Source organism: Neopelma chrysocephalum, unplaced genomic scaffold (assembly GCF_003984885.1).
Source record: "Neopelma chrysocephalum unplaced genomic scaffold, ASM398488v2 Primary Assembly neopelma1_73b, whole genome shotgun sequence".
Lineage (NCBI taxonomy): Eukaryota > Metazoa > Chordata > Aves > Passeriformes > Pipridae > Neopelma > Neopelma chrysocephalum.
Window position 1 is genome coordinate 7,862,197 of NW_020897734.1, and position 72,089 is coordinate 7,934,285.

The following is a 72,089-nucleotide window of genomic DNA, read 5'->3' on the forward strand; positions in this document are numbered from 1 at the left end:
GAAAAAAAATGCAGTGGTATATGTAGTGATCACATACATGGATAATACCTGAATACACTGCAGTAACAGTTTGGCACATGGCATAAAACACTGAGCTGTGACTTGAAGAGCTGTGCCTGCTGTAGTTATGCACTGTGTCATGGAGTCTCTTAAACTATTGAATATCTGACTAAACTTGGTCCTTAAAAATAATTTTCTTTGTTCAATATTTGCATTTGATTCAAACAAACCATTCCTTATGATTTAGCCTTTTGCTACTTGTCTAAAGAGCTACCCCTAAGCTGGCATAAAAATCAAGCAGCTCTCTATGCTCCTCTCTGTGGGATCTTGAGACTTGAAGGGGGGAAGGGAAAAGACAATAAAAGGGCAGGTTTCAAAACTCTGTCGTTTCATATAAACCATTGATGTTTTTCAAATGTATCTTATTTTGTTTAAAAATGATACCCTCTAATAATATGTTGATTTAGATTGGATGCCATATCATACATTGTTGAGCACAATTCAGTTCTACTGAAGAAATGTGTTCACCGGTGTTGCAGTAAGAAGGGCTTTATTACAAAAGCCAGTTTTAAATATCTCAGAGGAAAATCTGAGATTTATCATACTCTAATTTTCCTTGAAAGCAGAATTGCTCAGCTGTAAGAACAGGTGTAAGAGACATGAGCACATGCACACGTTCCTTGTTTGTGGTAATTAAAAACCCCAAAATTCTGTTTTCTTAATTTTCCTTTACATAAATTTACAGTCACCTTAGTACATGTAGAAATATATTTAAAAAAACTTAATCTGATTGCTTTGTCTAGGTTAATATGCTGATACAATAGATTGTCTAGGATATGTGTAAAGATTAGATTCTAAAGATCTTTGTTAGATTTTCTAGGACATTTGAAATTTTTTTAAATTTTCAGTGTAACACCATGAGTTGAACTCAGCCCCTTAACTGATAAATAACATTTGAGAGCAAAACGTGCCTTCCAGTTTATTATATTGCTACGAAGTTGGTAAAATCCTGCATGACAGTGGCATAGTAGCAGATATTTTCTCTTGGAAAAAAAGTTACTAAATTATTTTTAATGGGTTTTGCGAGTCTGGAATGACCTCAGAGGCCAATTCAAAAGGCCTCTCCATCACCAAGAGCTTGTTTAAATACACATTTATCTTTTTTGTACAGTGCTGCTGTCATTTACTTCTGCTGGCTCTCAGACTTCCAGTGCTATTTCATATCTCATTGCAGAAATTCTGCTCTCTGTTTCTAACCTCTTTTTATAATGACAAAGCACAGGATGGTTTTGATGAAGATTCCTGTGTAGATTGATTTCAACAGATATCACATTTCTTGTACAAAAGGCAACTTAGAAAAATAAGTCATACAATTCTGCAAGTGTACTTATGTAATTATGGACTATATTGATATTTTTTTCTTCCTTTGGCATTTCTTCAGGTCATTGTCTGAACAGTGAAATTTCTGAAGTAGAATTTACCCTGAAAACAATAACCTGTCAAGAGCTATTCTGTGCACTGTTTTAGCTGTTGCCGGAAAATAGTGTTTTCTGTAGGTGTTTTGGGGAGGAAAAGAATGTGAATTAATTTGGTTCACCAAGACTTAATTTTATCATTTACTGCCTTTTTCAGTGAGTCGTTTGTTGGACAGTTAAAATTACTCTGGTATTTAATGGAATTTAGCACATAGACTGCTTTTGTCCTTGTCATGGCTAAATGAAATTATACTTTCTGCAGTCCAGATTTACTGTTGTTTTTATTAGATATGTGAAATTTGCCAACTGAATTATGAATGGAGTTTTTACAGACTCCTTCTGAGTGTTTAGAAATAACTTCTAAATTTCAAGTAAAACATAATATCTTCATTACTTTTTTCTTTGCAACATTTAATTTGGATATTGCTTTATTTTTTCCCTTGAAGAATAAGGTAAATGAACTCTGCTTTGTCCATTCCTGTTGGCCTAAGGGTTTGTCAAGGCTGCTGATGTTTCACTGTTTAATTCTTGGAGTACAAAGGGTTTGGGACAGGATCTTAAGAGAGACAGAAGTCTCTCACTTTGTCTTCTGTGTGTCTCTGGTTGCCTTGGGAGCATCTTCTTCCTTTTGATGTGGTTTTGTCCTGGAGGGAAACCTTCAGTGTCCCTTGGCCCTGCCAAGATGAGGCTCTGCTGTGAGACACATGGTTTCTTTGTCAATCACAAAGTCACTCACTAAAACCCTTATCTGTGACCAGAATCATCCTCTGCTCCCGAAAATATTTTGGCCTATTTCACTCAGACCCTTTCCCTGTGACATTTTGTCTCAACAGAGAAATATTTCCCTTAAAAGCTTTACCTTGTTGCCAACTCTGTGGTGTAAAAACCAACTGCAACCCTTTCTCATGTGTTAGGAAATGTCTTCAAGTCGACCTCAAATACAGAACAGCCTTTCCCAAGTGTACCCCATCAAGGACCACCTCTTCTTCTTCTTGTCTTCTGCATTTTTGGTCATTTTAATGGCAAAAGCATCATGCAACACTGGTCATCTCTAACTCAAATCCACATACCTTCTTTTGGGAACTGCAAATAATTTTTGTGAAATATTAGTAATAACTCTGTGTGCAAAAATAATTGAATAGAGGCAAAAAGCAACTTCAGTTTTTACAAGATTTTTTAAAAATCATTCTATTGTAACACACTTTTCTTCTCTCTTTTCACTGGTGAAGTCAGAAAAAATCCCAAAACCTTGAGATAATGAAAAGCTGTATAAAAAAATGGCTGAACTGTAATGGAAAAATTCAGTTCTTGAAAGATTTTTATATTGTCAATATTTGCTATTTCTTTCAGGGATTAATATATCTGGTTACTAGGATCTTAGATCTTTATTTTTCTGATGTATGATATTGATTATAACTAAAATTCATTGATTTATAGACTCTGAGTCCCTATGAAGATGTTCTTGTGTTTTGTTCTCTATTTTAAACACATCAGTCATCCTGCTGTGCCACTTAATCCACTCTTAAAGGCTCAAATATTCAAATTACCTTCTAATTTGTAATCATAAAAATCATTTTAGTGTTTCACTTACCTGCCCTGGAAACATTTATCCCAGTATTGGATTATGTGACCTTTAGATTCTATCAGAAATAGTGAGGTGAGTAGTTATTTAATTCAGGCTTTTAGTCCACTCTAGCTCATCAGTCTGTCTGTGTTCTTGAACTCCAGTCTTAATGTCGATTGAACCTGGTGCGGTTACAGATTTAACAATGCAAATGTTCAGAAAGAATCTGCACTTAACTTCATAAATAAAATATTTACAGGAAGATACCACCCAATTTTCTATCCATTTGTCTGGAAATGCCATTGAAGAAAATTATATATTAAATTAGATGCAAAACTAAGGGAACTCTTATAATTCAAATGCTAAATACATTCTGGGAAGCAAGAGTGTGCTTGAAGATAGACATATGTTGAGCTGTAATGTTTTCTATCTTTCCCTTCCTCCTAAATCCCAACAGCCCATTTCCCTTCACACATTTTTAGTGAGACCACAGTTCTATTCATAGTGCAAGTGACCCCTGTGCAAGGAATCACAGAACACACTTATCCATCTAACTCAAGTACATGTTCCTACAAATCCTGCTTCCATCTCGGGACTGACTTTTTCCAGTGCTGAAATTCCTCACTGACCTGATCGTGTGGAGAACTGGCCTTGGAGTTCTTGAGAGTGACATCAGAATATATTGCAAAGCTTTTTCTTTTCTTTCAAGAAAAAACTAATAAAGCCAGAGATTTACCAGTCTTCTCCCTATATGCATGGCTTTAAGGCAGTCATAACAGCACAATGTATTTTAATTAATAAAAGTATACTATTTAATGGGCAAAATGCATTTGAAGTGAATTTGGAAAATCAGTAAATCTTTTTATGTTTACAAAAAAGACAGAAACCAAGCTGTAGTAATTTATATAAACTTCCTTGGTCTCAGCTCAGTGGCACTGCAACACATTTCCATGAAAACTGTAATATCTATGAATGAAATGGGTTGGAAAATTCAAAACCATTTTTATCGTTTTAGCTTTTCTGGTTTTTCTTGTTCATCTTGATCTTTACTGTGGTGCTTGTCATCTCTCCTGTCTATGAAAGATCTCAGCATTACATTGTACCCTGCTTTCTTCATGTATTTTCCAGCAAAAATTCCCTGCTTTAAGAAATCCAGTATGTGACCAAGATAAAATTATAACGTACTTTTACTTTCAAAAATTTGTTGTCCTTTCCCAAACCATGTACCTTATTTCAGCAAAATCTTGTGTTGTCTGCTGTCAGTGACATTTCAGCCACAGCTTTCCTCAGTAAAAGCCACATCCATGAAGTTTTGCACTATTTCAATTCAAATTTCCTATATCCAATTTGATTAATTAATGAATGTCTACATGTAGCAGTGGGGTTGAGCTCAGCTGTGCTGCTTGAAACAGAGTCTGTCCCAAAGTATTAATGTTCTCCATGCAATTTCCCTCACTTTACAAGGGAAACAAAACTGTGCTCTGCATGTAGTGTGGGAAAAGGGCTGTTCCTTGGTGTGGGAATATGCTGTGTAGTTGAGTGACTTCAGTTCATGAACTATGGATGTGGTTGGAGTATTTCTTTCTAAGGGAGCTCATTTTTCTAAATGTTTTCTTGACATTTCTTCTTTCATTCCAAGCTGTGAACTTTTAAAATATAGGTAATATATTGATGATGTGTTGCATATGATTATCTTTTAATGAGAGTAGATATTTTTTCCTTCTCAAAAAAGTCTGTAAATTCAAAAATTGACAATATGTTTGTATATCAAGACATCAGTATCCTCCTTATATTTTTTGTAACTTTTTTAACATTATATGCTTCCTGATAAAGTTTCTAAATTACCTGTAAACATTACTGTATTTCCTTTCTTTCCTTCTCTTCTCCCACCTTCAAATTAGGTAGTAAATTTTTAATTAAACTTGCCTTGACATTTTAAGGACACTGAATATCTTTGTCATTTACACAACAGATAACAAAGTAATCCAATTTTCTGGCCTCCCACAAATTATCCCTTCAAAGAATACAGCTCCTGCTTCCCATGTTTAAAATAAGCATTACCCTTAGCCTGGCAACCACTGTCAATTACTAATCTTTTATTATTGGCTCCAGGGAAGATTAAAGGAAAAGCTGAAACATAGCTGACAGTTTGGTTATCACATCTGGAGTAAATGAAAAGCATGGCCTGAATCCATCAGGGGAGATTAGGAAAATGTGAGAAAATTACTGATGTCCTTTTACACGTGTAAATTCAAACTCATTCAAAAATTGAGGTCTCTAACTTTTGACAGATCTCTGCTATTGCTGGTTGCACTGAGGAGCAGTGCAGGAGATGGCAGAGGTAAAGAGCAAACATGTTCTCAGTGAAACAAATGCAGGAACGTTGCTTTGCTGTCTCAGGAGAGAGGAGAATGTGCCAACAGTGCATAAACCATTCCAGCTCCCAGCCACACTTGACAGCAGGAATGGTTTGAAAGAACACTTGCTCTCTGTCCCGAACAAAACTGACTAATTAAACATTAATAGTTAGCAGTAAGAGGAAAAAATAAACAACTTCCTTATAGAATCTTGTTAAAAGCTACCATCTTTCTACAAAGACCGAATAAAATTGCAAAACTTACTATAAATGGGTAAAATAAAATTATTGTTTCAGAATACGTTGAAGTAAAATTAAATTTCTGTAAATTAAATTGTAATTTTTTTCAGATTATGGCATAAACAGTATCTAATTTTGTGCTTGATGGGACATTACTCCTGACCTGAACTTGGGTGGCACTGCAGCCCTGGAAATAATCCTTTGGGAGGAATTGTTTCTCTGTAGAGTATGTAATATCTACTCGGGTGCAACAGTGGATTAAAACCTAAATGCCTCCTTTTGGACTTCAGATCTTCTGTCTTATCAAATGGATCTTTTTCTCTTTATTGGATTGAACTGTAGGTTTACCTCCTGCAATATAGATCTAAAGCTCCATGGTATGTAATGCTGCTCTTGAATAAGCAAGGTAATACTTTTTTAAAAAAGATGAAAAAAATAATAAAAGAGATTGTAGGAACATTGACATCACTGTGATGGAAATATTTTGAGAAACTGAGACATCAGGCAAACCTTAAAGCTTCAAATGACCCTTTTTGCTCCCAGTTCAGGCAATCCATCACCAGTGAAGGTCCAGGCACTAAACAAACATTAGTGGAGCATTAGATTTATAACACCACGAAAGGATGATGCTGTTTTGGGGTTGTAGTCATTGGTGGCTCTTCATCCTGGAGGTGGAGGTGGCAGAGAGCAGGTCTGAGAGCTCCTGTGGGTGGGGAGCCACGACTGAAGCAGAGTCTTCCCTCTCTCCCAGCCTTCACTGTGCAGCATCAGTGTTTCTGGTGGGTTTTCTCTGTGAATCGAGACCATTCTGGATGAAAGAATTCTTTGGTCTTTTCACTTTGCATGTGTCAGGACTAGTCTGTGGTTTGCAGAGAGGTTTTAACCTCTTGAGTGCCAGGCTGGGCCATTGGAGTGTGTCTGGTGGTTTTTATCAGGGTGGATTATCTGATACCCTTAATTTTCCAGCTTTGTGCAAGCAAGCAGATAACAGAAAGCAGTTCTCTTTCTGTGGCATGTGCATATACAGGGAGATATGCATGATTTACAAAGACCTCGTGCTGCAAGACATTCCTGTAATGTATTCTTGTGATGTGAATATTAGGATGTGGAAAACTAGATATTAAATGATGCAGAAACAAACAGAATGCAACATCATGTGTGTTTAATGATCAAATCTTTACAAAGGTTTTCAAGCACATAGCTTACCCATTCATTCCTATTTTCAGTAAAAACAATGAATGCAATTATTTGTATGAGGAAGATTTTGGGGTTCTTTTCTGTTCCTGGTTGAAGGTTTCTTTTAGTCTCTGTCATATACAAAACCTGTCACTATTCTTAATTTAATTTGACTTTAATAGCCAAAATGACAGTAACCTTTGTTTTGTTAAATCTCTTAATTTGTGGGTTTTTTAAATAGTAGTTCTTTTGGGACTAAGCAAATACCACATTATGCAAAAACGTTGTTATGAATTAAGGTTTTAAGAATGTGAACTCTCTGTTTCTAAAATAAGGTGGATCATTAGTAAAGGTCTGTCTGGTTTTTGAGGTTGGAAAGCACAAGCCTGTTATTCTGACTGTTGAGAAGTTTGCACATCAGCAGGACACTGTATGAATGAATGAATCCTGTGCTTTTGGGTTTTTGGGATCCTGCCCAGGCTGTGCATATTCTAACTGAGATGGGCAGAACCAATACCACCAAAGGAACACAGATAAATTCAGAATGTCGAGTTACAAAGAAGAGAAAATTAGCTCTTTTTGTGGCACGTAGGTTTTACAGGTAGTTGAATAAAATAGTTGATATGTTTTAGGTAATAATTTTAGGTTATCTCCCCATTTAATATACTTTAAAAGTTTAAATGCCATGATTTCTCATGCTTATGAAGGGACACCACTAGTTCAGTGGTGTGCCAGCTTTCCCTCTAAGCATTGGAGCTGCCTGGGAATGAAAACTGGATGGGAGAAACTTTGATCTTTGCAGATTTGGAGTCAAGAAACTCCCCAAATGGATTTAGTCCCTTCATGAAAGCTTTACCTTCCTGACTTTTCTCCAAGAACTTTAAGGAACTCTCACACGATAATAAGATCCAGAGATTACATCTGTCAAAGATAAATGTAGCTCAGAAACCCTGGACAACCTCAGCTCAGAGGTTACTTTAACAGGCTTTAACATCAGAAGTCATTACATTCTAAGCAGTTTCCAAATTCCATGTATTTATTATAAATCAAAGAAAGCTCCAGTGCAGGTGTCAGTGATCCTTAGAGTTTTAGTAAATGCCTATTCTTTGACTGAAAATGTGCTTTCTTAAAAAAAAAAGAATTATTTTATTTACTTTCTATTAAGTCTGTAGCTCATGCTTCTTTATTATTTTAGAAACCTCTTTATCTCACAGGGACATAATAATAAACCCCTAACCCAGCATTCTACTGTTCTTGAAGCTTTCTATTAGAATTGTCTGAATGTCACAGAAAAGTAAAACTGCAAAACTTGCCTTTATTACCTGAAGGTCTCAGGAGGTCCTAAAACAGGAATACTCACTGATGTTCCAGTTTTCTTCATCCTGGCCCTGACATAAAGATGACAGGTACAAGACTTTAAAAGAAGTATACAATGGTGAGCAAAAATAGATTAACTTTGATATTAAGAAGGGACTATTCCTTTAAGGAAACCTGTCAGACAAAAGGATCGAGTAAAAATATTAGGAATGAGACACCCTTTAGTTCTTGCATTTCCAAAACACAATATATGTATCTTTTCAGTCCAGGTTGCTGACAAGGGCTACCAAACTCTCAGAAAACCAGAATTACCCTGCTAATAATCCTGTGCCCCTTTTACTTTGCAAACTTAGTTATGCATAATAACTTTTATATAACTTCCATAGTTCATCTTTTTAAAATCTGAATTTATATTCCCTAAGTTTCAATTTCACTATAGTATCATGACCTATTCTACATTTAGTTATAAAGTTCATATTATTAAAAAGAAAGCATAGTATAATTAGAGGAATAGCTTTCATACTGACAGAAAATCTTGTAAATTTTATGATTCAACAGAAAATCCAATTGAAAATCTTGCAAATATTGTAATTTTATCTTCTGGTTCTCCAAATCTTGTTTGCTGACAAGTCTTGGGGATCTTGTGGAATAAATTCAAATAAGATAAAGATCTGTTTTATTCACTTAATTTTAATATGTCATCTGAAAAGGGATACGCAGATTGATTTGGTTTTCATTTCTAAGGATCGTACTCTTTTCTCACCAAACTTAGGCCTTTCACGTGTCTTTTAGGAAAGTGAACCAATTTTTCACACTTAAATGTGCACATTTGAAGCAGCCTCGCCTCTTCTGTTGAATCTTTAAAACTCCAGTTTCTTTTTAATTCAAATTTTACTACATTTAACTGCATTGATATTAAATTTCAGAAGCCTTCTGGGAAGCCTTCCAAACTCTGCACTGTCTCTCTCTTAGACACGTTGAAGGTCTGCAAGTTGACAGAATAATGGTTTATTCACATCCCAGACTACTGATTCAAGGCAGTTCTTCAAGGGATGCAAACTGATCCCTGGCTGGCTTTTGTTGCAAGTGCACACATATTGAATTGAGTTGGTAATTAGGCCAAGATTTTATTTACCAAATTTAAATAATCACCTACCATTTTTTTCTGTTAAAGAATTCACTGGCATTTTAATTTATTAATTCTTTGCTTTAAAATATTTCTGAATATTTTACAATGTAAGATGATGAATGCAGAAGTCACAATAGCTCTGCATATTTTTTTTCCCCTCTGTCTTCCACTGCTTCTCTTTCTTGCTTCTGTCTCACTAATGGCTTGACTTCTTGTTAGGTTGAGTCTGATGGCTCCATCCTCAGTGTTTCAGAGCCAGACTCCCCTACTCTGTCTGGCTCCCCCCAGTCTTCCCCCACTGGTGCTATTTCATGTTCAACAGTTGGTGTTAAAATGGCTTTTCATGCTCTGTCCCAGTGATGGAATTCTCAGCTGCACAAGTAATTTCAAGTCCGTTATTAGAGGAGGGTCAGGCAAATTCCATGGGATGTGTCACATGGGACAAGTCTGATGAGGAGCAGCTGAGGGAGCTGGGGGGGCTCAGCCTGGAGAAAAGGAGGCTCGGGGGGACCTTCTGGCTCTGCAACTCCCTGACAGGAGGGGGGAGCCGGGGGGGGTCGGGCTCTGCCCCCAGGGAACAAGGGACAGGACAAACCTCCCCTCAGGCTGTGCCAGGGGAGGATCAGGTTGGACACGAGGAGGAATTTCTTCATGGAAAGGGCTGGTAGACGTTGGAAGAGGCTGCCCAGGGGAGTCCCCATCCCTGGAGGTGTCCAAGGAAGGGCAGGACATGGCACTCAGTGCTCTGGGCTGGGGTCAAGGTGGGCATCGGGCACAGGGGGGACTCCTCAATGGTCCTGGAGGTCTTTTCCAACCTTAATGATGCTGTGTATCTAGATAGAAGAATTAGGTCAACATCTAGATCCTTCCTATAGATTCTGGCAGGACTGGCTTCACTTCATGGTTTCCAGTTTTGTTAGGTTTGCCTCCCCCAGGACTGAGTGTAACACTTTGAGTATTTATTAACAGATGCTGTGCTTTGTACTGTTGCCTGGTGGTGAAATGGCTGTGCTGGAAGCTTTGCCCATCTCAGGAAGTTCTCTCTGCTGGGAAGCAGAAGGACTGTTTATGTTGTCCTTCACCCCTCTGCTCAGCAGCATTTTGCCAGAGAGATTCTGGGAATTCTCTTTGAGTCTCTGAGTTGTCCTCCAGGCAGTTTGTCATGAGAAGCTTGTCACCCAAACACGAGCCACTTAGTAACTCTCACTCTTAGTGCCTGTAGTCCCTGCCTGAAAGAGCTTCTTAAATACCCAAATTTCCTTTGGCTTTGCTGAAACGTTATACGACAGCTTTGCAAACAGGCTGCATTGCTTTCATTCTTGTGGAAGGGAAATAAAAGCTTCTGCTAAGAAATATCTATTTAAGTGGCTTTGTCTATGAATAAATGATATTTCTCAAAAAAAAGGAAAAGAAATATTTAATATTCTGCCAGAGGCCATCATGTTTCTGACTCCTACATTGCATATTTCTTCTCTGGGTCTGTGCTTGTGGTTTTAAAGAGATCTCAAGAGCAGTGACATTAAAACAGAGGAGGTAGTGACCGAATTGAGAGATGTTCAGAGAAATAAAAGATAACATATTTCATTACTTTTTCACCTCTGGTTTTGCTTTGCCTTAATTTCACATTTATTAAGGTTTGCATTCTGAAAAATAAGGATTAATAAGTAAAAAATAGTGCATATTCTGAGGAGAGAAAGGCAAGAGCAATTAGAGCAAGGCAGCTGGACAAGGAACCAGAAAATTCGAAAAGGAGAGGCAGGAAAAGGGGCATTAAAATACAGAGATAAATTTGAATACACTGCAGGATCACCATGGCTTGTAATTACTGTCCCAGTGCAGGGACTCTGCTTCCTGTAAGAGTTATTGAAAGGACACTAGATTTTAACTTTGATTTCCCTGCATATGGAGTGATGCCTTTTTCCCAAGCAGGGTATGTTTGCTGTCTGTACAGCCATGTTTGCAGTGTTCCTACACGTATGGAAGTGTAGCTGCACCCTGCACTCAGAGCAGGGATGACAGCACTCAGAGTTGGGATGACAGCTGCTCTGTGATCCGAGGCTCTGGGCTCAACAGCACTTTAATCTGTGAAAAGTGAGGGGAGCTTTCACAATGCACTTCTACTGAGACAAGAACCTGACAGAAAATCTGTTTCAGTCAGTCTTTGATTTCCAAATTATTTCACCCTTGTGTAACATGGCCCTTGCCAAAGTGACCTGTGGAACTGGAGCCTCCCTGACCTAGAGGGTTCCTGTTCCCTTCTGGGATCCAGCTCAACACCCTTCCTAATGCACCTTGTTCTGAAACGGGGGGGAGCTGCTGCCAAAATATTAGAGCTATCAACAGCTTGGTTTCTCTTTGCTCTGTGTAAATCTTCTTTAAAAAGTTTGCAGGACATCAGAAGAGGTTCAATAATTCCACAATAATTCCACTCAAAAGATTTTTTTTTTTCTGGTTGGTTTATTTCTGATACAAATTGGTGCCCAGCACTCACATTCAGAGAATATGGTCAGGTCATCTTTCAGTGCCTTCATTCTGGTTAGCACAGGCCAACAGAGGTGTTTTCTGACATTAATATTAGTTAAGAAGTAATTCCCCAGAGCTTCCACGATGTATATTTTCCTCTGTCTTTTGCACAATAAATTTTGGGTATGTGTCTGAAATGGGGGGCTTGGGGTGGTTTTTTGATGCTTTATTTCACAAAGGCAATTAAAACAATTTCTGTCTTAATGGCCAGGTGAGAAATGGCCTGAGACCAGAAATGCAATTAGCACTTTTTAACTGGGAAGAGACAAAATCAAAACACCTTTTGCTCATCTTTAATAACAAATCAAATTGAACAGGTATCTTGGAAGCAAAAGGATGAATGTCCCATATCTATTACCCTTCTCAGCATGTTTCCTGCTAATTAATTACTGCAACACTCTTGGGAATTCTGGCCATGTAAATAATCCTCAAATAAGCTGATTTAGTTTAGACAAAAAAAGGTTTTCTGGTCATAATTGTTATAATACCTGACAAGGTTTTGAAGACTGACGGTACAGCTGAAAAATTTGGAAGATAAAAGGGCTGTCTCACATTCTATTTAAAGTCATGGATAAAACCAGCATAAAAATAAAATATACAGTAGTTGATGAAATAACTCATGACCTAAAGTAAAGTTTAATAATGAAATTATAGAAATTGAAACTTTCTTCTCCTTTATCTTACTGAGGTATGAATTTATCCATGAATAGGTACAGTAATAATAAATTAAGTGTGGGACATTGAGCCTTTTTTCTGTCACGTGAATGCATAGTGTGGGGCACCAACCGCCGGTTGTGCATATCTTAAATATCAGCTTTCAGCAGCCCCATGTGCTTTGCTGTCATTCTTTAAGTAAATAATATTGATGAGACAGGTATTTAACTTGGATAATTTTTGTGGTTTTATAGTTGTCTTATTCTTTAATAGAATTAATTGAATATATGAGAGGCATTTTTCTATAAAAGATTAATAAAAATTTCACTGGGTAGTGGAATTAATATTTATATCTTGCTCATGTAAATACAAAGGGGTTTATTTATTTATTTATAATTTGAAGATAGGTGTAATAGTGAGCATTATTTAGAGAAAAAAAATCCATTCGTTTGACTACTTACCTTGAAATTTAATGCTGCTTCAGTTATAAAACATTAGCACAAAAAAACCCAAAGCAGACAATATGTGAGTCCTGTGCTTTATGAGAATATTGTAATTGCAAAAGGAATATTATCTATCCGATGCTGAACTGTATCCAGGCCTCCCAGGGTGATGCAGCTGCAGAATTGTTGTTCAGGAGGGATGGAGGAGTTTCAAAATTAACTCCATATCAGAGTTTGGGATCTAATAAAGAGCAGAAGCTCTGATGTATTTTCCAAAGGATCTTTGTTCATCCTTTAACTGGAGCAGGCCCATCCCATGTAAACCTTAGAAACCCTATAATGAGAGGGTTATACAGACAGAGATGAACACTGGTGATGAGACTCTCTCTAGTAATGCTTTTTTTATGGAGAAGGAGACCTGGGAAGCATCAAAGAAGTAGGAAGAACAGTTCTGTGCATGATTTACCTTGATCTTTTAGAAAAAGAAATTGATTTTCATACCTTTTCAAACTACAGTAAGAACTCAAGCTCACAATTTGCTCCTCCCCAGATAATTAGAAATTGAAATTTTATAAGTGGTAAACTAAAAAAAAAGAAACCAAAATCAAAAAATCTTAAAGAAATTTCTAATCCTGATATATCCACATATATTTTTTGGTTGACAGTAGTTTTCCTGGCTTTCTTAAGAGCTAACTCTCAAGATTGTCAGTGTGTTCTGAGATCAAATTTAGACATATTTTATGATATAATTAAGATGCTTTGGTTTTCAGTTCTTGTAAATCATTTTGTGAGCAACAGTGAAAAAAAATTAATATCACAGAATTAAAGTGGCTTAGCAGAATTGTATTTTCAGTGGTTGTCTACCTGTGTGAATTTAACTTTTCTCTTAAACATTTATGCTGGTTTTACTGATATAATAAGCTGAGAGATAATAAACACTGTTTTCAAACAAATTCTGTCCATTGGTGAATAAAAAGAAGGCAAGTAGTTCATGGCTACAACCTGATCATTCTATTACCCATACAGATATAAATCCATTAGAATGGATTGAAGTAAATTGAATTAATTCTTATTTCTTTCAAACTGTGCCACCTGAATATTGAAAAAAATCAGAGTAGTGAATGAAATTTACCTCATAAGAGCTATAATTAAATTAATTATTTGTGTTGATGTTCATTGAGGAAAAGACTGGGAGAGGTGTTTAAGTCCTAATTCAAATGGGACGGAGGCTTGGGTGGAGCAAACATGTAACATCACTTTAGGCAGTGCATGAAAGATGACATCCAATATCCTCCTTGTTCTAAGAATACATTTCTCAAATAATATACATAACAAAGATAAAATAAAAATAAAAACATCTATATATGCTATGTACATGAGCAGTGTTTTACAGACGTTTATTGACTGAACTTTAAAGTGAAATAAATATGCAGGTTTTAGGGGTTTTTGCCACTTAACACTCAAAGGCAGTGGAGAGGAGAATCTCCTTTATGTTGAGGTGCTCAGACACAATGGTACAGTAAGATGTGGGTTTTTGTTTCAGCCTGACAGTCATTTAATTAAAAAGTCTATTTGTTATATCTGTTAGGAAAAGTTGTTCAATACGTGTATTTTTTTGTGTCTAGGTTAAGCTGGTGTTTTCAGTTGCTGCTTAAACTTGATTTTGAAGTTTATCCCTGCTATCTGTCTGTTAGGAATTGTTTTGAGGAGGAAATTCTAAGTGTATGGGAATGGATCTATGAAAAACTTCCTTAAGAGAAGAGGCAACTGTCTAGTCCAGATGAGAAATCCAAATGTGGTAGGGAATCTTAAGGAAACTAAATTCAGTAGGATATGTTATAAACCTATCAGAGAGCTAAATTAAAAAAATAAAATATTGTTGTCACTGCTGTTCCCTGCTTTGCACAGTTTAATGTTGTGGCAACATTGCACAGAAACCTCATCAACATGACTTTGTTTGAATTACACCAGCTGTTTAATTGCCTGTCATAACACAAAACAAGACCTTAGGAACTACAGAACAATACCTCATCTACCAAACTGTATTAAATATTGCTGTTTGTGTAAATATTATCATATGTTTTTAGAGACATGTGCCTTAAGGAGTCAGTGCACTTCTATTTTTTCTATATGTATGGCCACTGCAGTATAATAGGTGTAGCCAAAGAAAAGTTGTGCTGGTGGATTTATCTCCTGTTTGCAGTTTGCATTGCTGGTTGCAGCAGCAGACCAAAGATAGAGCTCTCAGAGCATCTTGGTATTCAGAGCTTTCATCCAAATCAGATCTGTTTTCTGAGTTAGCAATCATTTTCTGATATTATCAGAGTTCTGTTGTGTTTGTTCATTTTCCCCTCTAGCATGACTGACAGATTTATAACATTACAGGAGGAGAAATTAGATACTAGACAAAGAGTGTTAAAAAACAGGCTATGAAAACATTCCAAGGGACTTTTTATATTGTTACAAAATTTCCTTTATATTAAATTTTATAAAAGTTAGAGCAGGAAGATTTTTGTAGTAGTTGACTGGCCAATATTTTTGTTTACCTTCAGTCTTTTGCCTTTTATATTCTAGTTGCATCTTTACATACTTGTTAAAATAAATTGCTGACTATTTGTTTCAGTTTCCCCCCCAAAAAACCCCCAATATTCATGCTGGGGTTGACCAGCTCCCACCTGGGCTTGCTCTAAGATGGGGATCAGCTGTTCTGCCATAGGCAGGGACATCTCACTTTGAGCTGATCTGAAAAGTTTGTACTTTTAATATCTATGAGTTCTAGGCTTGATTAGTGAATTCGTATTTCACAAGTCTTTAACCCAGTGGCAGAATTTGGATCTTTAATACCCAGGGGTTTTTTATGATTTTCTTTTTATGATTTTCTCCTGGAGAGGAGGAGGTAGGGGATAACCAGCAGTTCTTTCTGCTGGAGAAAGCGTGTCCTTAATTAACTCAAAGGAGTGGTAAAAGAGTTAAAGATGATGGTGTATTAAGAAAAAATAATTTCTACCTTTAAAAAAATATTTGGAAGTACAGACAAGCCTGCATAGATAGTTTTATTAGAGTCCCTGAGATAACATCTCATTTTTAGTCTAGACACTCTGAATTACCACCCACAGTGTATGGTAAGAAATTATCATGAGGAAAATCTTTTGAAAATTTTTCTTCCCGTCCTTTTGTCTTGTACCATGAGAGAAGTTAAAACATAAAAGTAGAGCTTCAGATTTTCTCTGAAAATTAAAAAGTCTTTTAAAAGATCTAGGGGAAAAAATGACTTTTTTTTTGCTACTAACTAGATTAGTCTATCCAAGAAATCACTTTAAAGAAAGGGCTAGATCACATTGTATTACCACATGGGGTCATGTGCTATTAATAATCTTTAATAAAGAGAATGTAAAAATATAAACTTTACAGTTTTGTTTTTCTGCATTCAGAGGCACATTGCTGGCTAAGATGGGAGAAAAAGTTACAAGTTTCAAAGCTCTGTTAACGTTGTTTGTGATAAGCATTTGCATTTATGAAATTTGTTAAGCTTCCATATGTCATGTTGCATTCTGGAAACTATTATGTATAAAATTAGCATATAGAAATTGTTTCTAAGCAAAACCAAACTTTCTAGAAAGGTAAAAAGTGACTGTGTGGTCTACAAAGGAACCTTGGCTGCCAACCAAAGTTCCTTGGCTGAACAGAGGATGTGAGGGCACATCCTATGTTTTTTCTGATGAAGTTTCAGAGCATTTCCTCTGGGAGAAAGTCAGGATGTACACAGAGGGTCTGGTCTGGACTAGACACTGTGAAATGGGTCCTGCAGGCTGGACATCACCTTTCCAAACAAGGGGGTTTGGATGGATCAGCTTTTCTTCTGAGGACAACACTGGAATTGCTTGATGGGTGTTTGTCCGCTTTGTTTATGGTCCCACGAGAGGTAAAGACATTTCACCTACGGAGAAATAGGAGAATATTGACACCTATAAAACCATATACTAATTATATAACAGACATACGCAGTACAGGTGGAGAGATTAAGTTTCAAATAAGTTACTTCTACAAATCTCATTTACTGTTAATGGCAGTTGGGGGTTGCCTATATTTTCTGCCCTTGGTGCTTTCTCTCATTAAGGGAAATTAAAGAGTTGAAATTATGGATCTGTAATTGCTCTTTAGGTAAGGATTATTCATTGTCTTACTGAAGAATGTGATGTGGAATAGAGCACTGGCATGCCAAAAATGATTCTCAAGCAAAAAACAACTGCATTGAGCATTTCTAAAGATGCTGTACATGATTAATTCACCTCAGAACAGTAATATTCTTCATCTGCAGTATGGTGTTAGTCAGGAATCACTGCTACTTTTCTTAATGAAGTTTTAATAAAGTGTTTAAGCTGCTAAAGTTACCTGGAGGTTCAGCTCTTTGCTGCTCAAAGCATATGCAGCACATTTTACTTCAAAGAAAGATCAAGGAGGATCATGTGAGAAGTGTGTGATGGGTGGAGAGTGGCTGAACGTGAGCCTGGGTGTGCCCAGATGGGCAAGAGGCCAAGGGCACCTGGCTTGGATCAGGAATAGTGTGTCACAGCCCCAGGGCAGTGCCCATCCCTGTGCTGGCTCTGCTGAGGCACCTCCAGTGCTGGGGCACTTCTGGGACCCTCAGGACAAGAGAGACAGTGAGGGGCTGGAGCCCTTCCCCAGGGAGGGGGCTGGAGCAGCAGGAGCAGCTGAGGGAGCTGGGGGGGCTCAGCCTGGAGCAAAGGAGGCTCAGGGGGGACCTTCTGGCTCTGCAACCCCCTGACAGGAGGGGGGAGCCGGGGGGGGTCGGGCTCTGCTCCCAGGGAACAAGGGACAGGATAAAGGGAAACGGCCTCAGGCTGTGCCAAGGGAGGTTCAGGCTGGACATCAGGAGGAATTTCTCCGTGGAAAGGATTATCAAGCATTGAAACAGGCTTCTTAGGCCAGTGGTGGAGTCACCACCCCTGGAAGTGTTCAAAAACCTGTGGGTGTGGCTCTTGAGGACAGGGATTAATGGTGAACATGGTGGTGGTGCAGGGTTGGTGGTTGGACGTGATCTTTTCCAACTTGAATAATTCTGTGATTCCCTGTGCATGCATTTATGGGCAAGTAAGAAATGAAGAAAAATGTAAAAATAGCATTTTCTCAGTTTAGTTCAGCAGTTTCAAGGTAATTATCTTTATAAATACTTTATGGTGCTGTTAAAGCACACCATTGTTGGACAGCACAAGGATCCTTTTGTAAAAAGGGTAAACTGGTGTGGAAACCACAATGGGGTTCAGTGGGGTTTGTGTGTTGCTGCCTTTGGAACAGAATCAGCCTTTTTCAGAGACATGATATATTTGCTTTCTAAAGTTGCCTGCATTGTCTGGGGATGAGGATTAAGGCTTAGACTTTTTATGTTTGATCTCTCTGTGTCCAGGAGGTATTATTTATATGCCATGGGATTTACTACATGATTCACATTTCCAGAAGGAATAAAATCATTTGCTTTCAGTAGGAAGGTTCAGCCTGTGAAGAGGCAGATTATAAAATTGTGATACAATTGTTTTGAAGGAAAAAAGTATATGTAAGAGCTTGTAGTTAGACTTGACAAGCTAATTAAATGTTGTCCAACACTTAATTATTAGGACTGTAGTAGAAAAGGAATGTATAAGTATTTTGTAAATCCATATTTGAACAGGCAATTTTATTTTTAAAGTTTTACATGTTTGGGGGGGTTTTTTGTTTTGTTTTTATTAGTAGAAAAACCTTAAAAACAGAGCAAAATTTAGGAAAATTAAATCGGTTAATATACATGATATTATGAAAGAATTCCTCCCTGTGAGGGTGGAGAGGCCCTGGCACAGGTTGCCCAGAGAAGCTGTGGCTGCCCCATCCCTGGAAGTGTCCAAGGCCAGGTTGGACGGGGCTTGGAGCAACCTGGGCTAATGGAAGGTGTCCCTGCCCATGGCAGGGGGTGGAATGAGATGAGCTTTAAGGTCTGTTCCATCACAAACCATTCTATAATTCTGTGATTTTTCCAATAAAAAGCTCTTCGATAGACAAGGATAGAAATCCCTCTTTCAAAGGTGAAATTGAGATAAAACAAGGCTGGGATAAAGATATTGAGTAGAGAAAAATCCAAACCCTTGGGCACACAATGAAAACTATTCCAGAACAAACGCTGGAAATTTGTCTTCAATCATTACTGAGCTTTTTTGTGTAAAGTGATTTCCATTAGCTGGACACGCTCCAGGTTCAGCAGCCACCACCATCCTTCCAAGCCTGTGGAAATAGTGATCTGCCACCTTTTTTTGTCTGATGTACGAGAGAAAATCAGAGGAAAGACTTGTCCCAGTGCCACCTGGCAAAGGACAAGGACTATTAGATTAGAACAGGAACCCTGTTTGATATCCAGGAATAGGGAGCATTGCTGACCAAGAGGAACATGCCTTACAAGTGGGGATTCCAAATGGAGTTATGCTGATAAAGGAAATTAATCTGAGATTTTTGGAGCTGCTCCCGGTAGATATTTGTTTTGCACAGGAAGGATTATGTGAGCACTTGGAAGGAGGTGTTTATTTAGATTTTTTTTTTCGTTAGTTGGCCATATTTCTTATCTATGTTTACACACAGAACTGCTGAACCAAGAATAATTGAGAATATGTGATTTTTCTTTTTTGAATGTGTACCTCTACCACAAAGGTATTAATTTGTAAAGCGGGTTTTTTTGGAATATCCAGTAACATCCACTGATATCTAAATTGCAAAAGTAAAACTTGTAATTATTTGGATACTTTATGTACATATTATGGAACTATAAAAGCTAGGGAAAGTCTTATAAAATAGCAATGATAAAAGTGTTCCCAAAAGAGGAGAATACTTTCCATTAATGAAATCAAGAGGTAAAATATTTGAAGCAAAGTAATGTAATGAAGTATGACTCAGTTAATCTTAGCACTATTAAAAACTTAAAATATTAGAAAAATTCTATAAAATGAAATTATAGCCTTGCAGTAACATCCTTTTTATTCAGTACTATTTCTCATTTATCAGGTTTCTGCTAATGGCCTTAGAGATTTAGAGAAAATAATCTGAGTGGTGTGCTTCCAAGGGAACTCAGTTAAGTCTGCCTTTTGGATTATTGTTTTGGGATCTGGATGATTTAAAATGAATAAAACCTCCCTGTGTAACAGTGATAAAGATTATATGGTTAGCACAGTATCTTTCAACATACAGCATTTAGGGGAATCTAAGAGTGTAAATTCCTCCAACATTTGTCATGAAATGAAATAAGGATTTGGATCCACTCATAATGGAAAAAAAATCAGCTTCTATAAAATTTTTAATAAAAAAAAGCACTTTATGTTCTTGCACATACCCTGAATGAGTTGTGTTCTGTGTTTCAGCACAAGGTGCTCACATTTGTCCTAAGAAAATGGAAATATCGCACTGAAAAAATACTACTTCTTTTCATTTTCCAAATGTCATCATAGAAAAAGCCCAGTTTTTCTGTCTAGCTCTAAATTGCTTTACCAATTAATGTCAATTTTTGGGTTGTACCGTCTTTGGGGACCCATTTCCTGTTAGTGAAGTGAGAGCCATGAGAACAGACTGCCTAAGCTTGGGTGTGTTAAAGCAGGAACTAGACAGTATGGAAAATGGGAAAATAGTGCAAAATTCACTGTTCTTTACTGATCAGGTCAAAACATAAATAATTTCCTTAATCAGAATATTTTTGGGAATATGTACCATCTTTATATGGTGCTTCCTCACTTGATGTCAGCCTTGGCTTTGCCTTAGATGTTACCCCTGCAAAAGCTCTTCATTTGATGTTCCATATACAGCAAATATCTATAAAGTTCCATATATAGTTTTAGAGGTATGTTTTCCTGTCAACAAGTAATATATAGTGATATATTTTGCTGATATATAGTGATAAATTTTACTGCTATGTAGTGATATATTTTACTGCACCTGCACTTAACTGCAATGAGCAGCTTTTAAATGGTGACTGTTATGAGGATAATGAATACCAGCTTTTTTTCTCTAGGATATTTATCAGAGGAAATTACTGGGTTTGTGCAGTCTAATATTTAAATATTTTCAAATATTTAACAAATCACGTGTTCTCAGGGCTGAGACAATTCAATCATTTAATCCAAGAGAACTAAAAGCAATAAAATAGAAAATTCAGCAGTAACTTTAATGGATGTGGCTGTTGTTGTACAATAAGCTTTACAAAGTCATTCCACTATTTTGTTGTTTACATAATTGTTTCCATCCACTGTAAGTGTTGTAAACTATTTTCAGTAAATAACATTATTTTTGTTAGGTAACACAACTAACAGCTTTCTTTTTGAAGTGCTTAGAGTGCTATTGTTTATGAGACAAAGCAATCTCTAAATATATTTACGAACCACAAAGCAACTTGAAAGTTTCCTTTTGATCCGTTTGAGGTTCTTATTCAGAACTGTGTGAAAATTATCATATATGACGGGTTCTTTGGCTGCAATGACAATATATTATGGAAAAGCTTGAAATGCTATGAAAGGCTGTCTCATCGTGTTTTTGTACTACAAAAGGTTCTCATTTCAAGCCCGGGCTCTGAAAGTCTGCCTCATCCTGTGCTTCAACAAATTAAAGCCTACCTTCTTCCCCCTGCAATTATTTTATAATTCTTTAGGTATACAACCTCTTGTAAAAGTATATAATCTAATTTCAAGCCTAGTTTGCTTCTAATTATCTGTTTATCAGCAATTGAGATTTTTTTTTCTTCTTCCTCGTAAATTTGAGGCTTTGGGAAGAAAAGAACATCTGGTATCGAAAAGGAATGCATTAATTATCTAGTCTCTAATTTACTATTTAATTTAATTTTTACTTATTTTAATTATGAACATTTAATTTTGCCTTATTTTAATAATGGTCAAAAAATAGTTTTGTTTTGAGACTGCTGTTCCCAGTGTTCAATTTTCCTCTTAAAAAGTGGGCTCTGAAGTGGATGGAAGCTTTATGTGTTTGTTTGTGTATCATAAATCAATTTCTTGATAGAAGCTATGACTAATTCTCTGCTTAGCAAGCTAAGCCTCTTGGTTTTCCTGTGGAGGGTTTTATTTGATCCTTCTGATGGGCTGTTCATAGTCACAGTGTTGCTGAATTCAAGAGGTGTGAAGATTTTTGTCTTTTTTTAATTTATTTTTGGTGAGTGAAAGGCACTGTGTGAACAAAAATACAATAATCCACTGTAATATTTTCCAATTTTATTGGAGATTTGGAGTCCTCTATCCCCTAGCCAATACTAAATTTTCCCACTAAGTCAAGGAAGAGTTAAGTGACCAAATTTCATCCCAGTCTGCTGTGTATCTGTAAAGTGCAAATCTCAAGATAATGTCAGTTCTTTCTGACAGATTCCCATTTTAAAAGCAAAACCAAAGGCTGATCTCTGCTTTAACCTTTCCAGTTGCAAGATAAGCGTAGAAGTCAGGACACAAAGTGGCTTTGGCAAACAGAATGACCCAGTAGAGTTACCAATCCATGAACAAATGGGATGTGTAATTATCTAAAATAAAAAGGAAAAGCTTATGGAGAAAAAGCTAAAAACCCCAAACAACTTTCTCGACCAAGCACAGACCATCCCTGTGCATCCAAAGCTGCTGCTCTGACCCACAGGGTGGTGGGAATACCCAGGAAGGGTGTGGAATTAGAGGTGGGGGCAGAGAAATATCAGAAATAAGACATATTTCAGCCCTGTTTCACATGTATATCAGGAAATATTGAGAGAAAATACAGAGAACAACTTGGAATTAAGTCCAGCTTTTTGTGTAAGAGTAAATACATGCATTCTTTAAAACCTGTGTAGGTCAAAACAATTTGAATGCCTACAGAACCTTTAGTGATGCATTGATTTGCTAATATGATGATGAAGTACCTCTGTCCACAGTTTTGTTGTGGGTAAGGTTTTGTTAAATGTTTTCTTTTTATCTAACCCTGTAACAGAAGTTCTACAGTATCTCAAAGATCATTTTCCAAACACTTCATTGGAGAGTGATTCAGGAATTCTCTGATGCTTGGTTTATTACTCAGTAGTCACATCTACTTTTCTAAGCAGGGTATGTATAGAATCCAGATGCATAAGTGTCTTGGCATTAAACTGAATGATTTGGAGAATGGTGAATATTTTTATAGGAAAGATTTCTTAAGAATATTAAGGGGTGATCTTTAGCTGAATCCATAAGTGAAAAATATAGGTTTTTAAGTGAAACTTTTTGGAAAGATAAAGTTGTTTCTCCTGTCAAATCTTCATTATCCACTCTGCCTTGGAAGGAGGGTGAAGAGTCTGTGCTCAGATGTTCTCTCCTTTCTTAGTCTTGGCAGCACTAAAGGAAATTACCTGCTTTGTAATATTTATGAGAAATCATAGCAATCTTTTACATGATTTTGGGAAGTAAATTCAACTCTGCTTTCAAGAAAGGACAGAGAACTAGATACAGTAAAAAATATGCAAAATAAAATAGTGACAATCATATAGAGGTAATCAGGTCCTCAAAAAGGCAAGGCAATGCAAAATCAGGTTCACCGAGTTAAAAAAAATCTTGGTTCTAAATTCCTTGAGATTTCTGATCTTATCATTTTAGGTGTTTTTAGTGGCCACTGCTAAAATTAAAATATATTTCCTATTTTAGCATTAAACTCAATTAAATAGAGAGACTTACAGTTCAATATGCCAATGTTTAAACAAGATTTGAATGTCAATTAAATTTACAGACTCATTATCACACATAGACCTCTTGGATTTTCTGCCATTATTCAGTGTATATGTTATAATCCATTATACCAAATACTACCACCAAGTCATTATTTTTAATATAATCTTTAAAAAATGGATTATTTTTAATTTTCAAGCATTAAAATTATTTCATTTATCTTTAACTGATACAGTCGTCACTGTCAAAATCTTGGTGATCCTTTCCCTTTTCCCTTTAAAACATTCACTGAAAAGCAAAGCACAAAGGCACAAAACCTTACCTGGCACAAATAGTTATCCCTTTCAGCAATGAATTCTTTCTGAATAAGAGTTTATTTCATGGTCTGCATGAACATTAATGCCTTCAAGACCTGTTTTGGGTGAGAGAGGGTGATGAAGGAGAGCAGAGTTCAAGTGGCACCTGGGCTAAAATGTGCCAGTCAATTTCAGCTTGTTCAGAACTGTTTTATTTGAGACAGAAATCAGATTAGAAGAAAAATGGAGACTATGTTAATGTATTAAAATGGCTGTAAGGAAAGAGAAGGAACAAACAGCAGTAATAGACTGCAGAGGCAGAGGAGGTGACACCAATTGTGATTTTCGATGCATTACTGAAATCTAATGTGCTGGTTCATAGAAATGGAATATTAATGAAAATGAAAATGAGCAACTGAAGGAGCCATGTAAAAGAGAGATTTGGAGAGGTAGTATTATGTCAAAGGAATCTTGGTTTCTGGCATGCAAAATGAAACTCTAGGGAACACAGCAATGAAATCTTTGGGAAGTGGGAAATAATGCCCAGGAAAAAAAAGCTGGGTTATAATTTCCCTCCAACTGCTAATGCTGAAGGACACAGAAATTGCAGGAGGTATCTGAAAATTTATGGAGTTATGCTTAGAAGTGACCTTGTAAAATAACTAAGATCAAAGGAGGGAATATACAGAAAAAAAAAATTAGCACTCATTTCTGAAAGTCCAGATTATGTGCATCCTTTGGGTATTAAGGAAATTATCTGGAAATACCCTGTGTACCACTGAGAACTTCCTTGTGAAAAGTCACGTTTTACTGGGAAAGTAAGCAAATATTAGAACAAAGAAAATGGAGTGACAATTTTCAGAGGACAGAGGAGTGAACCAGGTAATTAAAGATAATTAATTTTAAAAGGCCAAGGCTTAGTTCACAAAAGGCATTTAAAGTAGAACTGGGGCAGAATACAGACAGTTAGTGTTAGTTGTGTCAAGAAGTGTAATCCTTCTAATTTCTGCCTGAATGTGAAGAGACAGCAATCAGCCAGTGCTTCCAAATGCTCCAGGAAGATTTATCTAAATCCTGGTCTGTTTTCTTACACAATATTGTACTGTTATATTACAGCTTAGACTGTTTCACACCTTGCCCTGGGTGAGGTCTGTAATTATTCCAGGTCCCTCACACCATACCTGATACCCAAAGTTCTTGTCCTCTTCATAGATAGGGATCTGTGGATGACCAAAGTATCACCATTCCTACAAGAATTCAACATAATCTGGCTATAGGGTAAAAAAAGATTACATAGAAAACTGAGATCCTGAGAAAAGCACGTGGTTGTTTTCCCCTAGAGAAGCTGGTCAGGCTGAAAGAGTTTAGATGGTTCAGTGGTTTCAGAAGAATTGGAACTGAACAGTGGGATAGCAGAGAATACAGAGCACAGTAAAGTTCAGGGTTGATTGTGGTAACAAGACAGTGAAGTGAAAAGAAAACCATAGTCAGCCAGACAGGTGAGGGCATTCTCAACTCAGTAATCAATCCCAACAGACAGAACGAGTTACGTTCAGAGTCACAGACGTTCTGTTTTGGCTGCTCTACATCCTTCCATGTGATGATGAATGTGAATACAAGAATGAAAATTATGCATATGTTCATGCGATTTTGACAGCAGCAACTTCTCCATGAGCTCTTGACTGAAATGACTGATTTTCCCTGTGAGAAAACTCGCCTGTGTGCCCAGGTTTCAGAGCTGTCATGTGTGAGACACAGTTATTCCCTTGACTATGAAAGGGTGAGCAACCAGTGGAGCCAGCATTCCTCACTTCCAAGGGCCTTCTCCACTCATGTGCAGAAATAATTATCATACTCTAATTGTGATTCTTTGAAATCTTCATTGTCTTACGTCATATATTCGATAGGGAGGTTTTTAGGGTGGTGTAAAGGAATAGGTTGAAACGTGCATTTAAAGCAGCTTTGAACCTGCCTACTGTACCTGCGTTTTGACTCTATATAGAAAGAAAACAGTTTTTCAGGTACGTTACCATACTCATTCTTTCTAAATCAAGAGATGGACCATCACTCTAGGATTATTTACAAATTCTGAATCCTGACAGGAGGCAGAGAACTTCTTGAACCCCCTGAGCTTAGCATGTAAACCTCAACAGTACAGACCTTTTTCCTTAATTCAGGTGGAACCATTCTGGGGTTTTCCCAGTCAATGCAGCAGAAGCTCTGAATACCATTCAGAGGTATATAACCCCTCTAGACACAGTCACTGACATTGAGGATGTGGATTTCAGTGAGAAATCTAAAAACTTAAGTATAAAAAGTAAGAGCAGGAAAAAATAAATCCTATGTTAAACTCCAGTTAAGTTGTGGTTGTAGCAGAGGTCAAGATTTTTCTCTGTAATGGCGATTCTGGGGTTAATCTAAGAGTAATTAGGACCTTTAATCATGTGATAGCTTTCATGGTGATGTTATTCTGAATGCAACTTGCAGAATCCCTTTTTAACAAATTGTGAATGGCAAATAGTGGCCATCAAGCAAATGGCATCAAACAACAGCAGATGAATCCAGCCTTGAACCAACCTGGCAAGGGATGTCTGGGAGTATAATCTCAAAGAGAGCAGATTTGCATGCTCAGGACCTAAACTGTTCTGTCTGTATGGATGTGTGATGACAAGCTGACAAGTGTGCCTGAAGTATATTCGAATTGCAGCATTTCAGGAGCAAAAGAACAAACCAATTACAGTGTAGGAACAAGGTTCAGAGCAAGGAGATGGAGTGAAATGTCATTCAGGAACTCGGATGAAACAGGACGTTTATTTTCTGAATCATAAATGACAGCAAGATTTCCTTAACAAAATATTCATGATTTCTTGGAATTACTCATAAAATGAGGCTCAGAAGAGTATAGACTGCAAAATTATGTCTCATCCATGTAAATTTTCCAGATATTATATTCAGGTCATGAAGTATAATGCCAGAATAAAGTATAATAGCAGTAAATATCAGAGGCATTTGTTAGACCATCTCGATAATTAGAGAATGTATTCCCAGGAGAGCAGAATTACTGTAATGTATGCAAGCAGCATGTTTGAAAACAACCCTCTTAATAAATGGAGTTGACAGAAAATACACTGCAAAAGGATTATTGGCAAAGGCATGTAAAGTAAGAGATTTGGCAGGAACTTTAAGAACACAAGTATGCATCACTCAAAGGCAAAGATTTCTGTCCAGGGAACAAGCTGTCTTTGTAAACAGGATTATACCCATAACAAGCATCTAAAAAACATATATGAATTCCATCAAAGAAAAAAAATCCTCCAACAGAAATAAGGGATATGAGGAATATTTCAGTGTCAGTCTTTTCAGGTTAATACTCGAAATAGTTAAAATTGTAAAGTCGGTTTTATTAATTTTTGAGTTTAATTGTTTATTTAATTGTTGCATTAACCAGTCACTTTGCTTCTCTCTGCCCATAACAGATGTTCATTATAAAAACTGAATACATTAAGATGATTACATTATTCAAACTCTTTGATAATTCATTTGTATTAAAACCATAAGACTCTGTTGACATTTCCCTAGGGTACATTTGGTGAGGTTAAGCAGGATAAATGTCACAGTTAGTAATGCTGTTAAGATAAAAACCTTGCAAGGGAACTACATATTATTTTTCTGCTTCATGGTCCTTAACAGCAACTTTTAGAGCTATATTTCCTTTTTAAATTATGCATTATACCTTGAAAAGTAAAATAAAAAGACTTGAAATTATGAATCTTGCCCATTTCCTCAAGAATAAATGAATAGAGGAGGAGAAATCTTAAAGAGCTATGCATGTTTTTCTTTTTTTAAGTTTGGAGAAAAAATGCTATGCAAAGTATAATGGCCACAGTGAGCTTTGGTATGGAAGAATGTAGCTTAAAAATGATGTAAGATGTGCATTAATATCAATGAGAATGCCTTGAAAAAAGGAAGTGAGCCATATAAAATCACTGGGATTCAAAGAGGAATCTCAAGTACAGCACATATATCAATATTTTAGAAATACCTCAATGTAGAACATCATGTAGCTGGAACTGGAGAAAAAATTAGGTTGGGATGACTTGTAGAGGTCCCTCATTTCGTCCTTTTTCTCAAGCCAGGGATAAATACTAAGATTAATTGAAATAAAACTATGTCCATTCCATTTATATTTGTAAAATTTTGAAAGCAAATTTGGGTTGGTTGTGGCCTCCTCCAGGCAAGGTTTGAAAAAGTGGAAGAGCATTAATGGATTCTCCAGTCTGCACAATTTCTTTAGTCCTGGGACCCAGAACGGGACATTCTGAACACCAGGCAACATTTGCCCACCACAATTTTCCCTCTGGAATATTCTAGTGCCTGTGAGTATTCTCAAATATTAACACAGTTTGTACCTTTTCATTAATCCCAAGGTGTTGTTCAGCCCCCAGTGAGGAGGGATCAGTGTAACGTTAATTGTTTATGTTTCAGTTCCTGAAAGTTTTTCTTCAAGTCTTTTTTCAAACACATAAAAAGGTAATTAAGTATATCTTATTGAAGAATAATTGCAACAGCTCCAGTTGGCAATGAGAATAGATGGATGTAGAGGAATATAAAATGTTTTGCTTATTTTTTAATTCAGGAAAATTAACAAGAAGCCACTGAATAATGAAAGTTAATTTGATACTGCTCAGCTACTTACAAGGGGGTTTTAGGTTTGATCTATTTTTTTGTGTCTGGATCATGCCCAATAACTGAATAAAAAATTAATTACATATATTACTGATTATCAAACAAGTGACAACTTTGCAGTTGTCTTTAATCACAACACCTTTGACTATACCGGGGTGAAAGAAAGCTGAAAAAGAACTTTATTATTAATAAATAATGCATTTTTTTGTGAAAAGAGAGTCACAATGTCAGAGGCTAAAACCATGATCAACCAGCTGAGAAAGCAAAAAAATGAACTATTTGGCAGTTTTGTTCGTGATCTATCAGTTTTGGAAATGGACTTCTTGTTTCTCTTTAGAGCATGCAGATGTTCAGGGATGCTGGGAAAACCAGACACAGTTCAAAGGTAGCATAGGAAGAAACCTGGGATAGAAAATCTCTCACTCTTGTGACCATTTCAGGGATGTGGGGAATACTTTAAGGACTATTTTGACTTTTTCAGGGTCTTAAATGAAAAATACTTGACCAATTCTGTAGTAAACATGATCAGTAGCAAAGAACTAAGTCCTTTAGGTCAGAGAAACAACTGAAGCATCTGCTCTTACAAAAACAGGGTGTAACCATGCAGATGGGGAGGAACAACTTAATTACTGGGGGAAAAGTAGTTCATTGTTTTCCATTAGGAAACCTTTCTCCATAGGAAGTTTTAAAAGCAAGATACTGCTGATGACAATAGATTGTCAAAAAAACATGAAAGAGTTTGCAGAAAAAGGCAAGACATTTAAGTCATTACACTTGGATTTGCTATGTAGTGTCTTAAAATTTCTAAATTATTCATTTTAAATCTACCTTTTTTTTTCCTACATGCCAGAATGGAAGGTGACTGCTTATAAATTAATAAGTAATTTGAAAAATTGCTGTTAATTTCAGGGATTTTACAGGTGTCCAAATGTGAGACTTTTTAAGTAATGAAATTCAGTATTGTCTTGTATTTTAAGTTTATAAACAACCTGCTGTGCAAACATACATACAATGATTGGTACTCTCTTCAAGTGGATTTATTTTTTTTCACAATTAATTCTTCTGTTTCATATAGTGAAGTGAGATCTGGGATTTACTTTATTTCAGAAAGGTACTAACTGTGTAAGACAAGAGATTTGCCAGTGGTACAGTCTGATATTATGAAATGTTCTGTTCTTCAAAATCAAAGAAACTGGTGATAAGTTTAAATGACCCACAAAAAATAGCTCTGAAGCATTTGCTGTATTTTAATTACACTGAAATACGGGGTTTTGCCAAAAATGTCCTTTAAAATACCTATATACAATAGATGATTGTTTTATAGATACAAAAAAGAAAGTGTTTGAGATAGTCCAAGATTTCCCATAGCACTTTCAGTGTGAACTCCAAATCTCTCTTGAAGGAAATCAGTGTTTGAAGAAAAGATTTACAGAAGACTAAATGACATTTTAGGAGTTAAATCTACATTGTAAATAGACATGTTGTCATCTGGGGGGCAGTTTAATCCATGATGGTTTTTAAAGTTCAGTGAGTTGCACAACAATGAATTACAGTGGAAATCTGGAAATTCTATTCTGCTCAATCTTTTGTTTCACCAAATAGAGAAATACTCAGTTTGGAAGGAAGAGAGGGAGGTGATATCTGCCTAGTCAGTGAAGCCTGGAAGTCAAATATGGATTTCCACTCCATCTAAAAAGTAGTTTATTTTAAAGAGATTTCTTTACATAAAAATATCTTCCTGTAATTCTGGCAGAGCAGGTACAGAGCATATACAAAGTCCTAGATTATAAGGGTTTTATCATCTGTGTTGCATGCACAAAGCTGCTCTGATTAAGTCTGATTTCAGTGGAGTTGTGTAATCATTAACATGATTAAATTATCAGCTTGTTTAAGTAACTGTTGAGGAAATGCCAAAAGGAAAGAGTGTTACAGAGTATTCTAAAAACCTCAGCAACTTGCAGAAAGCCCTCCACATAAAAAACATCCTTCCAAGCAATACTGGTGCAAGTATTTCGTGCTTTTCTTCTACATTATAGCACGTTTTCAAAAATGTTAACAGGAAGTTTGTGAAAAACACCCCAAGCCCCATGAATTTAGATTTTCTGCTCTGTAAAATTTTTTTTAAATACAGTGAAGGAACAAGTAGATCCACATGACAGAGAGTTGCTTATGGTCACCCTCTACAGATTTGCATTCCTGGATTGCCATACCATTGTCCAGAGGTAAGAACTCTTCCTTGTGTCCCACAGGGGCTCTGTTCCAGATCCAGAGCCCGTGTTCCTGGTCCCTGTGGAGATGTGGATCCTCCCATTCATACCTGAGCGTGGCCCTTTTGTTGCCCTTTTCTAGTGGTGACTGTGGAACTTGAATCATGGAATCACAGAATGGTTTGGCTTAGAAGGGACCTTAAAGATCACCCAGTTCCAAGCCCCTGACGTGAACAGGGACACGTCCTGTGACACCAGGTTGCTCCAAGCCCTGTCCAGCCTGGCCTTGGACACTACCAGAGTTAAATTAACTTATTGCCATGTTACTTCTTTGTGGTTGCACTCCATGTGCCAAAAATTAGGAGCATTAAGGATCCGTGTCAGGTCCCTAATTTTCTGGTGTTCATTCTGCTTTGTCCTGTAGGTAAGTTGTAGGTCAGTAGTAGACACCCTCCTGTCCAGTAGGAAGTTTTACAGATTATTTTAATTACAGAATGAGCCTTCATGGTAAGTGAAATGAATGTTGCCTTTGGAATATCCTCATGCTTGGTTGCTGTTAATAACAATGGTGGAGGGAGGTTTATCTTCCAAAGAATAAAGCATTTCCCAGTGTGCACTACACAGCTTTTTATCAAAACCCTTTAGCCCAGAGGCGGATCTTGCCAGGGCAATCTTTGATGTGCAGCTGGGATGGCACAGTAGGTTACAGTGGAGGAAATAAATGCAATACTAACCACTCAACGCCCCCCCAGCCCTACACATAACTTGTATTTACAGGTTGTTTAATTTTAAATCTTCTTTCAGCATAAAAACGCTACAAGTTTATCACTAACTTCTGCCTCTCTTAATAATTCATTTGTGTGGCAGTTGTACAGGTTTAATTAGCTGCTTCTGCTTTGGTGTTCTCGTGTCATGTTGTCTCTTTCATTAGATCTCTCCTCTTCAGCTGTGTTAGATGTTTGCACATTTCCTTGCTTTAAGCAATGTGGGCTATAATTGGGATCTAAAGTTGGAACAAGTCTTCAGTTACCATTTTGTTAATTCCTTTTATTTTCCTGTCAAAACCGTATGTTATCATGTACTGCCAATGAAGTGAAAGAGGAGTCAAAGGTAATCCACATCAGCCTTTTTGCTTCTGGCAAAGGTTTGTGTCTTTAGACTTGTTTTCTGTTATAAATGTCTCTATGAAAATATCCATACCATTTTCAGTTTCTCTTTCAATAGACACTGTGCCCAAGCATGTTATAGAATGCTGGAGGCTTTTAAGCTTCTAAAATCAAAAGTGTCAATGACTTGGTTTATTCAAATTATCTGCAACTCTTTTATTGCTCTTTTTCCTGTCACATATAAATTTAATTTATTTTTTTAAAATAATATTAAGCTGGGATTGGATTAGTATGAAAAACTGTGTTGAAATTTTGCTAAAATTGTTAAGCTAAAAGGTGGGAAAAGAGAAAATAGAAGGCAGAAGTAGCAGCCTGGAAGTTGGAAAATGTGATCAAACAGAGGAAGGGCAGTCTCAACATGCAGGCTGTTTGTCAGATGTGTGGAATGGGCTTTGTTTTCCATTCCGAATGACTGTGGGGACAGACAGGGATGTTTTGCAGTGAAAAAGTGTGGAGACAGCAGTCTTCTGCAAAGCTTTGGTCTTCAGGTGCTGAAATTTTGGAAGACTTAAATAAAAGTAGTAATGGACAACACACCGTTGTTGGGCAAAATGACATTCTGCTCTGAAATGATTGATTTCATCAGCTTTTCGGGTAAGATCTGTATTCTGTAAGTGTTCTTGAGCTTGAAGGTAGTTACAGGTGATTATTCTGCTGAGCCAAAAATTAAGAAACTTGCAGAAGTAAACTAGAAACATTTTAACGTGTTCGTGCCATTCTGTGCCATTTTCACACTAAAAGAAACAACACAAATAAAAAACAAATTCTGTAGGAAAATCTTTAGGATTGGGATGCAGTTCTGTCACAGTGACAAATAGTTGCCTTCCCAAAATGTTCATTTCCATTGTGCAAATATGTGTGTTTTCAGCATAATGAAGGACAGGTTTTGGACATGTACTGCCATGAGTTTACCCAGGTATAGTAAACTTTATGTTTGCTGCTTGCTTATTACATTCAAACATATAATCCATTGTACTGTGTAACTGATTTTTGACTATGACAAAGTTCATAAAGTTAACTTAGCTGGAGATAAAAAGTTAACTTAGTTGAAGATAACTGCACTGTGGATTATTCATTTTTTTTTATTTACTTCTGCTCTTCATGGCATGCTTTAAAAATAATTTTATTTATTTGTTATCTGTTGTAGATTGTAATTAAGTAAAACCCACATTTGAAAATATGGAAAGGTTATGAATATTTCTGCTACTGCCATGGGGATGATATGACTTTTATAGTTGAAGATTGAGAATGAAATGGCTGTGATAATGGAACATGGTTTTGGTTTTGTGAAGGCTTGGAGGTCTTCTGATACAGTAAATTAACAACCAGCTGATGTTCTGCAGTGCTGCTTAAAAGGGCTCTGTTTGATTTAAAAACGGGAGGTTTCTTTGTCTGAAACAGCCATTAAAATTAAATAATTGCAATAACACACTTGCCATTGGATGGGAACTGAATCTCAGCAAGTGTTTGAGAATTAATTTCAAGTTCAAAAGAAAATGAGCAACCAACGTCAAGTCCAACCCCCCCAGTGCCTTTGTCTGTGTAGTCACAATCCCACACCAGGGCTTGCTCATGGCAACTCTGTTCTGTGGTTTCCAAACCTCTCTTCTTCCGAGGCTGTGACAAAAATTCCTACATTAAATTTGGTTCAAATTCTGCCCAGTGACAACTCTTATCTTGCCATAAAGATCACCCCGAAGGGTCAGTTCCTTATATCTTTATGTTTTGTTTCAATTCTGTGCCCCCTCGATGTTCTGCACAGTCCCTCACCCTGTTTCAGAATCAGTGCAGTTGTGTAAGACAACCAATGAAGGTGGTTTTGTCATCAGTTTCTGCTGCCAAACTGTGAATATGCAAAAGGCTTGATTTCTGATTTGAAACGAAAAAAAAAAAAGAGAAGTTTCTTAAATTAGGACAATAGGAAAGATTTATAGGTTAAAGAGGTTGTGTACCATGGGGGCATTTTTAATTTCTTAAAAAGGAAATTTTAAATTGATTCTGGTTGAATTGACTGTTTCATTCTAAGATATTTATAGATCAATTACATGAAGTAAAGCTTTGGTTCAATATTAAGATGCAAAAGGATTAAATGGTTGGAAATATCTATATTTTAAACTGTGATATGCATACTAAACTCTCTTGATGAAAACAGTTAATCTCAGATGGACAGTAACCTACCCTGGAGCCAGCACTGAGGGCCAAAACATAAAGATCTTGGTACCAGAATCCAGTAAATAATTCCTTACAAAATGTTTTTTCAGTATTTTGTCAGTTCCTGTCTCAATTCAAAACTCCAACGGGAAATGAATATAACATAGATTAAGGTAACATATATTACCCCATTAATGTGCTTTAAATAGTGTCACCAAAACAACCTTTTTATAGGCCATTCTATGTATAAAATTAAATATGAGATTTTGTTTAGAAGGAAGAATCAATCTGTAAGTGAATCAAACAAAAGACCAGAAAAAAATCACATTCATGTGTTGAACAGAAATACAAAGAAAATTATGTGAGAAATAACAAATACTTACTCTGTTATATGTTATAGCAGGACACTAGATTGAATAAAAGCTTTTCACTTTTCAAAGCAAAAACTTAAAAAAAAAAAGGTGGAGTAGAAGATGGAGTTCTGAAACACAGATAATTAAAATTACAGTTAAAATAAGGCTTTAAAAAACACATTAAGTGGTTTTAGGGTCTTTGTTTTCATTTTTATTCATGAACTAGAAAAACTAGAGATAAATTTTTCAAGTTTCTCAAACGTGTGTACAGATATACATAGATGAGGAAGTACCTCAAATATATCTATAGATCATGGTATATGCTATAAATATATCTGTGATGTGGCACAAGGTGCAGACACACACCCTCCTCCTGTTTGTACCGTGACAGGACACTTGCACAAGTCCTTGGAATACAGATTCAAATTGAAACATTTGGGGGGATATTTTTACCAATATTACCAACAGGCAACAACACTGTACAAATAACATGTTAAATGTTATAGATGCAGCCAGAGCTCAAGTTTTATTAAGTTCCAGAGTATGTGTTCCTATTCCTGTACAGGAATATCTGACTCCAGCAGCATTAAGTTGGGGTTTTTTTCCTGTGTCAAATCTTCTTGGTTTCAAAAAAACAATAATAGAAGTGTTCTTTAAGAGCCATCCTGACTAAAACAGAGGAATTGAGGAATACTTGTTTTCAGACAGTTGGGTTTGAAAGGAAGAAAAAGAGGCAGTGGCAGACTGGTGTAGCACAGTTTGGGGAAAACAGCCCTATAGAGGTAAGAATCAGAAAACCACTTTGGGGAAAGATTGTGAAAGAACATTCTCCAAGTCAGTGTTTTGTTCTGCTCCACTTTCCATGGATGGATTTAAATAGATGCTGAGATTGTTAATGTTATGGAGAGAGGAATGCTACCAAATCTGTGTCATTACAGCAGAATTGCATCTGCACACATCGACTGGAGCAAGTGCTGCCAATAATGCCAGAAACTATGGGATGTGGGATGCATTAGGCATTAGATTCCTTCATCTGGGCACTCGGGGAACCAACAGGAGGGTGCACTATCAGCTGGTCAAAGAGAACAACCTCGGAATAAATAATCACAAATTGATGCACTTTCAGTTAAATAGAAGGATAAACAAAAACAGGTTGGTGACTGAGGTTTCTAATTCCAAAAGAGCAGATTGAGAAACTAATTAGTGAAGTCAACAGGATTGAAGTGCCAAGGGACTTAATGTGAAGGAGCTTTGGAGTCTGAAGTCAAGGCTTCAAAATCTGTCTGAACTGCAGCACAAAGAAGGAAGCAGCAATTTACACAAAATGGAAACGTCTCTTCAACATTTGTTTAAAACCCAAAGGATTTGGAAGATGGCAGCCATCAAAAAGGTAAGATGGAATTGATTTTCAAAGAGAAGTCTTTCTTGAATGGCAAAGGTGTAACAGTGCTGCCCAAAATCAGGCCAGATTACGCTTTACAAAGAACCCTTTGGTTAGTGGATATCAACCATAAAAAATAAAAAGTACAGTAAAAGAAATGAGTAATTAGTTTGATAAAGCAGATATCTGTATTCATAAAAATGATTTTTCAAATAAATCACCAAAATGTTTATAATTTAAACTTAATTTGCATGAGAATAATGAGGTTATCCAAGGCAGATTAGTAGCAGGTTTGAGCAATCTGTGCCTTTTTGGCCTCAGAACAGTGTTAAGTCTGTGTTTCTGCCCTCCCATAAATGTGTAGCTGTGCCAGTCACAAAAATAAACTCCTGAATGGTCAAAGCAAACAAAACAATTTTTTTACAGATTATTTTTACTGTAAAAGAACAGCTGTTGGAAAGATTTGTGATGTGCTTCATATATTCTGATGATTAGATGAATGTTTTGTCTTTACCACTCTATAGCTTATAAGTAGTTTTTTGATTTCAGTACACACAGTTTGACAAGAATTGCTTTTAGAGGGTCCTATTTATTAAATTTTTCTCTGATCTCTCTGGGCATAAGTGTAAATCTTGATGGATTTTGAAGTTACCATGCTAGAAAGAAGGCAGCTTAACCATAAATACTGTATTGTAATGTAAGATGTGAATTCATAACCTACTTACATTGCCTTTCAACATGTAATGAGTAATATGTATTTTGGCATTCATATCTTAACCATAAAAGTGAGCTTTTAGCATCTATTGTAGTGTGCTTCAACAATTCTATGGATTTTCCCCTATGCAGCCAGCTGGTTTTTGGGGTATATTTTCTCCAGATTTACAGTCAATTCAGTGAAGTTATCAGGATCAGCAATTCCAAGCATCTATTTCAGATATAATGGAAACTGCTGAAACATCCTCGTATATCAGGTATGAGAAGAATCTTTCATAACTTGAAATTTTAATATTTTAAAGCAGTATATTAGGTCACACATTATTTAAAGCACTCAAATTTATTACTTTCATGCATTTTCTCCCACTGCTATCGAATTCCCAAATAATAGAGCTGCTACTTGCAAGCTGTGTTCAACTGAACAAACCCCTCCTTGGTCTACAACATCCTGGACTTGGCTGCTTAGACTTGATTTACTTGAGCTGTCTCATCTGTAGTCAGACCTCTATGTTCCACAGAAGTCTTTTAGTCTTTAAAGCCCAAGAGCTTATCTTGACATCCTCAATAATCTCAGATTTTCCAAACTCCAGATAACTGCAAAGAAACCCTTGTCTCCTTTCCCATTCCTCAAGAATAAATGAAATAACTCTGGCTTTTTGCTCCCCAAATGGAATTTTGAAGAACTTTAAATGTTTTCACACTTGATTTTCTCATTTAGGATTGGCTTCTTTTTAAAAAGGTATTTCTGCTGAATACTGATGAAGATGGATATGTGAATTTAAAAATGCCCTATTAATGCTGATTAGAATTAAAAGTTAATATTTTTAATGCATGCCATGAAATAACAGGTTCCATTAATTGAAGGCTTTCAAGAGGTTAGAAGAAAAAAATTCATGTCTATTGTAAAAGGTTTTCAAAGTAATTTATACACAAACGTAAAAGGTGTTATTAAGGTACACTTTTTGAGTGGGAAACCACTGCTTAGAACTCAGCAAAGGTTTCAGCAGGATCAACACCATTTTTGTGAAGGTGAAATAATAAAGTGAAAATGAGTAAACAGTCCCTGGTGTCTGGGGGAGTGCTTTGGTGTGATGAGGTAAAAGAACCAAAGAAGTTTCATTTATAGTAGCTGTACTCTTTTTCACTACTATTTCCTACTATCCTTCAAGCTCTATTGCAATAGGATGTCCTGTCTACCCCTTCAGGAATCAGGGCTATGCCCAGTTCAGTCCAGCCACAACCCTTTTCCCTGCTGCCATCAATGCAAACTCAGAGTAAATGTTCAACTGTGGACAAATTAGGCACAGGTGATAATTTTTGTCATTTCAACTCATAATGAAGGAATTCTTCTGAAAGAAACTAATGTTCTGTCTAGAAAAGGACTTTGGGTCCTCACACACCCAACAGCCCATGGTGTCCCAAAGCACATTCCTGGTTAGCAGGGAGTGATGAGGTACCTTATCTCCTCCTACTATTTTAGTCCCTGTGACTACACCCTGCTGCTTGGCTGTTCCACTGCTGTGCATGTCCACACAGTTTCCCAGGATTTCGTTCAAAATTAGACTCCTAATGCAGTGTAAATGTTTCCAGACTAGTGAGTACTTTTCCTAGGATATGGATTGAGCTGTTCTGTACAAGGATGATTTATCAAGGCTTATCTGTCTTCTCAGGTTTCTTAACATGTCCACATAAAATTTAAAGTATAGGATGTACTTGATCAGGTTTGCAACATAATAATCACAGATGTTTGGCTGATTTTCCCTCTCTCTGTCCTGATCTTACAAAAAACTCTTTAATATTTCATTAATATTTGAAAGAATATTGGACTACAGGGAGAAAACCCAAGGTTGGACAGTGGCTTTAGCCATTATTAATCAAATTATTGCTTATGACTTTAATTAAGGGAGAATAAGAAGGCACAGAACTGCAGTTTTTAAAAATGGGATGGTTCTCATACTTCCTGCTGGGGCAGGAGTTAAACACCATTGGACTGCAGTATTGCTGCTGTTCTGACTGTAGGTTTTGTCCTAATGGTAGCACTGAATGCTTTATGGGCTGCAATACAATCTTCCTCTGAATAATAAATCACTGTTCTTTCAGTGCCAGCTCTGACCTTTTCTCACCGAGGTTGTAACACATCATCATAAAATAACGTCAGCGTGATGGAGAATCATCTGCCCCGTGAAGAGGGATCCTACTTCTGGATCCTTCAAGAGTGAGCTCTGATCAGAATGACTCTTCAGGTACAAATGGGTGACACTAACCTGACAAACTGCCCGGAAAAAATAGCAGCACTCTGCCCTAGAATAAATATGTGCTTTCAAGAGCTCTGCTTCTGGAAGTTTCTGAAGGTACAAAGGAGACAAGCACACACAGTGATGGGAGTTCTCAAAGGTACACCCAGGAGGTTCCCTTCAAAGAGATGCTGCTGTCATTGATATTAGTCAGTATAAATATTGAAATGAGGTCTTTCTTTAAAGATATTGGTGTGTTTTCAGATCAAACTGCTTTGAAAGCTCCCCATTGCTCTACTCACAGCAGGTTTTTTTTATACAATGAAATGTATTCTGGACAATGCTTGATTTCATTTTCCTCTCTGGAAAATTATTAGATTTTCGTAAAGTTTTTATCCACTGTGAACAGGCACGAGGTATGTGAAGAAGTTCTTTGGATTGCATTTCTTAACTGTCAAATAATTTATTCTCTTCATGTAGTCTTTTGGTGTATGGATTTTCTACAAGGTAGTGACTGTGTTTGTTTTATTTATTGCAAATTCCAGATAACGAAAGAAGTTCAGAGAAAGTATGGGAATGTAAAAAAGTCATATTAATACATGTCCGTGCTGGACTCCCAAACTTCTCCTACGGTATTTCCATCTACCCTTCTACTCATGTGTCTACACATACATATATTTTAAAATATTATATATAGTATGGAAAGAGAGAGAAAGAGAATATGAATCTCTGAGGTGTATGGAGCCCAAGGGAGCTCGAGTGAGGTTTTCTCAAGCAGAAATTACTTTCAACTAATTTAAAAGGATATTTCTAGTTTTCTTCCTTGTGTGTTTATTAGTAATCTCTGTCATTGAAACCCCAGTCCATTAGTTCTCTGTGCACTCTGGATTGCACAACACATATATATGATCTATATAAATTATCTGTGACTTAGAGAAATAGTGTGAGTTATGAAAAGCACAGTGAAATTTTTCCTTTCCTTTTTCCCCCGTTCTATCATGTCCTGCTTGCACTTAACCTTTACTTATTTAATCCTACTTTAGTCATAATTGCATACTCTCTACTCCATTCATTTGGCATCACTCAATTTTTGTGTGATCTTCACATTTTGCAGTATTGGAAAGTAATCTTACAAAAGTTTCAAATGTTTCTTTTACTTGCATTATGACACAAGAATAAAAAATATCACCAAGGAAACGGTAGACTTCAGAGACAATTTATTCTTTTAAGTCAGACCAAAGTTTAATTTAGATGAAAATCCTGGAAGACATAATTCCTCACAAAGTCAGTAATGTTCTTCTCATTACCTGGTAATGATAGTCTAATTCTATCAAAAGGAATTTTTAATAATATAGCTGCATGTCTGAAACTTAACAATTTAGAATGAAGATGACACTATCCAAAGGCTTAAGAAAACACATTAACTGAAGGTAGAATAAGTCACCAACAAAGAACATTGTCATTTTCTCAGCTAATATTTCACCCTTTTAGCCTCATCCCAATATAGCTTTTACATTTTTAGGTAGTGATGGGCACATCCAACCCCACAGAAGGGCAGAAAAGGTCACATTTAGAAGTTTTCTTTAACTTCTAATGTTCTTCCTTATTTTCTTTGTATCCATCAAGCACCATCCTGCTTTTCTGTGTAGTTTTGCCATAATTAACTCTGTGTTTCTGAGGCAAGATCCAACTCCTGGAGGTGGACACAGTCCTTTAGGAAACATTTAATGTTGTCCCTCAGAGTGGGTCTTACAGGTCACTGCAACTGGTTGGTGACTCTGATTAAACTCCATAAAGGTGCTCAGAGTTCACCTGCTGCAGAGGAGTCATCAGTGGCAGCAATTTAAAAGGGGTTTACTCTGAATTTGTGTTTAGATTAGATATTAAAAGGGGGTTCTCTTTTTCCCATTGAAATGTAGGAATACTTAAAAAAGGAACCCAAACCTTAGTTTTGCAAATTCATTCACAGCTTAAACATGACTGGATTTCCAAATTTTTGGTTTATATTTCAGGTTATTAATTTATGTTATTAACTTGCAATCATAGGGTATAAAATTTCAGCCTGAGTTATAAAAAATTTGTTACTCTCCTCTAAGTGCTAAAACATGCTTGGAAAAACATGGAAATATATTAAACCTTTCATCTTCAGACTATTAAAGTAGTATTTGCATTTTAGTGTTTTCCCCTTTGTTATTATTTCTCCTTTCTTACAAGCAAAATATAACAAGGAAGTTCCAGTTCTTATATGCTTTTTGATTATTCTTCCATACATTGCATTAATATGAAAAAGGCTGAAAGTTACCTTTTCATTTTACATTCTTTTAATAAAGAAAATAAATTTTGTGATTCATTTTATGAGCCCTTAATAGTGCTACGCATATTGGCTACGGCTCAGAGTCAGAGCTGAATTTTCTGGAGAATCACAGAAATTTAACCTTAGAATTTAACCCATGATAAGCAGGTTCTAACAATACCAATTTTAAACTCTGAGTTTTCAATTTTATACGATGCCGTGCCAGCAAAAGTAAATGTACATTTCTGCCAGGTCATTTGACTTTTTTTTTTTAGCCTGTTATCCACATTAGTCTACATTTTGGTTGCCATTAATGGTCTTCATCCATCCCCTAAATGATTTAAATAATTCTAAGATATCTTTTCACAAAATTTCTGCATCCTCTTGTAAGTGGAATATTGAGAATGTCTGAGCCTGTTGAGAATGTCTGTCCCTTCATTTCAAACTGGAATAACCAGCAGTAACAGGAACAAAGAAGGAAGGATCTATTGTAGTAATGTGAGCACTTCATAATAAGTGTTTTGTAGATTTTTATGATAGTGATAGTTCCTCTCATATTCATGTCTCAAGAAGTCTTTGCTTTATCACAGAATAATTCATGAAAGAACTCATGAGAGACCAACTGTGTATATCTCTGAAAGGTTGCATCCTAAACATCTGCTGAAACCTGTAAATTTAAGTAAAATCTGCAGGACTGATGCTGCAGTTCTTTTCCTTTGTAAATACTTATTTTCCATATGTTTCTGGATCACAACTGAAACGGTGCACCTGTAATTATACAGAAAATACCAGGGAGCTCTGGCAGGTTTCCAGGATGTTTGAGAGAGCACTGCTCAGAGGAAGATCTAAAAATGACCCAGTGGATGGACTGATGATTGCTTGCAGTTTATGTCTGAACTTTCAAGGGTGAAATTCTAAACTCACTATAACATGGTGAAGCATAATCTGCATTTTGATGGTGGTGTTAATTCACTTATATTTTTCAGCAACAATTTACCATGTTTGAATACTTGTAGCTCATTCATAAGAAAAATATCTGAATATTGGAAATTCAAAGATGACATAATTTTGTTTCTCTTGCATGTTTTCCGTGTGGTTTGTCCTAGTTATAAGTTAAAAACAGTCAGTGAGATTTATCAATTAGTGTATTTTGTTCTTTTCAGCAGGAATGTTGTGTGTTGATCTTGGAGTACAAATCCCAAAGAACTGCGTCTCACATTTGATTTTGTACAATCTGGAGTTCCATGTGAGTTCATTACACCATCTTAAATCAGCTCCTAAGAGAGATGCCCTGATGAAGGAGCTTTTACAGTTCCTACACAAGAGTTTCCTCACAAATAAAAACAGATGCCATGTAGTTTTGACACTGTTTGCTGACATACACAGTGCAAGGTCCTGTTATGTTATAAAATATTCATTTTAGTTAACTTTTAACAAATAATATACAGACTAAAATATCCAGCTATGGAAATAATTCAAGCAATGACCTGGAAAGAGGTTTCTCAGTGCCACTGTCCTTTCCTTTGTTCAAACAGAAGTGATTCTATCTTGAAAACTATCACTTATTTAAAGCTGTGAAAGTGGAATTAGGATTGTGCTAATGACTTCTGGCAAAACTGGGCCATATTTTTTCCTGCAACATTATAAATGTCTGAGACAGTTGAAAACAAACAGGGTCATCTGAGGGGATAGTCGAGATGACAGTCACGGGGGAAGCAATCAGAGAGGTTCCCAAATATCCTTCATTAGCATGAGGGCAAATACATTTCACAGGGCATAAATCTAAGAGGAAGTTGTTGTGAAATGGAAAACTGCCTCAGTGGCAAGAGGTTTGGAAAATCGACTCTGGATTTCTTATAGTTAAAAAGCCTGCAGCTCTGTGCCTCACACACATACGATGGGGAGAAACGGAACAGATGCTTTACTAAGGCACTGGAATATAAATCAGTCTGGGAGCGTTAATCTGTGCACAGCCCAGGGTAGTTTTTTTCCTGAATAAATACTTCTGAATTAGAGGAGTTAAACAAGTGTGATTTTCCACTCATCCCACTGTGAATTGCAGGAAGTTTTATGATAAAACAGTTTAATCTTGGCTAACATTAAATCTGCGTGTGGAATGCACTGATTCAGCACATTTGCACTGGATTAAACTGCACTTTTGTAAACATCCCTTCTAATTCTCCATTATTTGCTTAATCAGCTATTCTTTTCCCTTTCTGTGAATGTAAGAAACAGAAATATATCATTTTAACAGGATGATTGACATCAGTAATGGTTACCCTTCAGTGTTTCTCAGGCCATTGTGTTCACGGGGCCACAAGTGAGGTTTGACAGGTTTCCAATTAAATATTAACCCCCCTAAACATCACATGTCACCAAATTGTAGGGAAACAACAATTTTAGTTAAATTATCTCAATTATTAAGTTCTGACAGTAGTATATAAAAAGAAACAATGCATTTCTATTTTGTCACTGCTCAGCTATGGTTCTACCTGTTGCCTTCTTTCACTCCGTTTTCATTCTCAATTAATTATGTTTAACAAAATAACTACAGGTATCGCTCTGTCCTCAGCACTGAAGATACAGAAGTGTTACAAGAATTTGCAGTTGTATCTGTTATATTTTGAGACCTGTTAATGTTTTTGGTATCATGTCCAAGGAATTTGAGTCTTCTTTTCACTTGTTGTTGGGAACTCTACATTAATTCTCAATATCATCAGTTCAGTGTCTCTTCCTTTTAATTCAAGGTGGTTTATCTTCCTTAAACTAGTATTGTAAATTAGATTATAGACAGCAATGTGTGTGGTTTAGTCTTGCTTTCAGAAATGTATATTAATTCCAAACCGTGGGGTTTGTAGATTTAAAAAAGTTGTTGTTTTGGGTTTGGTGTACTTGTTTCGTTTCAAAAATTTCCGTATAATTAGAAAATAGTGGGATGATAAACTTTTGATGTTTCTGGGGTTTAGGCTTTTTCTTTTTTTACTTGATTGCTTTGAATTGCTTGTTGAACATGGTATTATGCTGGAAAAATATTTAATATTCAAGAATTGGCCACAGTGAGTCATTTTGAGGTATAGTAACATTAGAAATGGGAGATTAATGGACAAAATAATATACATTATACACTTTTGCTTAAGGGTGCAGTGACATGAAGAAAGGTTAAGATGGAAGAATCTAAATGAAAATGCATGAGTTCTGCAGCTTCCTGGAAAAGAATGCCAACAGAATACTAAAAGCTTTTTTTTTTTTTTTTGGAAGGACCATGTGTATTCCTATCCCCACTAAAAGTGTATTTTCCAATTTTATTTCAACATTTTAGAACCAGAAAAAACCTTCATAAAAATGTTCTTGGGTTTTTTTCTTGTTTGAGGTTAGAGTTGGAGCCTTTTGCTCTGACCTTTTAAAATATGTTTCTCTTTATGTTTATGTTTACATTTAATAGTCTCTGGAGCAATAACTAAAATATATCCATCCAACTAAAATATATCTATCACAAATCCATCCCTCGTTATCAATTCTTGTCTTTGTCATATCTTTTGTCAGAATTAGCTTATACAATGCTGAACTAATGACTGTGAAGAGTTTTCATTTGTTCAGTTTGTAGAAAAGTGGCTTCTTTTAACAATAAAATTGATAACGTGATACATAATTGTGAAATGAAGTATAAATTTCAGGCAAGATTTTGTGTTTTAAAAAAGGCTGGGTAGGAAGAAATGTCATAGCAGCATTCCAGACATTTTTAGAATCATAGAAAAATCTGGGCTGGGAGGCATCTCTGGAGCCCATCTGGTCCAACCTTCTGTTGAAAGGTTATCCCTGTGAAGCTGAGGCAGGAATATTTCCAGCCAGGGAGATTCCACCACTTCTCTGGAACTTATTCCAATGTTGTTGTTTTTTCTTGCAATTAACTGTTTTCTTATTCCAGACCAATATTTCCCCTGGAGCAACTGAATCCCCTTGTCCTCACTTCCTTTTAAGAGGTTTGTGATTGGTTTTTCCCTGAGCCTTTTCTACTCTTAGATGAACACTTTCATCCTCCCTCCACGTGCCAAGTTCTCCCAATATTTGATTATCTTGGTGTCCCTCTGCTGTACCTTTTCCCTTTATTCTTGTCTTTTGGAAGCTGGGGCATCAAAACTGGACAAAGGATTCCAGGGGTGGTCAAATGTGTTGGAATGATCCCATTCCCTGATCTTTGTGGCTGTTCTCTTGCTGATGGAACCCAAGATGCTGTGAACAGTCTTGCATATTTCTGGCCAACTCATTGTTTATTGTTCAAAAAAATCCCAAGCTAAACCCAAATTCCTGACAGTCATGACCTCTTAGTTTATCATATTCTAGGAGGTGCCTCCAGACCTGCCTTTGGAGACATAACATTTCCCTCTCTATGGAAAGAAACTCGATTTATCTTTGGAAACCCACCTGAAGGCTTTTATTGAAACAACCAATACATTTCAGAACATGTTATTTATCCAGTCCCTTTACTTAGACTTGATAATTAGTGCTAGATGCCATTGGATTTTTTTTTTTTTTAGTGATTTTAAATCTCCTTTAATAGTTGGCCAAAGAAAATGAAGATTTATTGATATACTCTATTTGCCCCCTATTGTATGTAACCTTCACACAATAATCAATCCTGCCAGGACTATGGATCCTGAGTCTACCACTCAAAGGTCAAAAGTGAGAAAAATTGATCATCTGTTGTATACCTGTATATCAAGATATATAGTCTTTCTCCAACATGCCTCTCATTAACATTTCTAGAATAACACTCTTTTAATAGAGTTTTTCAGCTGAAGTCTAACATCCCAACTTTTTTCACCAGAATTATGCCAGAATTTAAAAATTACAGCTGGAAATCACAGCAAGATATTTTTACTATGAGAGGAACCTGTTAGTTACAGAAAGAGAAATCAACCATTATGTCATTTGGAAGTTTTTACAATTAAAAGTTTTATTCCTGGAGGAACTGAAAGACAATTAAATGAAATGCTAACAACAAATTAAATGCTTTATAGGTCAGTCATCCCATTAGGTCTCTTTAGGGAAGCTGTTCTCATATAAAGCATGCCATAACCTATTTGCATAATGATTCTATCTTAACTGTGCCTTCTGCTCTTTTATGGTGTGTTGTTTATCCTAGTGCAGGGCTGATATAGGAGAATTGCAAAGAAAGTAAAAGCTGCTATTTATGGCAGACAAAACATTGCACCATTCAGATATATTATGCAGGACAGTGCCCAAACTGCAAATATGATTTAACATACAGAGACATTATTCTCCCCTCTCATTGCAGTGACTTAATTATTTGAATTATATATACTGTTTCCATCCTTGTTTTTATAAGATTATACACACAAAAGCAGTTCCAGCCTGAGTATGTGGAAGCTTGGGAAAGAAAATACAAGGTTTCTAAAGACAGTGCTAAAGGTCTGAGCTTGTTTGAAAAAGCAAAACCGTTTCCTAGAGGGGAAAAAACCACTTCTGAGAACACTCATCTCTGAATCACACTGACATAAATGTTGTTTCAAATTTTTTGAGGGAAAGAAATTTCATAAAATGAGTCTTGATTTCTGGCTTTGGATTACAGCCTTGTTGTTTACAAGGTTGGCTTTGTCTCCACGGGCAGAAAGTGAATCGCTAAAAATCTTGGTATGCAGTCAGAAACCTCTGTCTTTATTTTTTTTAAACTGTATTGTTTTCAAAATGCAAGGAAGAAACATAAGCAGTTCTATTAGCAGCATTTGAACTCACAACACTTTCCATTGACTTGACCAGCTGCAGGGAGTTCCTAAAGCTTATTTTCCTGAAACCTGATTTTGTCCCTCTGGCTATGGATAACCTGAGTAAGGAGTCTCAATGTGCAAAGTGTCTTTTTTCCACTGTCTGAGCAGAGCTTCCTGGGTCTAAAGGACATAAGTTGCATGTGGAAGGTATTGGATGTATATTTTGCAGGCTGGGGTAGGAATTGCTGTGATAAAGCCATGGGATCACAAGCCCTCAGTGTTACCATCTTTAACCAATTAACTACAGAGTCAGTCAATTTATAATTCCAACACAAGGGAAGCAAATTCGAGAGCAGGGCTGAACCTCCTCTTTCAGTGGCAGAAAACCATTAGACAGGTTTATTTATCACCAAGCCACAGCAAACTGTCCTGAACAGGCTCTCCCAGTGTTACAGCACAGCTTCCATTTAGGTTTTCACAGATGTTTAAGCCTTTTAAGTGTCTGACTAATTCCTGAAATAGTGCTGCCTCTCTGTTTGGGAACTCGGAGTGGTAGAGCTTTCAGAAAGGCCATATACTCAACAGTTCACAATGGCTGCAAAAGGAGATATTAAATAGCTTCAAAAGTAGATATTAAATAATCACTGTTTACAAGTGGCTTTACTCAGGAGAAATCTCTCGAATTGCTAAGAAAGGGGATGTTAATTCTTCACTTCTTAATGTTTCAAGCATCATATTCTGTGTGGCTTTTCTGTTCTTGTGTTGATGCAATGAAATCTAGACTGTCTTCAAGAAAGACAGTTTTAAACTATATTCTGGCATATTCTGCAAAATTTTGTCTCAAGTGTATCAACCCTGTAGTTGGAAATACTGAGATACAGCCCTTTCTGTGAACCTTCCCTGGATCCTATGCCTGGACCACTGTTGGTCACATGAGTAAAATGATCCTACTGGTTTTGCAAGTGAGGACTCTGGATTTTGCTTTGTACGGAAGGGTTTTCATGGATGCAAACCTCTCCTGCTGTTGGCATGAAGCCTTGTTTCTCTTTTCCAGACCTTCTTGAGAGCATGTCATCCACACTGCAGCCAAGCATAAGTCAGCATCAATTCCAGTTGGAAAACTTCAAGGCTGGATGCAGAAGTACCAGACACAGCCAATATTTTTGTTGCTGTTGGTCAAAACACAGCTCTGTCTTTATATATTTTGCCTGAGTATCAGCAGGGTTTGGACTTCCCTCTGTACAAAAACCTTGGAAGCTGAGAATTGCCTTATACCCTTTAATGAATTATTTCCTTCCAACTAAATGTGTATCTCTCAGCAGGAGTATGACACTAAATGTCATGCAAATGAATTAAGCAATTTTCTCCAGAGACCTGAAATAACTTCCTTCTGTTGCTAAGGAATTTCAAGGAAGATCCTCTGGTGGACTTTAGCAAATTAAAAAGTGCTGTTCTGGTGTCTCAGACCTTCCTGTCAGCACATATCCAGTATTTACCTCTCCTCTTTATAGTATGCAAATGTTCACTGCAAATGTAACTTGGAAAGAAAATAAATCACTACTCTTTTTAGAATTAAAGACATAATCTGTAGATGAGGCTAGTGTGTATATTTAAGCTGAAACGAATGTAGACAACTAACTGCTCTTCAAGTTAAGTGCCCCAAAATGAGGCTTCTCTTACTTCTTTATTTGGAGCACACCTGAAATAGGTCTTTGGGTTTAGAGGTAACTCCCTGCTGTGGTCCAAACTGTTAAGTAATGAATGGAGTATTTAACTTGCTTTTAAAGGTCTCCAGTGATAGGAAGTCCTGTAACCCTTCCATCTGCCAGGACTGATGTAGGGATTGGCCTCCCAATTTTGTCTAGATTGCTAGAATGTGACCCTTTCTGTTCTATTTCCTGGGTGATGCTGAGTATGAAGATATTTAAATAATTTTAGAAACTTGTAAGTTCTAGAGCATACTCAGTGTTTTATTTGATCCACTGTCTGCCAGAGGTTTTCGTGTGTTGTTACTTGTGGATGGAAAAATGTGGAAAAATGTGGTGTCTCACAGGTAAAGATATTAGACTATTATATTAGACTGCCATGGTTCATCATGACCTTTTAGCTTTAAGCTTATGATGCAACACTTTCTCTCTGTGCATCATGTAAAGTGGAACAAACCCTCTTTTCAGTCCAACGAACTCTCTTTTCAGTCCAACAAACTCTCTTTTCAGTCCAACAAACTATGAATAGTAAGAAAAAAGTGCTCTTTCTGGTCATTCTACTTTCATGTTATTGAAGATAATCAGGAAACATTAAATAGAAAATACTAAGAATTAAATTAGAAGTATAGTTTTTTAAAAGTTTCTTTTACTTTCTAAGTTAGATGTTTAGCACTTGTTTACTTTCCCATAAATCCAATTCCTTTGTGCTACTGAATTTTTGCATCTTTATTGCACTACTTTTGATTTTATTTTTTTTTAATGTGAGTTCTCATACACGATCTTACTACAGTAAGGAATAAAGGGTAAAAGAGGAAAATAAATTTACATACAAAGTACAGGCTGGGCACATTCTGCTGGATTGTGAATCTTCAAAGACTTTCTCTGGAATTATATTATAAACAAGATTTCTTCCAGATTAGAGTGATCCAAAGTTTTATGTTTGAATCTATGTCACAAATTTTCCTCCTCTAGTTTAAAACAGAGGTTGCTTGTTGAAGCTGTATTTTATCTACACTGTGCTGCATATTTTAGACAGTTATTATTATAGAAAATATATAATTTAAATGATCAGTCACTAGATTTAAAATGGATTGCTTAGCATTTATTTCCAGACTATCTCTGTAACAGTACATGACACTCAACAGAGCCCATGCATGAGATATAATTCTAGAATTATGATTAAATGCTTGAATTTACTAATTTGAGGACAGAAATTTGTGTCAACACCTTGAAAGCTTGTTATGTTATGACTGCTGTTACAAAAAGAACATTCTGCCAGGTTTTGATTCATTGTTATTAACAGTTAGCACTCCAAGCAGCACATAAAAGACCAGGCCAAATGTTTCAGGTTCCCGATGTTTTCCTCTGTTGATATCAGCAGTGTCTTCCCAGTTTTAACACACTTCATTAATGAACACCCCATGCCAGATGTGTCCCTATTTAAAGGCCTAAAAATAACTCTTAGGTTGTTCCCTGGCAAATGCTAAGCTGACATAAAGATGAGCTTATGGCAATAATTATAATGCTGCCTTTAAGGTTTATGTTGCAGCTACAATTGAACACACAATTTGGGATTTTTACTCTGAAAATGGACTTGAGGCTACCACTTAAGAATAGCAGAGAAAAGTTGTGATGTAAAGAGAGAAAAGCATATAATTAATTTTGTCTAAGACTTCTACTTAAAGCAGTATAACTTTTAGCAGTATAACAGAAGGACAATTTTTAAATCTGAAAATCCCACCACTTGCCAGCTGTACTATGTCACATAGAACATGTCTGCCTCAAAAATACAGAAAATTCTACTTGAAATGTTGGCAAGTATCAGGAATATTTTGCCAGTTTTTTACTGTTACAGAAAGAGTAATTGCTGTTTCTCACAAAATAATGTGTGGGATGAGGGAGAAGCTGATATTTAATATTTTAGTCAGAGAAGGAGAAACATGACAAGGAATAAAATAAAACCTTACAGAAACTTCCTCCTGATGATTCATTTAACACATGGAACTTATTTTGAAGTGCATGTGTAGATTATATATTCATCCCTGGAAGTGTCCAAGGCCAGGTTGGACAGTGCTTGGAGCAGTCTGGTCCAGTGGGAGGTGTTGGGATAAAATGAGCTTTAAGGTCTCTTCCAACCCAAACCATTCTGTGTTTCTGTGATTTAATCAGTTCTGTTCTCTTATGTACTGATGAAATATTTGTTGAACTTTAAGTCTATTTTCCCTATGTGCTTTTCAACCTGTGGATGGTATGCACAGAGGTTATCTGAGGAATGACAGGTGTTATCTCATATAAAACATTTTCTATTCCATCCAACAGGTAGTTCCATCTGTGTTTGTAATAGCACTACTCTGTGATTTGTTTATTTTATTTTATATATTTATTTATTTTACACCTTGCAAAGATGGTTTGCCTTGCTGCTCTTCTGGATTTCTCTGCTGCCAGGGAAGATGTTTATAATTTTCCAATAAAAGTTTTTCAGGTTATTTTATATGGTCTGTTGCCCAAATCCTATTCTTGCACATGCTTTCTATTGGCTTCCATGGGAGAGAATGTCAACCCATTGACTCATTCTCTGAAGAAAATATTAAGAGCCAGTGATTTTCATTCACTGTTGTCCAGAATAATTGCAAAGATTTATTATGACAAAGCACAGTCGTAGAGCTAGTCCAGGCTGCTGTCTCTTAGAAATGAGAATGAGAAAAAAAAACAAAATTAAAAAACAACAAACAAAAAAAACCCAAACCAACCAACCAACCAAACAAAAAAGTTATTCTTCTCCATGTCTTTCATTACATGAGAAAATGGAGAAAATGGGAAGAAACATCTGGAGCTGAGTGTGAATTCAAAGGTACAACCTGAAAACTCCTCTGTTGGCTCGTTATACCCATTATCTGTCTCCATTTGCTGCCCTTTTTCAGCTGAATCATTCTCTATTTCCTTCTGTATTGCTGTTATCCTCTGCTTCATTAGCTGCTAATGAGTTGAGACACAGAACAGTATGTCTTCTTTCTTTATTCTTTCCTAACATTTACTGAGGTGCTGGAGGCTTTATTTATTTTTTTTTTCTTTAGGTGAAGGGCTGGTTATTTGAGAGGGAGAACTGGAGATGTCAAGGCAGATGAAATCCAGCTCAATACTCAAGGATTTGATTGTACTTATAGCAGATGTTTGGTGCAAATGAAAATTAGCTCGATTATTTTAAATCTTAAAATCTGTTTGCTTCTGTCTTCAAGAAATCTCTTTTACACAGAGCCGTAACCTGTATGGTCTCATAACTTAAGAATGAAAATGAAGGTAAGTGGAACTATTAACTTCTAATCCCTATTCTGGTCTTGACTAGCATTGGAAATGTTGATTTCCACCTTCTCTGCATGCCATTTACATGCTGACATTTTAGTTATTTATTAAAAAAAATTATTTAGGAAAGGGTTCTATAACAAAGTACAAGTTTTAATGATCTGGTGGTTTGTGATTTTTTTAATTTGCTCTTTGTTTTTCCTTTTTTTCTTTTCCTTCCCAATTTGATCTTCAAGGCAGGAAAGAAAAAGAAGAAAGCAGCTTTGAAGTGTTGACCCTCTTCAACTTCCAAAATGAAAATCTCAGTAAAGAAATAAAGTTCTAAGTTCTGGGACTTCTACAGAAAAAAAGTAACAGAGTTTTTCTGCAGTTCTGTAGGTAAGTTCTCCCAAAATGATTTCTTAACTGGGAGCCATGGTAATTCCCCAACAAGGATAAAACCAGTTGGCAAAACCAGTTGGAATCACTGGCTTATTACTGGTATAGTGCTCTGATACAATAACACATTTGAAATGCAGCACACAGGATTATAATGATATTTTGAAAGACATTTGATTGATAATGTCTAATACTGTCCTTATTTTGTCCACAAACCATGCAAAATTTAAATGCAAGTAATTTAAAGGTAATTAAATTTTTAAAAACATAATTATGTATTTGACTCTTCAAATAATCCTTAATTAATGTTGAAATGTCATGGCTGGAAATTTGTTAAGTATGTTCAAGGTACAAATTTAATCCACATGTTGTACTAGCACCAGATTATGAATCACACCAGCTTTTAAAATTGATCAGCAAAACAGAGTCTTTCTGTGAATACCTTTTTTCTCTTCATGTATTTTTGGAAATATATGCAAATTTGTTCTCAAGCAAATGTAATTTATGGGCACATTTTTTCCTTCTCACCTTAGACTTCATTAATGACTTTTGAAATGCAGGTTTTCTCATGCAAATCAACATTTATTACTTTATATCCCCTGGGTAGAAAGTGATGACACGTAGATTTTATTGGGATTATTTATCCATGCATTTTGATTTATAGTTTGCTTTCCAGGAGTTATGTAGAGATGTAAATGTAAACTCAGACTTTCAAGGTGTCATATAATTGCATAAAATAACAATTCCTGGGCTTAAGTGTATGTTTCACTCCAAGTTTTTGGCAAGACCCAGTGCTGTATGTAAATACTGCACCTCTCTGTCATCAAGCCTGGAAATCCAGGTCTGCGTTGAGAGAGAATCTCTGGTGCAAAATTCCCCTTCTGCAGCATTTCCATTCTTACCTGAAATTGGCCTTTTGTTGTAGTATTTCTAGTGACTGAAGTACTTTATTGTGTTTGTGTCTTCTATAAAATAATATGGAAAGAACACATTCAAGATAAGACAGCCTTGCCCTAAACTTTGTAAAATGTGGCCACAATGAGATTTCTCTTCTCCACTATTTCGTGTGCAAAAAATAAATTGAGACATTTTATTGCAGCAGAACCAAGACGGCAAAGGAGCAGACCTTGGACTTGAAGAGGAACTTTGGGAAACTTCTCCTTCCCCAGGTAATAGCAAAATTTCTTTCATGAAAGACAAAAGAAATGAGGCAAAGAAGTCACTAACTAGAACAGATTTGACAGAGGTGTGAAATTGAGTTAAAATAAATTGAATAAAATCTGAACATGAGTATAAGAAATAGGAAATAGTTATCATGGTGTCTACTTAATTTACAGACTCGGGTATAGATGTGCAGCAGATCAGCAAAGGAGTTGTCTGGAAAAAATATGAGAGGCCAAGCTCAATGAAATGTATGAGAGGGAAAATTTGAAATAATCATATTAAACCAAATTGAAAGGGCTTTAAATCTCTGAATAAAGTGTATTTGCAAAAAAATATGAGGAATAGTGCCCTGTGATTCCATGGGCTTATCTAAATCTAGCACATGTAAGCTCACTTAAGAATCATGTGCTTTTGACATCTACACTTTTTATATCCCATCAGATTACTGGGAATACAAATAAATAAGTCCATATGCTTCTCAAAATGAAAGAATCGCAAAATTCCAAGATCACTGATTTGCCATTAATTCCTAATGACTCCCCAGAGTGTGGCTCAGGATTCTCTCAGGTACCTGTCCTGCAGGGATGGTTCAATGTGGATCCTCACAGAGGAGGAAAACAAGGAAAGTAATTGCCTTGGGGAAATCATCCCCATATTCTCTGCTTCCTTTTCAGGATTATGCACAAAGCAATTTACTGAATAAGAGTGGTACATATTTTTCAATGTTCAGCTGTTCCTAGAAAAATTTAAAGGACAAATAAGAGGAAGAAAAGAATATTAAAGGGGGGTAAATAATTAGAATTTATGTTTCTTTTTACTTTAATTCTACAAATTGCAGTGTGTTGTCAACCTGTGACTGTGTTGACAGGTCATGGCTGAATCATTTCTCCAGTGCTGAAAGAATCAAATACGGTAAAAGCTACAGCTTACACAATAAAAATCGTCTCTGGGTCAGTCATGAGGCAACTTTCACAAGTATCTAAAATAAACTGTACTCAGATAAGCAGTAAAATGCTATTACTCATTACACAGCAACAGGCAGCACTAAACTTAAAATATTATACTTGAATATTAAAACTTCCCCTTAGAAAGTCAATAATACAACGTGATAATTTTCCACCTCTTTTGCCATCAACTCTCCTTTATTTAATAAACAGTGCTCTGATTCTGGATGTGCTTGGGATTTATGATCTGGCTGTTTTTCTGAGAGGGATCTAACAAGTTCTGACACAGCCCTTCAGTGCCTGCTGGTGAGAATGAAAATTGGAGTGGCTTTACAGGAGAGATTTAATTTGAATGTATTCACTACAGTACCTGTATGGAAGTAGGCACAAATGGCTGTGCCTGCCCATATATGTGAGTTGAAATAGAGGCTAATTTTTATGACATTTAAAAAAAAAAGGTGTATCTAGTATCCTTTATACTTCATACTTTTTTTATAGGAAAGACTTGAAAAAAAGAAGGAATAAGCCTGATAAGCAGTTTGGAAAGAAGAGAGTGCATCAAAATTTGTGAGGATTATTAAGGCAGTTGTAGTTAATTTGTTGTGTGAAAATGTGAATGGAAGAAAGATTTTTTAATGTAGGGATGATTACTGCTGTGTTATTAAAGGCCCCTCAGAAGTAAGGCACGTGGGATTTAGGGATGTTCTTGTGTGTCTCAGTATTCCACTTAGTAGGTGATGGGATTGGTGCCAAAATCCCACTAATATTTGTTTATAAGAGAGAAATGAATGAAAAAGAGCTAATTGAGAGAGTGGCTGTTAGCAGCACCAAGAGATGGAGATGAGGGGAGGGGATGTGTTTAATGCCATTTCAAAGCAGCACAGATCACTGTTTAGATGGGAGAGTTTAAATTCTGCTTTCTAGCCTTGATAAGACAATGAATACATGGAGCTCTTTCCTACCATGAAAATTTAATTAAAAAAAAACAAACCTCAGTCTGAAAGCAAAAGTTTTTACAGAAAGTTCCTTGCACTCTCCAGTGATGTTTTTGTGGCCAGGAGAGATAAGCCATTGCTTAAGATTGGCTTCACTGTCATGGTTCTGCTTATGGAGATAAAAATTAGAAGTCCAATTAAACACAGCTAGAAGGAGTGAAAGAAGTGAAATAATTATCTTAGACTTCCAGTGCTTTCTAACTTAAAAAAAAAAAGTATTGAGATTTTCAATAATCTACCTAAACTCATATAACAACAAAAGGAAAGAGAAATAACACACAAAAAAAAATACCCTAAGGCTTTAATGATAAGTTTTTATACAGAGGGAAAAGGAACAATTTAACTTCTCTGGTTATTATTTTATCTCTCAGTCATAGAACAGGTAATTAAATCAGTGTCTTCAGCTCTGTTCAGATTTCCTTTATCAATGTATATTAACTATTTTAAAAACAGTGTCTCACTTAGCAATTAAGTATTAGTTTCAAACTTAAAGAATAATGAAATATGAAATCTTAAAGAAAAAATATTAATATCTTTTAACCTGGTTTGCCAGTATGTTTCAAAACAGTCATTTCAAATGGGAACAGTATATAATACACTGAGAGAGAACTGCAGGGAATGATAAAAGTTAATAAATCATTAATTCAATAGTTGTCAAAAAAGAAATCTAGTTTTCCCAGTCACAGAATCACTGCTTGATGAACAGGTAACTTCTTTAAATCTGATTGTATATTTTCCACAAATTAATTGTCTTTGATTTTTCACTCAGTCAAAAGAAATTTCATATGTTCTATATCTCTGGCTGTGGATAAAGCAACTTTCTTCAAAAATATGGCTATCTTAATCTTAAAGCTTTCATGATTTTCTTGAGTGTTATACACTGCTAATAAGCCTAGATAAATTAAATTTATTTAATTTGTCTATTAAATAAATTTTAAAGAATTCTATTTGCTTTCCATAAAAACTTGTTTTTGAATGGAAGCAGACGTGTTTTCATGTTTTGTATGTGTAATTCTTTTCAAGTTCTCCCATCTTAACTAGCTTTTTGCAATGATAGTACAGACAAGAGTGTGTATAAAACCTGTTCAAACTGTTCAGATATCCACCTTTTAAAGTTCTAATATTTTAGAAAAAGTCCTATTCTACTATTCGTTGCCTCATTTTCTTGTAATTAACAAAACCTTATTTTCAGGCTGTTTTTTCAAAAATTTTAACTGTATAATTTCTTCTATAACAAATTCAGGTCTGTATTCATAGGCAGTTTTCTTCTTGTGGAAGTTTTTGGATTGGTTTCCCAACAAAAACAAAAGGATAAATGTTTCTTTCCTTGTTCTTAAAGGTCTAAACCACCAAAGAAGTTTAAGCTCCTGAAAATGCAACACTGCTGAAAAACAAGTGGCCTTAGAATAAAGTTTGGATGGTCTTCTCGAATTCAATCTCATAAAGTAATGGTTTTTATTTAAAAAAAAAATAATTGTCATTTTACACTTATTCAGCCTCAGATAATGGATTTTGTTTATTTGTCCTTATTTCTGCCAGTTAAATCTATGATCTATGACTTGTTTAAATACTTATGGAAACGCTCTGATTTTGTTTTTCACTTTATGTCACTCTGTATTTTATTATTCCTGAGCATCAGCATAGTCACATCTGTGTCACTTAAAGGCTTCTGCTCAGTCAGTCACAAGTCAGGGACATGACCCACCCCTGGATGTTCTTGCTTTCCATGGAGTTGTCATCATGAGGCTAATTTTAATTTTCACAGATTTACTCACTGTTAATTAACTCTGAAATGCAGAGCACTGAAGCCTTTTATTTTCATATGCAAAAGTGAATGCTTCCATCAGTATTTATCCTGCAAAACTAACAACCCTGGGAAAAAAAAGAACCTAAGCAGCCAAAAATACTATATAAAATATGCATTGAGTCAGAGGAGGGAAGAAAATCAATAGAGTTCCTATAAATTCTGTTAGCCCAAGGGCACCAGTGATTTGCAGTATAAGCCAATGAATTAAGTGCTTTGTTTTGACAATTTGCTTATAAATAAATTTATACTTTCTCAGCCTAATATAGGAGCACTAAAAACCCCAGTGCTGGCACATGGATCTCCCCTGCTGTAGTAGAGGTTTAACCTCTAACCTGCATGTGTACCTGTAGCTGTTTCATAAATGCCATCGTGTCCTCTTTCAGCATCTGTGATTTACTGAAAACAGGTAAAAACTTGTATGCAGATGGCATCAAAGTTTTCATAAACTGAGGCATAAGAAATAAAATAGAAAATAATTATAAAGCAAATGCATTTTGTTAAAAAAATGGTTGTATTTGCTACCAACAGATTTTGCTCTCAAAATCAGCATTTCAGGTATAAAGTGAGCTGTATTATAAAAACGAAAATATGTGTTCCTGTTTAAGATACTGGAGCATGGTTACTCAGCAAGAACATCCTGATACAATCACTGTTGGAACTGTGTTTTTAGAGCAATTAATCCAATGTTCTATTTATGTCTACAGAAAGGCATGAACATGATAGACTTTCATCAAGCTCCAATAAACACATTTATTTTCAAGAAAAGTTAGTTATGCCTTTCAAGTCAAGAAAATTTTTCTATCCTTTGGTCCCGTTTATCTGCCTGTCAGCCACAGCTTATAAAATGTAGTTTTCCCAAACAAGGAGGAAAATGATGTTTGCTCATAGTTGCAGCCAATTTTCAAAGCAGCCACTGTTTCAGCTTTTAATATAGAGTGGATGTACTTCTGTGGGATAAAATAAATAAAAAGAAAATAGCCACCACAATCCAACAGAAAGTGGGTCTGACAGTGCTATTCTGTTGAGAGCTTGTTGATCTGTTGATAGTTCTGTTCCCAGGTCAGTCAGTCCCTGCCCTCAGTGAGGTCATGGAGAACCACAGAATGGTTTGGGTTGGAAGGGACCTTGAAGCTCATCTTGTTCCAACCCTGTGCCATGGGCAGGGACACCTTCCACAAACCCAGGTTGCTCCAAGCCCCATCCAACCTGGCCTTGGACACTTCCAGGGATGGGGCAGCCACAGCTTCTCTGGGTAACCTGTGCCAGGGCCTCCCCACCCTCACAGGGAAGAATTTCTTTCTGATATCCAATCTAACCTCTGGCAGTGGGAAGCCATTCCTTCTTCCCCTGTCCCTCCAGGCCATTGTTTAAAGTCCCTCTCCAGCCCTCTTGGAGCCACTTTAGGCACTGGAAGGGGCTCTAAGATCTCCTCAGAGCTTCTCTTCTCCAAGTGAACACCCCCAGCTCTCCCAGCCTGGGAGCAGAGCAGAGGGGCTCCAGCCCTCCAGCCCTTGGACCATCTATGGATGCTCTCTTTGGCCTCCTCTGGACTTGCTCCAGCAGCTCCACGTCCTTCTGATGTTGGGGGCCCAGAGCTGCATGGGTTGGCCTCACGAGATCAGGGCAGAGGGGGAGAACTGCTCTCCTCAACCTGCTGACCACAGTTCTTTGATGCAGCCCAGCACACACGGGGGGGTTCTGGGCTGTCAGAAACATTGTTAGATCATGTGGAGCTTCTCAGGCACCAATACCCCCAAGGTTTCCTCCTCAGGGCTGCTCTCCATCCATTCTGCACCCAGCCTGTGTTTGGGATTGCCCTGACCAGGCACAGGAACTTGCCCGTGGCTTTGTCAAACTTCATGAGGTTTGCACAGTCCCATCTCTCCAGCCTGTCCAGGTCCCTCTGGATCCATCCCTTCCCTCACAGCACCACACAGCCTGGGGCTGTCAGCAAACTGAGGGTGCCCCGATCCCACTGTCCATGGCACCAAGAAGGATGTTAAATGTGTCTCTGTGTGTTTCTCACTGTGCCTTAAGCACAAATAGCTCATTGCAGATGGTCTGACTGGATGATCAGGATACAAGAGATCCCTTAATTGTAAATTAATTTGCAGTGTCAGACTGTCAGTGTCATCTGTGTTACCACCAACACTTGCTGAGGTTTGCCAGCAGCACTAGGCCTGCTGTTATGCCCCTGTATCTCAGTGGCCTTGATCTTACTGAGGAAAACTTTAAAAAAATGTTACTCAGAGCTGACTTTATTACAAAAAAACCCCAAGCACAACTGAACAGTTCACAATGGCCCTTTCCAGTCTTCAAATCTGCAAGGAGAGTGTGCTAATAATTTTATCCACCTGGTGATGTTTCTCTGTCAGGAACTTAGTGATTTTTTTCTAAATTTATTTATTAAAATCTAGCACAGGTACATTAGAAGAGGTATTACTTATTCTTCATTTTTTCCTCAAAATTAAATACGAAGTCCCTAGATAACATTGCTATTACTAATTTTTCACTGTTGATACTAAATTTAAACATGTGCATCACTACCAGACTGTTCCTGTTATCCCAAGACAAAAATAAACTGAGCTTAATACTTCTTAAAGAGTTTTTACTCATCAGTTTGTACAAGTAATTGTCCTTGATACTGCTGTCCTGCACTGCTAGTATTTTTCTGTTAGGTATCAATAGAAATATTTTTGTATCAATGTTTTTGTTTATTTTCAGTATTGTTGAGAAGTAGAGGTTTGGTTAGTATCTGTTTTTTCTTTCTGAAAAGAGCATTTTAGCCTGGAGATCTGACATTACAACTTACTTTGAAAGGAACTTTTCTTCTAAAATAGCTATAGGAAATATTATAGATGGATATATAAATATATATATTCACTTTCTTTACTTCACATTTGTGAAGTTTTTTGTTACAAGAAGTCTACCATATTTCACCCCAGAGGTGACCACTCTTCAGTGACATATGTGTGATGCTACACCTACATTTCAGAGTTTTTTTCTCTGTTTAACCACCTCGATGTTAATATAATTCTTTTATCTGCAGTTTCAATCCAGGGAAAAACATGACTGAAAATGTAACTGTATTTCTCATTTTAACCTTTCTTCGGAAGTGTCTTTTTTGCTTATATTCCCTCTGTTACAGGAAGAACTCTGGAGTTCTTTATGTTGATGCACAGGTAGGATTTAATAACAGGAGGATGTGATTTATGTCTGCTGCTTGGAGCCATAGTGTTTGCAAACAACAGCAGCATTGAAATGACAAGTCAATGCACAATTTATTCTCATCAAACAGTGTGGGTGTGTACAAAGCTGGCAAGGCATAAACTGTGAAGTGGTATCCCTTTTAGCCAATATAACACTGATGTACACTGATACAACACAAAGGCATAATGCAGCCTTTCAGGAACTGAAACTGCAAGAAATATGTAGAATATTTGGGCATTAATTCTACTCTTCTGGTCTAAAGTATACAGGATTATTTTAATGACTAGAGAGTTTGAAGTTTTTTGGGCAAAGAGTTAGAAAGACTAATAAGGAAAAAATAGTTTAGAAATTGGACACTTAAGTGTTATGATTGTTATAGCCACAGTTGTCACGTGTTCAGCATGTGGAATAGAAAATAAATTTATTCAAAATGCCTTTAGGTTGAGACTGTCAGAAAAGCCAAGGAAATCAGGAACAGATATCCCATTAAAATACATATGCTTTCAAATTTTATGAAGGCAAAACCGCACATATAAAGACACATGAAGAGAGTCAAAGTTGAATTATTTCTGAGGATTAAATTAATAAAGCTTTAATTCTGAAGTAATGGGTACAGTTTAAGATATATTATTAGACTAAGAGCATTGGTTCTTGATTTTTGCCAAGTGCCATATGCTCTCTAAGTTACTGATATAATTAATGTAACACCTCACTGTTTGCAGCATTTTGAACACTGTGTTTTCATGCTGCTCATTTGCTGGTGCATGTGTGTTATGCGGGGTTTTAATGGGTTTTACTGGGCACCTGGTACAATTAATGGTAAAAACTATGAGTTTATAACCTAAAACCGAGAGAAGGAGAAATGTTAAATTCATGCACCCGAGTCTGTGTCTCAGGATTTACCATGGTGAGGAACTGCAGTAACTGTGAATGTTTTAGAGGTGCTCTGGGGGAAATATTTTCACTTTTCAACAATTTTTTAAAGAAAGTTTCCCATGTTATTTACCATGTAAATTGAAAGAGGAATTAAACATATAAAATTCATCAAAATTTAAACAATTTACAAACAAGTAAATATTTACCTAAGGAAATTGTCTCTTGTGTGTGCTATATGTAGTGGAATAGAACAATTAAGGTCTGTGGATTTTTATAAGTTTTTATTCCTTAAAAAGAAGGAAGTGGGAAAAATAATTAGGAAAATAATAACCAGTTTTGAGTATTTGTGCCTAATTTCTTTTAGTACAGCACGCATTTCAGCCTTAGCTGTCGAGCTTAGTGCCAAGCATACTGGTTTTAATCACAACTTAAATTCTGGCTTATTAAAGTTCTCCCAGGTTTACACAATAACCTTTAATAATTAAAATTTAGTTCACTGCTCTCTGTCAACAAAAGTTTGTTTTCAGTACACAGTCAGCACTTGCTGGATGTACGTAGAAATTCTTTTCTTTTACAGGAATGCATCTTAGCAACCATGTCCTCTGGATTCCTTTGGGTCCACAGGGGAAAGAAATTAAAGTTTCTTTTCTAATTAACATAATGCAGTTAGTCCAGATTGACGAAGGGGTGGCTGTACATCTGTGACTGAGGGAATAAACCAAATATGTCAATTTGGATAAAAAAGTAAACATTCCTAGTTGAGCACAGAACTTCAGATTAATTGTCAGCACAATAATTATGTAAGTGTAATTAATGTTTAGGCTCGGGAGTCACTGGAGTACCGAGAATGCCCCAGTACAAAGCTAGAGTGTTGTCAACATTTGTGCAAGTGCAGGAATTTTAAGGGTGCTGTTACATGTAATTAAGTCAGCAAGCTACCTGCTTATCAGCTAAATAAAATGATTAATTGTTATGAACCCTGGTAAATTTTTGACAGTCACCTTTTGTAACAAGGCTGTTTTATGGAGGGGGGGATTTTGACTGCATGTTGTCTTTTCAGTTGTGTCTTTGCCTTCACCTTGCTATGCAGGCATCTCCTCCATCTCAGAATTACAACTTCAACTAAAAAGGCAGTTGTTAAAATTTTCATAATTAGATATGTTCTTTCTGCAATTACTTTGTGCAGACTGAAATATGGATTATTTGTTTCAGCACAAGCTGTAATTTTTAATGTCTTGACTTCAGGTTGAATTTGTACACTGAGCTGCTCACAGAAGAATTTCAGTCCCAAGTTTTATTTCCATTCATTTTTAAAGAATACAAAAGATGTTATTTTGTTTCTGCTGAAATAATACATAAGCCTGGGACAGAGGATTTATACTTAATGAGTTCATAAATCACATTTGTTAAAGGTGGCAGTGGGACAATAAAAACGAGGCAGCTGGGGATTCCACTTTGTAGGAATACAGCAGAGGGTGCTCAGCTGAAGGGCATTTCTGGAGAGGAATATGGCAAACTGAAAGAAAAGAAAGAGGCTGAGTCATGAAGGCACCCTCATACAGCTGAAGGGGAACAGAGTCTTTTTTGCTTTGTTGTGAGTCCAGCAAACAAGGAATAAAAGTTTAGAAAAGCAGAAATCTTGAGAGAAAAAAGTTATGCTGGTTCTGTTTGAAATTTATCCCTAGAGATGACAAGATTTTTTTTTAAAAATTATCATTATAGAGATGAAAGTCAAAGACTCAGAAATATGAAAATGTGAAATAAATTACACTAATTAAATCTTATTTTTTCCTTTCAGAGCCTGTCTTTAGTCCATATGCCAGCTACAATTAGGTCCTCTAGAATGCAAGGACTTGCTTTGGAGGACACTCCACTTTGATCAGCTCATGGCCAAGTGCTTTATTGGATATAAATGACTTCAACTGGTGTGGAAAGTCAGGCTCGCTTTACAGCTCCCAAAGGCAACCCAGACAGCCCAGAAAATCTTCCTGGGCTGCAAACTGTGGCTCCAAATTTACTTCCCTGGCCACAGCACAGGGTATGAGTGATCACTCATAGTGCTTTGCAGTGCAGGAAGGATGCCAGGTTATGCTTAACTTTGTGAACTTTTCCTCTGAAATTTGACCTCTCTTTAGCACAACTGTTTTATATTTTCAAATTCTTACACTTGTTTTAAATATTCAACAACTACCATCTATACAGCTTTAAAGTAATTTCCTAATAATGTCAAGAATACACAAATATATCATTCTTAAGAGAAAAATTACGTTGTGTTTATTGTTCTGTTTCAGTTCTGATTCAATTGAATTAGGAGGATCAGCTGAAATAAAGGTACTTGTAACAAGTACATAATCTTTCACCCTAACAAGAGAATTGGGTGGTGGTGCCAAAGAGCAAAAAAATAAATGTGTGATAAAATGCAAGTTAAATATTCTGTGTAGGTCAGTGAAGCAAATGAAGACAAATGGAGTTCAGTTGTCTTGGCTTTGCTGCAGCTCTGCTCTCTGAGTGCTGTCTCAGAGTTATTACGGTGAACATTTACAGGACTTTGGCAAGTTTATCCTGTATATCTAGATATGATTTCTTGGCTTTTTCAGTGATTCTGACCTTCCCTGGACATGCACATTCTCTGAAATGCTTTTGGAATGGCAGGTACTAAACCTCACCTGTGGCTTCCTTGCACTGTCACTTATTCCATTATAGTCTGGTGCAAATAGTTAATTTTTTTGCATGATTTTTTGCATAACATGTTTGTCTCTTTGGACATGGTAGAGCTGAATCCAGGACCTGTCAGATGTGTGATGCAGCTTTCACATGTAGAATCTCTCTTCCTAGACCTCATTGCAATCTTATCCTACGATCCAAGACTTTTGTGTGTGCTGCTGTAAGGTTAATATGGGGGATTTGTTTTCTATGAATCAACATCACATGTATTGTGGGGACTTCAGAGATGTAATACACTCTGCACCTCTTTTTCGGCAACTTGGTTCTTGCTATTTGAAATCCTTCCCTTCTTATCCCCTGGCTTTGATTTTTTTCTCCCCCACTGTATGTGTAGATTGAAGGATATTCTTATTTACAAGTTGTTGCTGTGTATGTCCTCTCCACAAATCTAATCAATGGATTATTGAACTTTGTCTCAGTGTTTAAAATTTGAGAGAGAGGCAGATATTGCATTACTCTGTACACCAGTAGTGCTTTTGAGTATTTTTGTTATTGCTTAGGACATTCCTCCCCTTCCACACTGACCTTTTCTGACACTTGAGGTCTCGTGCCTGGTCCATATAGAAAAGAGCCCTTAAACTAAGAACCATAGTTTTCTGTCTTATCAGAGACTTAAGTTCCTGAGATGTCCTTCTAAAGGACATCATGTGGAAACAAAGATGCCCAGATGCTACTGGAACTATGATCATCACAGCTGGAAAGAAGGTTTGGAGAAGCACTCTTAATTTCAATAAATGCAGTGCAGAGGGCACAGCTTCATGGGGAAAAATAAAAAATACAGGTTTAATAACATGAAAATATATTTGGATTCATTCTTTTGAGTTTGTAAACTGTGTTTCTTCAGATATTATTCAAATATTTGCATGAAAGCAACAAATAATTTTAAACTAGAATTAGGTAACATTTAATGTCTCCAACAGAGCTCAGTTTATGGATGTCCTTCTCAGCATGAACAGATAGAGAAATTCCATCTCTGAACCATCCCAAACAATACTTTCATTCATGTTTAAGAACCTGAGTCATTTCTCCTTGCATTTCAGATTTGAAATGTGAACTGAAATGTGTTTCTGTAGATAATAAACAATAACAATGAACACTATAAAAAATTTAGTTGGCAACTCCAACAGATTTGTTCCTGGAAGCAAAGGTGATGTGAGGATATGACAACTGAGATAAGCTATAGGAACATCCTTACCTGGTTAACTTCATATTGTCAAGAATACCTCTGGAAATGCTTTGTTTCTTCCAAAAGAAAGCTCCATTCTTCACTGCACAAGCAATTGTACCAATGCATTTAGTCTTTTATTCACATGGTTGTCAATCTCTGCAGTTCAGATTCCCGGGAAACAGTTTAGGACATTCTGCTCTGTCATTTACGTGTTGCTTCAGCCCCAAATTACTTCAACTATGTTCTTTTTTTATTTCCTTCCAACAGCATTCCTTCCAAGATGTTTCTGTCTTCATATCTATTGCTTCCCTAAAATGCCATATGTCAATATAGAAATGGTGCTAATTTTCCACCCATTAATACACAGATATACATTACTTCTAGGCATGTATTCTCAGAAGGATGCCTGTTATCTTAATTGTCCACAAAATGCAAGAATAACCAGACAAACAGCAATCAAAATGCTGAAATACATGTAGGAGAGAATTTGCCAGACTTTCTCCTGAATAAGGTTTCTATTGTATGCCAGGCATATACAGTGAAATGAGAAATTTATCAAAAACTTTACAGATAGAAAAAATTCTTGCCAGTCTTATTGCACCTTTTTTGCACATATTCAGCACCATGTATTATTATATTTTCTTTTCTAATTTTAAATGTTACCAGGCTATGCAGTGAACAGTTCACAACTGCATAGCACAAAATACTGCAGAGATGATAACAGATACAATGGGATGACCACATTGTCCTTCCCCTCCATCTGTGTTTGTCTTCAGAAGAAAATAATCACATTATTAACAGCTAATCCTTGCAGCGCAGACAATCTATTAACAGAGAGGATCAAAGCCAGGAGCTATCTGAGAACTTTATATTCCATAGCCAGGAAGAATCTGAATGAAACACAAAACCCCCCCATGTAGTTAATACAAAGAAGTTTATCTCTTGTCTAAGAGGTGTGGGGGATGCTTGGTGTGCCCACCCCGAGGTCAGTGGTTCCCTTGGAGATGAGGGAGCATGAACTGAGTTTCAGGGGAAGCAGCACCACCAAGGAACGTTTGTGCAGGTCCCTGCTCTGCTGGAGCATCACTCCTGTGATGGGTAAGTCCTGTTTTCCTGTTCTTCCTTGGATTTCCAGATATTTCCAGTTTCTCTCAATGTTTAACTATGAGAAAACCTAGAGTTTACTACAGCTGGTAAAGGGTGAGTAAATGGTACTGAAACTCTCCTGCCTTCGGTAGTGTGGAACCAGGACACTCCACCTCCCAGCCATCCATCTCTGCTGCCTTCCTCCACAAGGGCAACCACTGATTTTCTGGGTTCTGGTAGATAACAATAACCAAACTGATAATAACCAAAGGACAAGAGATTAAAAGTGGTAAAGAAGAAGAATCAAGGCCTTTGTGTTTAGTACCTCGTAGTGCTTCCAAACTGGAAAGGAAAAATGAGATATTTTTATCTTTTTCTAAAAAAAGTAAGAAGTGCTTAAGAGAAAATACAAAATAAAACATTGAATAAAAAAAAATCTCCAGATGGTCATTAAATATGTTAAATGGCAGCCTGCTTTCAGCCCACCAGGCACCAAGTTTATTATTCTAATAACATCTTAAAATGAAAAAGATAAAGTCTTATAAAAAGAGGCTGTTAACTTTGATGGGCCTTAATCCAGACAACTTTTAGAATCCCCATTAATGTGCAAAGATACAAAACATATATTCAGCACCACAATAGTTGTCTCCTGAAGGGCCCTTAAGCAGGCACTGCCAATTTTTTCCTCTTCTCTTTTGCATGCAGGTGCTTAAAAAGCTAAAGCGTCAAAGGAAGAAGCAGAACAAACACTTAAAATGAAACAGCAATTTATAGAAAAAAACCCCACAAATTTATGAATGTTGAAAATGCAGAAGGGTTGAAAAACCAGAATTTGGAAAGGTAATTCTGTTTACAGTCTGAGCTTTGCCATACATTGCATTTTATCGCATACATATGTTGTTAAGATTTGGTAGATATGCCACATACATATTAATAATATTTGATCATGCAATACAGTAAATCTTCCTCAAATATTATACATTTTACAGTAATTTACAGAGGCATCCAGTTTATGCATAGTGGCTTGGAATTTCTGTACTCATTTTGGGACAATTCCACACATATATATACATAAGGTTGATATTGGGTAAATAAATATTATCAGGTTTACTTTAGGTTTTCAGAAACTGAAAGCAGAATCCTGTGATCTCTGTCTATTTACTTCATTTGGATTGGATTGGAAAATCTCCTTCTCTAAAAGGCCTCAAGTATTTACAGTATTGTTTCAACTGAAGCCTCATTTTCTGTAAGGCAGTTTTAGGATACTCAGTTTATGTGGAATTCTAATTCCAATGCTAAGGCAATATAACCTTCCAGATTTAGATATTTAATAAGATTTTTATATTGTTTTATATTGTTTTAAGAGTGGATACACTTTTACAGTGTATCCAAAGAAATTTTGCTCATTTCTTTGATTTCACACTCTAGATATGATTGCAAATTTTTCATACAGTCTTCACAACTAATTTAAACTTTTCTATTTTCATACTATGATTTAGTTCTAAAATATTTTTCTCTGATTTTCAAGAGGGAATATTGAATTGATGTGGTTATTGGAGAACTTGAGTCTGAAGCACAGCACAGCAGTTCTTAAAAATCTACTCTAAAACTTCAGATTTATTAGTTGCAATATCTTCTGTTCTTAATAATACTGATAATAAATTGTATGCTAAACTTCACAGTTACACACTTGGACAAAATTTTAATTTGATTAATAGTTTTCATGACGTTCACAAGTGCAGATAGTGCTTCTGCTGTAAAGTTTTGTAACAAATGTAAGTTTAAATTACTTAATATCGAATCAAAATGCAAGAATACAAAATTACAATTTTGATACCATTCAGTGTTACCTAAAAACTGAACAAATATTAAATAGATGTCACTAAAGCAAATTCTAATTTATTCCACGTTCTCATTCAGCTTCATTGCAAGTGTAGTCTTTTCTATTTATTGTTTCTGGTGAGTGTAATGTCAGGTCCCAACCTTGGGGTGACAGCAGATGAAGGAAGGCATGGACTCGTTCCCAAAGTTGACATACAAGATTGAAGGTTTTCTTTCTTAATAATAGTTCATATTTTTCAATAGTTATATACTTGGTTTTCATTTTCAAGTAGGAAATGTGTCAAATACAGTTTGCTTTTTTTATAAATTCACTAGGGCTTAGATGAAGCTTAATTTATTTCGGGACCTGAAACTTGTCCTCTTCATCAAGTTTCATCATTTTCAAATAATGAAATCTTGCAGCAGTCCCATATTAGACTGGGATGCAAAGTGTTTTGTAGCTTAACTTTCAGGGCTGTGGAATGCTGTTATCACCCCAAAGAGGGAGGAAATTTTGCTTATCTGAACTAGTCACATGTTGAGTTTCAAATAGAAAAGTCACAAACCATAAGGGTATTATGGAAATAGCAAACAATACCTTCATATCCTACACTGGGACTAAGTCAGGCTACCTCAGCCCTTTGAAAGGGAGTCTACAACTTGAAATTTATGTTTAAATAAATATATAAGGCATCATTCAAAGTCTGCCAAAGCTAATACATTGCTAAGTGTCAAAGCTCTAATCCTGCTCGGGGAGCCAGGCTGCTGCTCTTGTTGGAGTAACACCCACCAGCCTCAGTTCTCTGCTCTCTGCTCCATCCCAACCCACTGCCAGACTCTCCCATTGTTGGAAAATTGAATTAGCCCTTCATTATGAAGAAAATAGGTGCAGATAAATGTTTGATACTCTGCCTTCAGCAATGGCTAATACTGTGTGCTTCAGAGAAAATAAACTCCAGAAATATCCCATAATAACCCTAAGTCCAATCTGCAGTGCTGGATGGAAGATAACACTCTTCCTTTTGCCTGTAGGGCTGAATTCTGCCCTGCTGCATGAGACTAAATTAATCTTCTCCTAAGCAGGATATTTGGGATATTGCTCTTGGTCAAGTACACAGCCCCTCTTAAAATTCCCTGCTCAGCTGTTGTACTGCATAAGTGATTATTTCCCGTTGGGTGTTATATGACTACTAACTATGAATCTTAGTGAATAACCACTTGTTTTCCTGTTCTGACAGATGCTCCCAGGGAATGCTTGTTAAGGGAAGAAGGACTTCTGTCTGCATCTGGTGCAGGCAGCCCCAAAGCAGATGAAACACTAAACAATGCTGGGCAGAGATTTTGCATCCTGATGCTCACAGGTAACCATTCCCTTGAAAGGAAAGACACTTGGAAAAGCACCACGTGAATCTGCTGTGCTCACAGTCCATAAGGATTCTGGTGTTTGCTCACTACAGATCACACTGATTTAGAACTGGGCTGTGTCATTCATTGCCTCAGTAATCATAAAGGAAAAATAACAATTCCAGGACTTTTTCTTCATGAAGTGATCTTGCCTTGGCTGAGGTAAAACATTTGATATGAGAATGAAACATGGAAGATTCTGTCATTCTTCTGTCCTCCCTCTTATTAAAATTGAAAATAAAAAAATATAGTATATGATGTGGAAGACACTTCCACTCTAATCTCAATGATTTTAATATCTTAATCTATATCTTTTTAGAACTCCCCCTCTTCTGATATATCTTCTGTACACTGGTGACTCAGGGTTTCTCACAGGACTGTAATTGTCATTAAACAAAGGATATGCCAAAGAATAGTAATGATTTAACAAAAAAAATTAGTTTTAACTGGGCTCCAGTCAGCTCAAAATTGGTCTCACATCAGGTTCAAGGCATATAATACATGAGAAACAAAATCTCTCTTATGAAGAGCTCTCTGTGGGAGCTGGGCCTGGTCAGTCTAGAGAAGAGGAGACTGAGTGAGGATCTCATCAATCCACACAAGTATCTCCAGGGGGTGTCAGAGGATGGTGCCAGGCTCTTCTCAGTGGTGTCCAGAGACAGGGTGAGGAGCAATGGCCATAAACTATAACACAGGTTCCACCTCAAATTCTTTCCATGAAGGTGGCAGAGCACTGGAACAGCTGCCCAGGGAAGTCGTGGAGTCTCCCTCTCGGGAGACATTCCACACCTACCTGCATGTGTTCCTGTGACCCTGCCTGGGCAGGGGGTTGGACTGGATGATTTCCAGAGGTCCCTTCCAACCCCAACTATTCTGTGATTCTGTGAAAATAGAATTGTTTATGTGTGAGAACATATAGAATGATGGAAACATACCAGGCTGCCTAAAAGAAACAGTTCATCTTATCAATAATTCTGCCAGCTCTCTGCCAATTTGCAAGGTCAGCTTTATTTTTCTTTTGATTAAGGCCACAGAAGAATTTATTAAAAGAAAGGCAAACTCTGCCTGATGCACAGCTGACTGAAGAGGAAAAGGGGTTCTTTTGTTTAATTACTTCTTTTACATAAAAATAAGAGCACCTAAAAACCCTGGGCAGTTTTTAACTTTTCCCTACTAGAGACAGTTCTTTGTAACACTCAGATATCCATTCCCATCTCCAGGCCTGACTGCTGGGTGACTGTCACTCGTTTGGGTGATCAGGTAATGGCCAGAGTTTTGTTTTGTAGCAGATAGGTAAGGAGGTATCCCAAAGGAAGATGGGAATTCCTAGGATCCGTAATGCACAACACACACGCAGCTACATCAGCCCCAGCCTTCTCTGTCATTTCCTACATCTTCACGCTATTTTTTCTCACACAGTTCAGTCTGAGTTGGTTTATTCCTTTTTATTTTTTGGTGCTTTATTTCTCCCTGCTGTTCCTTGATGTCTCAAACACTGTATCTCTGCCAGGCCTAGTGAAGCTGTTTTCTAGACAGAAATGTCAGAAATTCAGTACATAATTTTTTTGCTATTGTTTCAGAGGAACTACTTTTATTTTATTTCAGCAGCCTTAGGGTCTTCAGCTGTACATTTTTTTACTAGGGTTGGTTTTCACTGTAAAAAGTAACAGTTAAAAGCAAGATACTATATTTTATTATAAAGTAAAACCACTTTACCTGTGATGGGAATGAAGCTGAGTAATCAACTGAAGAAAAATGCTGTAATAATGAGGAATGGATGCTATGGGTAAATGCTGCTCTATGCAGCTCTATCATGGGTTTAGATCAAGTGGGACTGTGAGAAGCTGCCTGTAAACTGGGTTTTGATGGATGTGTGAAGCCCTTTCTCAGGTGTGCAGTCACTGCTCAGCTCCTGAGAGCTGGGAGAGGGAAGGGAACGATGAAAGATGGCTTGGAGATACAGAACATCAGCTGGTTTTCCTTCTGAGATTTTTGTGAATGACAGAACAGGAAAACACAGAGGAAAGTTAGTGTATTTTGAATGTATTGAATTGGAGGGCATGCATAAAAAGAAGGAAAAGTACTTCACACTTGCATATTTGGATTTTACCAAGCAGCTGCTCAGCTCTGTTTCCCTGCTGCCATTTGAAAACTGATGTTTCGATAATTCATGAATACTTATTAGTTGAGTACAAAATACTTATTAATTAATTAATGTTTTTCACTTTTGATTCAGCATAAGTATGTATCAAGTTATTAGTTCTACATGAATTCTCTGGGTCACAAATAAAAGTTATGGCACCATGTTGATCAATAACAATGTTGAGCTTGCAGAGAATACAAATTCATAGTAAATAATAAATAATTACAAGGCAGGCATACTTCTAATAATTTTATAGAGAAATTAGGTTTTAATGCAGTATTAAAATGCTTCATTCTTTAAAAGTTAAATGCAAACTGGGAATGAGTAGCATAGATATCAATCACATTGTATTTTTACTTACATATGTGCTTAATAATTTTTCCTCTATTAGGAACAGTTAAAAACCTTGTTTCCTCCAGTTTGGTTTTTCATGATTTGTTATTCCAATTTTACTCGTTAATCTGTGATGGTTAATCTAGTTTATGTACTATGATGTATTTATTCAGTCGTTTCTTACATTGAGATGCTGAGTCCTTCTTTTATGTTGTTTACTCTGGGGCAAAATACCAAAAGTTCTAATGGCAAATGGAT

General features: G+C 36.5%; 2 long non-coding RNA genes across 2 annotated transcripts; both read left to right on the plus strand.

Annotated features, from left to right (window-relative positions):
- Nucleotides 1-19,948: 19,948 nt before the first annotated feature.
- LOC113969459 lies at nucleotides 19,949-22,427 on the plus strand. The gene is made up of 2 exons (XR_003534862.1): nucleotides 19,949-19,984; nucleotides 22,323-22,427. It is a non-coding gene; the product is annotated as an uncharacterized LOC113969459 (long non-coding RNA).
- A 12,934-nt stretch (nucleotides 22,428-35,361) lies between these two features.
- Nucleotides 35,362-38,885, plus strand: LOC113969431. Its single transcript, XR_003534857.1, has 3 exons — nucleotides 35,362-35,814; nucleotides 36,683-36,776; nucleotides 38,620-38,885. It is a non-coding gene; the product is annotated as an uncharacterized LOC113969431 (long non-coding RNA).
- The last annotated feature ends 33,204 nt before the right edge of the window (nucleotides 38,886-72,089 follow it).